General features: G+C 45.4%; 3 protein-coding genes across 3 annotated transcripts; 2 read left to right on the top strand and 1 right to left on the bottom strand.

Moving 5' to 3' along the window:
• Positions 1-13,916: 13,916 nt before the first annotated feature.
• Positions 13,917-16,338, top strand: LOC134204456 (uncharacterized). The gene is made up of 2 exons (XM_062679281.1): positions 13,917-15,022; positions 15,069-16,338. The coding sequence occupies exons 1-2, from the start codon at positions 13,917-13,919 to the stop codon at positions 16,336-16,338; spliced, it is 2,376 nt and encodes a 791-aa protein (XP_062535265.1).
• Positions 16,339-16,491: 153 nt separating this feature from the next.
• LOC134204457 (uncharacterized) lies at positions 16,492-19,251 on the top strand. The gene has a single exon (XM_062679282.1). It carries the CDS (start codon positions 16,492-16,494, stop codon positions 19,249-19,251), a length of 2,760 nt encoding a protein of 919 aa, XP_062535266.1.
• A 46,387-nt stretch (positions 19,252-65,638) lies between these two features.
• On the bottom strand, positions 65,639-66,505 carry LOC134204458 (uncharacterized). The gene has a single exon (XM_062679283.1). The coding sequence runs from the start codon at positions 66,503-66,505 to the stop codon at positions 65,639-65,641; it is 867 nt and encodes a 288-aa protein (XP_062535267.1).
• Positions 66,506-67,639: the final 1,134 nt, after the last annotated feature.

Consider the following 67,639-nt stretch of genomic DNA (forward strand, 5'->3'; position numbering starts at 1 on the left):
AAATAAGACAAATAAGACAAATAAAGACAAATAAGACAAAATAAAGACAAATAAAGACAAATAAGACAAATAAAGACAAATAAGACAAATAAGACAAATAAGACAAATAAGACAAATAAAGATAAATAAGACAAATAAGACAAATAAAGACAAATAAGACAAATAAGACAAATAAGACAAATAAGACAAATAAAGACAAATAAAGACAAATAAGACAATTGAAGACAAATAAGACAAATAAAGACAAATGAGACAAATAAGACAAATAAGACAAATGAGACAAATAAGACTAATAAGACAAATAAGACAAATAAGACAAATAAGACAAATAAGACAAATAAGACAAATAAGACAAATAAGACAAATGAGACAAATAAGACTAATAAGACAAATAAGACAAATAAGACAAATAAGACAATAAGAAAAATAAGAAAAATAAGAAAAACAAGATAAATAAGATAAATAAGACAAATAAGACAAATAAGACAAATAAGACAAATAAGACAAATAAGACAAATAAGACAAATAAGACAAATAAGACAACAAGACAAATAAAGACAAATAAGACAATAAGAAAATAATAAAAATAAGAAACATAAGAAAAACAAGATAAATAAGATACACAGGACAAATGGGACAAATAAGACAAATAAGACAAATAAGACAAATAAAGACAAATAAGACAAATAAAGACAAATAAGACAAATAAGACAACAAGACAAATAAGACAAATAAGGACAAATAAGACAAATAAGACAGATAAGACAAATGGGACCAAATAAGACAAATAAAGGACAGATGAGGACAGATAAGACAGATGGACAGATAAAGACAAATAAGACAGATGGGACCAGATGGGACAGATGAGGACAGATGAGGATTAGATTAAATAGACAAGATAAGACAAATAAAGATGGGACAAATGACAAAATGGGACAAGATGGGACAGATGGGACAGATGGGACCAGATGGGGACAGATGGGACAAATAAGACAAATGGGACAGATAAAGACAAGATAGACAGATAAGACCAGATAGCAGATAAGGACAGATGGGACAAATGAAGACAAATGGGAGAGAATAAGGTCAGACAAATGACAGATGGACCAGGGACAGAATAGGACCAGATGGGATAGAAATAGGACAGAATGGACAGATGGGACAAATGGGGACAGAGTGCAGACAGATGGGGATGGATGGGGACAAATAAGACAGATGGGATAATAAGACTGGGACCAGATAAGATGGAAAGAAACTGGATCAGGGACCAAGAAATAAAGACAAGATGGGACAGATGGGACAGATAGGAGATAAGACAAATAAGAAAATGAAGACAAATCGGGGACAGATAGACAAATTGGGACCAGATGGGACAAATGGGATGACCAAGGAAATAGACAAATGAAAAGAGATGACAAATGGGACCAAATAGGACAAATGGGACAAGGTTAAAGACAAGATGGGAATAATGGGACCAGATGGACAAGATGGGGACAAATAAAGACAAATAGGGACAAATGAGACAGATAAAGACAGATGGAAAGACAAAATAGGGAGATGGAGATGGGGACAAATGGGACAAAATGAACAATTAAAGAAGAAAATAGACAAGATAAACAAATAAGACAAATAAGACAAATAAGACAAATAAGACAACAAGACAAATAAGACAAATAAAGACAAATAAGACAAATAAGACAAATAAGACAAATAAGACAATTAGACAAATAAGACAAATAAGACAAATAAAGACAAATAAGACAAATAAGACAAGACAAATAAGACAACAAGACAAATAAGACAAATAAGACAAATAAGACAAATAATAGACAAGATAAGACAACAGACAAATAAGACAAATAAGACAACAATAAGACAAATAAAATACAAATAAGACAAATAAAGACAAACAAAACAAACAAAACAAATAAGACAAATAGTTAAAATAAGACAAATAAGACAAATTGGACAAATAATGCAAGCAAGACAAATAGGACAAATAAGACAAACAAAACAAACAAAAAAAATAAGACTAATATGATAAATAAGACAAATAGACAAGATAACAAGACAAATAAGACAAATAAGACAAATAAGACAAATAAAGACAAATAAAGACAACACAATAAGATAAATAAGACAAATAAGACAATAAGACAAATAAGACAAATAAAGACAAATAAGACAAATAAGACAAATAAGACAAATAAGACAAATAAAGACAAATAAGACAAATAAGACAAATAAGACAAATAAGACAAATAAGACAAATAAGACAAATAAGACAAATAAGACAAATAAAGACAAATAAATAAGACAAATAAGACAAATAAGACAAATAAGACAACAAGACAAATAAGACAACAAGACAAATAAGACAACAAGACAAATTAAGACAAATAAGACAAATAAAGACAAATAAGACAACAAGACAAATAAGACAAATAAGACAAATAAGACAAATAAAGACAACAAGACAACAAGACAAATAAGACAAATAAAGACAAATAAGACAAATAAGACAAATAAGACAAATAAGACAAATAAGACAAAATAAGACAACAAGACAAATAAGACAAATAAGACAAATAAGACAACAAGACAAATAAGACAAATAAGACAAATAAGACAAATAAGACAACAAGACAAATAAGACAAATAAGACAAATAAGACAAATAAGACAAATAAGACAAATAAGACAAATAAGACAAATAAGACAAATAAGACAAATAAGACAAATCAAGACAAATAAGACAAATAAGACAAGACAAATAAGACAAATAAGACAAATAAGACAACAGACAAATAAGACAAGACAAATAAGACAAATAAGACAACAAGACAAGAAGACAATAAGACAAATAAGACAAATAAAGACAAATAAGAGGTCAGCTTAAATAAGACAACAAATCAAGACAAATAAAGACAAATAAAGACAATAAGACAAATAAGACAAAATAAGAAATAAGACAAATAAAGACAAATAAGACAAATAAGACAAATAAGACAACAAGACAAATAAGACAAATAGACAGACAAAATAGACAACAAGACAAAATAAGACAAATAAGACAAATAAAGACAAATATGGACAAATATGACAAATAAGACAAATAAGACAAATAAGACAAATAAAACAAATAAGACAAATAAGACAAATAAGACAACAAGACAAATAAGATAATAAAGACAAATAAAGACAAATAAGACAAATAAGACAACAAGACAAATAAGACAAATAAGACAAGACAAAAGACAAATAAAGACAAATAAGTAAAATAAGACAAATGAGACAAATGAGACAAATGAGACAAATAAGACAAATACGACAACAAGACAAATAAGACAAATAAGAAAATTAAGACTAATACGACAAATAAGACAAATAAGACAAATAAGACAAATAAGACAAATAAGACAAATAAGACAAATAAGACAAATAAGACAAATAAGACAAATAAGACAAATAAGGCAAATAAGACAAATAAGACAAATAAGACAAATGAGATAGATAAGACTAAGAAGAAAAATAAAGCAAGTTCCTCCAGGACTTCCCTCGGAAGTTCCTCCAGGGATTCGTTCGGAAGTTCCTCCAGGGATTCGTTCGGAAGTTCCACAAGGAATTGTCTTCGAAAGTTCCTCCAGAAATTCCTTCAGAAGTTCCTCCAGGAATTCTTGCAGAAGATCCTCCAGGAATTCCTTCAAAAGTTCCTCCGAGAATTCCTTCAGAAGTTCCTCCGAGAATTCCTTCAGAAGTTCCTCCGAGAATTCCTTCGGAAGTTCCTCCGGGAATTCCTTCGGAAGTTCCTCCGGGAATTCCTTCGGAAGTTCCTCCCGGAATTCCTTCGGAAGTTCCTCCGGGAATTCCTTCGGAAGTTCCTCCGGGAATTCCTTCGGAAGTTCTCCAGGGAATTCTTTCGGAAGTTCCTCCGGGAATTCCTTCAGAAGTTCCTCCGGGAATTCCTTCGGAAGTTTCTCCGGGAATTCCTTCAGAAGTTCCTCCGAGAATTCCTTCAGAAGTTCCTCCGAGAATTCCTTCGGAAGTTCCTTCGGAAGTTCCTTCGCAAGTTCCTCCGGGAATTCCTTCGGAAGTTCCTCCGGGAATTTTCTTCGGAAGTTCCTCCGGGAATTCCTTCGGAAGTTCCTCCGGGAATTTCTTCGGAAGTTCTACCGGAAATTCCTCCGGAAGTTCCCCTGGGAATTCTTCCGGAAGTTCCTCCGGGAATTGCTCCGGAAGTTCCTCTGGGAATTCCTCCGGAAGTTCCTCCGGGAATTCCTCCGGAAGTTCCTCTGGGAATTCCTCCGGAAGTTCCTCTGGGAATTCCTCCGGAAGTTCCTCCGGGAATTCCTCCGGAAGTTCCTCTGGGAATTCCTCCGGAAGTTCCTCCGGGAATTCCTCCGGAAGTTCCTCCGGGAATTCCTCCGGAAGTTCCTCCAGGAATTCCTCCGGAAGTTCCTCCGGGAATTCCTCCGGAAGTTCCTCGAAATTCCTCCGGAAGTTCCTCCGAATTCCTCCGGAAGTTCCTCCGAATTCCTCCGAAGTTCCTCCGGAATTCCTCCGGAAGTTCCTCCGGGAATTCCTCGGAAGTTCCTCCGGGAATTCCTCCGAAGTTCCTCTGGGAATTCCTCCGAAGTTCCTACTGGAATTCCTCCGGAAGTTCCTCCGGGAATTCCTCCGGAAGTTCCTCCGGGAATTCCTCCGGAAGTTCCTCCGGGAATTCCTCCGGAAGTTCCTCCGGGAATTCCTCCGGAAGTTCCTCCGGGAATTCCTCCGGAAGTTCCTCCGGGAATTCCTTCGGAAGTTCTCCAGGGAATTCTTTCGGAAGTTCCTCCGGGAATTCCTTCAGAAGATCCTCCGGGAATTCCTTCGGAAGTTTCTCCGGGAATTCCTTCAGAAGTTCCTCCGAGAATTCCTTCAGAAGTTCCTCCGAGAATTCCTTCGGAAGTTCCTTCGCAAGTTCCTCCGGGAATTCCTTCGGAAGTTACTCCGGGAATTTTCTTCGGAAGTTCCTCCGGGAATTCCTTCGGAAGTTCCTCCGGGAATTTCTTCGGAAGTTCTACCGGAAATTCCTCCGGAAGTTCCCCTGGGAATTCCTCCGGAAGATTCCCAGGGTATTCCTCCGGAAGTTCCCCTGGGAATTCCTCCGGAAGTTCCTCCGGGAATTGCTCCGGAAGTTCCTCTGGGAATTCCTCCGGAAGTTCCTCCGGGAATTCCTCCGGAAGTTCCTCCGGGAATTCCTCCGGAAGTTCCTCCGGGAATTCCTCCGGAAGTTCCTCCGGGAATTCCTCCGGAAGTTCTTCCGGGAATTCCTCCGGAAGTTCCCCCGGGAATTCCTCCGGAAGTTCCTCCGGGAATTCCTCCGGAAGAATTCCTCCGAATTCCTCCGAAGTTCCTCCGGGAATTCCTCCGAAGTTCCTCCGAATTCCTCCGAAGTTCCTCCGGGAATTCCTCCGGAAGTTCCTCCGGAATTCCTCCGAAGTTCCTCCTGGAATTCCTCCGGAAGTTCCTCCGGGAATCCAAGTTCCTCTGGAATTCCTCCGAAGTTCCTCTGGGAATTCCTCTCCGAAGTTCTCCGGGAATTCCTCCTGAAGTTCCTCCGAATTCCTCCGGAAGTTCCTCCGGAATTCCTCCGGAAGTTCCTCCGAATTCCTCCGAAGTTCCTCGGGAATTCCTCCGAAGTTCCTCCTGGAATTCCTCCGGAAGTTCCTCCGAATTCCTCCGAAGTTCCTCCGGAATTCCTCCGGAAGTTCCTCCTGGAATTCCTCCGGAAGTTCTCCGGGAATTCCTCCGGAAGTTCCTCCGGGAATTCCTCCGGAAGTTCCTCCGGAATTCCTCGGAAGTTCCTCCGGGAATTCCTCCGGAAGTTCCTCCGGAATTCCTCCGGAAGTTCCTCCGGAATTCCTCCGGAAGTTCCTCCGGAATTCCTCCGGAAGTTCCTCCGGGAATTCCTCCGGAAGTTCCTCCGGAATTCCTCGAAGTTCCTCCAAATTCCTCCGAAGTTCCTCCAGGAATTCCTCCGGAAGTTCCTCCGGAATTCCTCCGAAGTTCCTCCGGGAATTCTCGGAAGTTCCTCCGGGAATTCTTCGGAAGTTCCTCCGAATTCCTTCGAAGTTCCTCCGGAATTCCTTCGGAAGTTCCTCCGGAATTCCTTCGGAAGTTCCTCCGGAATTCCTTCGGAAGTTCCTCCGGGAATTCTTCGGAAGTTCCTTCCGAATTCCTTCGGAAGTTCCTCCGAATTCCTCCGGAAGTTCCTTGGAATTCCTCCGGAAGTTCCTCCGGGAATTCCTCCGGAAGTTCCTCCGAATTCTCCGAAGTTCCTCCAGGAATTCCTCCGGAAGTTCCTCCGGTAATTCCTCCGGAAGTTCCTCCGGGAATTCCTCCGAAGTTCCTCCGGGAATTCCTCCGAAGTTCCTCCAGAATTCCTCCGGAAGTTCCTCGGAATTCCTCCGAAGTTCCTCCGGAATTCCTCCGGAAGTTCCTCCGGGAATTCCTCCGGAAGTTCCTCCGGGAATTCCTCCGGAAGTTCCTCTGGAATTCCTCCGAAGTTCCTCCGGGAATTCCTCCGGAAGTTCCTGGGAATTCCTCCGGAAGTTCCTCCAGAATTCCTCCGGAAGTTCCTCAGGGAATTCCTCCGGAAGTTCCTCCGAAATTCCTCCGGAAGTTCCTCGGAATTCCTCCGGGAATTCCTCCGAAGTTCCTCCGAATTCCTCCGGAAGTTCCTCCGAATTCCTCCGAAGTTCCTCCGGGAATTCCTCCGGAAGTTCCTCCAGGGAATTCCTCCGGAAGTTCCTCCGGGAATTCCTCCGAAGTTCCTCCGGGAATTCCTCCGGAAGTTCCTCCGAATTCCTCCGGAAGTTCCTCCAGGAATTCCTCCGGAAGTTCCTCCTGGAATTCCTCCGGAAGTTCCTCCGAATTCCTCCGGAAGTTCCTCCGGAATTCCTCCGAAGTTCCTCCGAATTCCTCCGGAAGTTCCTCTGGAATTCCTCCGAAGTTCCTCCGGAAATTCCTCCGGAAGTTCCTTCGGGAGTTCCTCGGAAGTTCCTCCGAGAATTTCTCCGGGAATTCTTCCGGAAGTTCCTCCTGAAGTTCATCCGGGAATTCCTCCGGAAAATCCTCCGGGAATTCCTTCGGAAGTTCCTCCAGGAGTTCCTCCGGGAATTCCTCCGGAAGTTCCTCCGGGAATTCCTCGGAAGTTCCTCCGGAAGTTCCTCCGAATTCCTCCGGAAGTTCCTCCGGGAATTCCTCCTGAAGTTCCTCCGGGAATTCCTCCGAAGTTCCTCCGGGAATTCCTCCGGAAGTTCCTCCGAATTCCTCCGGAAGTTCCTCCGGAATTCCTCCGGAAGTTCCTCCGGGAATTCCTCGGAAGTTCCTCCGAAATTCCTCGGAAGTTCCTCAGGAATTCCTCCGGAAGTTCCTCCGGGAATTCCTCCGGAAGTTCCTCCGGGAATTCCTCCGGAAGTTCCTCCAGAATTCCTCCGGAAGTTCCTCCGAATTCCTCCGAAGTTCCTCCGGGAATTCCTCCGGAAGTTCCTCCGGAATTCCTCCGGAAGTTCCTCCGGGAATTCCTCCGGAAGTTCCTCCGGAATTCCTCCGAAGTTCCTCCGAATTCCTCCGAAGTTCCTCCGGGAATTCCTCCGAAGTTCCTCCGGGAATTCCTCCGAAGTTCCTCCGGAATTCCTCCGGAAGTTCCTCCGGGAATTCCTCCGAAGTTCCTCCGGGAATTCCTCCGGAAGTTCCTCTGGAATTCCTCCGAAGTTCCTCCGGGAATTCCTCCGGAAGTTCCTCCGGGAATTCCTCCGAAGTTCCTCCGAATTCCTCCGAAGTTCCTCCGGAATTCCTCCGAAGTTCCTCCAGGGAATTCCTCCGGAAGTTCCTCCGGGAATTCCTCCGAAGTTCCTCCGGAATTCCTCCGAAGTTCCTCCGGAATTCCTCCGGAAGTTCCTCCGAATTCCTCCGGAAGTTCCTCCAGGAATTCCTCCGAAGTTCCTCCGGAATTCCTCCGGAAGTTCCTCCGGAATTCCTCCGGAAGTTCCTCCGAATTCCTCCGGAAGTTCCTCCGGGAATTCCTCCGAAGTTCCTCCGAATTCCTCCGGAAGTTCCTCCGGGAATTCCTCCGGAAGTTCCTCCGGAATTCCTCCGGAAGTTCCTCGGGAATTCCTCCGAAGTTCCTCCGGGAATTCCTCCGGAAGTTCCTCCAGAATTCCTCCGAAGTTCCTCCGAATTCCTCCGGAAGTTCCTCCGGGAATTCCTCCGGAAGTTCCTCCGGAATTCCTCCGAAGTTCCTCCGGGAATTCCTCCGGAAGTTCCTCCGAATTCCTCCGGAAGTTCCTCCGGAATTCCTCCGAAGTTCCTCCGGGAATTCCTCCGAAGTTCCTCCGAATTCCTCCGGAAGTTCCTCCGGGAATTCCTCCGGAAGTTCCTCCTGAATTCCTCCGGAAGTTCCTCCGGGAATTCCTCCGAAGTTCCTCCGGAATTCCTCCGGAAGTTCCTCCGGGAATTCCTCCGGAAGTTCCTCCGAATTCCTCCGAAGTTCCTCCGGGAATTCCTCCGGAAGTTCCTCCTGGAATTCCTCCGGAAGTTCCTCCGGAATTCCTCCGAAGTTCCTCCGGAATTCCTCCGGAAGTTCACTCCGGAATTCCTCCGGAAGTTCCTCCGGGAATTCCTCCGGAAGTTCCTCCGGAATTCCTCCGAAGTTCCTCCGAATTCCTCCGAAGTTCCTCCGGAATTCCTCCGAAGTTCCTCCGAATTCCTCCGGAAGTTCCTCCGGGAATTCCTCCGAAGTTCCTCGGAATTCCTCCGGAAGTTCCTCCGAATTCCTCCGAAGTTCCTCCGAATTCCTCCGGAAGTTCCTCCGAATTCCTCCGAAGTTCCTCTGGAATTCCTCCGAAGTTCCTCCGGGAATTCCTCGGAAGTTCCTCCGGGAATTCCTCCGGAAGTTCCTCCGGGAATTCCTCCGGAAGTTCCTCCGGAATTCCTCCGGAAGTTCCTCCTGGAATTCCTCCGGAAGTTCCTCCGGGAATTCCTCCGAAGTTCCTCCGGAATTCCTCGGAAGTTCCTCCGGGAATTCCTCCGAAGTTCCTCCGGAATTCCTCCGGAAGTTCCTCCGAATTCCTCCGGAAGTTCCTCCGGGAATTCCTCCGGAAGTTCCTCCTGGAATTCCTCCGAAGTTCCTCCGGAATTCCTCCGAAGTTCCTCCGGGAATTCCTCCGAAGTTCCTCCGGGAATTCCTCCGAAGTTCCTCCGGGAATTCCTCCGGAAGTTCCTCCGAATTCCTCGGAAGTTCCTCAGGAATTCCTCCGAAGTTCCTCTGGGAATTCCTCCGAAAGTTCCTCCGGGAATTCCTCCGGAAGTTCCTCCGGGAATTCCTCCGGAAAATCCTCCGGGAATTCCTCCCGAAGTTCCTCTGGGAATTCCTCCCGAAGTTCCTCTGGGAATTCCTCCGGAAGTTCCTCCGGGAATTCCTCCGGAAGTCCCTCCGGAAGTTCCTCCGGAAGTTCCTCCGGAAGTTCCTCCGGAATTCCTCGGAAGTTCCTCCGGGAATTCCTCCGGAAGTTCCTCCGGGAATTCCTCCGGAAGTTCCTCCGAATTCCTCCGGAAGTTCCTCCGGAATTCCTCCGAAGTTCCTCTGGAATTCCTCCGAAGTTCCTCCGGGAATTCCTCCGAAGTTCCTCCGGGAATTCCTCCGGAAGTTCCTCCGGGAATTCCTCCGGAAGTTCCTCCGGGAATTCCTCCGGAAGTTCCTCCGGGAATTCCTCCGGAAGTTCCTCCGAATTCCTCCGAAGTTCCTCCGGGAATTCCTCCGGAAGTTCCTCCGAATTCCTCCGGAAGTTCCTCCGGGAATTCCTCCGAAGTTCCTCCGAATTCCTCGGAAGTTCCTCCGAATTCCTCCGAAGTTCCTTCGGGAATTCCTCCGGAAGTTCCTTCAGGGAATTCCTCCGAAGTTCCTTCAGAATTCCTCCGGAAGTTCCTTCCGGAATTCCTCCGAAGTTCTTTCGCGAATTCCTCCGGAAATTCCTTCGAGAATTCCTCTGGAAATTCCTTCGAGAATTCCTCCGGAAATTCCTTCGGGAATTCCTCCGGAAATTCCTTCGGGAATTCCTCCGGAAATTCTTTCGGGAATTCCTCCGGAAATTCCTTCGGGAATTCCTCCGAAAATTTCTCCGGAAATTTCTTCGGGAATTCCTCCGGAAGTTCCTTCGGGAATTCCTCCGGAAGTTCCTTCGGGAATTCCTCCGGAAGTTCCTTCGGGAATTCCTCCAAAAGTTCCTTCGTGAATTCCTCCGGAAGTTCCTTCAGGATTTCCTCCGGAAGTTCCTTCGGCAATTCCTCCGGAAGTTCCTTCAGGAATTCCTCCGGAAGTTCCTACTGGAATTCCTCCTGAAGTTCCTTCTGGAATTCCTCCGGAAATTCCTTCGGGAATTCCTCCGGAAGTTTCTCTGAAAACTTCCAGATGAAAACCCGAAGAAACTTTCAGTGGAATTCCCGGAGAAACTGCCAGAGGAATTCCCGGAGGAATTTTCAGAGGAATTGCTAGAGGATCTTCCAGAGGAATTCCTGGAGGAACTTCCAGAGAAAAACTTCCGAAGGAATTCCTGGAGGAACTTCCGAAGGATTTCCCTGAGGAGTTTCCGAAGGAATTCCTGGATTAACTTCCGAAGGAATTCCTGGAGGAACTTCCGAAGTAATTCCTGGAATTACTTCTGAACGAATTCCTGGAGGAAATTCTGAAGGAATTCCTGGAGGAACTTCCGAGGGAAGTCCTGGAGGAACTTCCGAAGAAATTCCTGGAGGAATTCCTGGAGGAACTTCCGGAGGAATTCCTGGAGGAACTTCCGAAGGAATTCATGAAGGAACTTCCGAAAGAATTTCTGGAGGAACTTCCGAAGAAATTCCTGGAGGAATTTCCGGAGGAATTCCTAGAGGAACTTTCGAAGGAATTTCTGGAGAAACTTCCGAAGGAATTCCTGGAGGAACTTTTGCAGGAACTCCTGGAGGATCTTCTGCAGGAATTCCTGAAGGAACTTCGGATAGAATTGCTGGAGGAACTTTTGAAGGAATTCCTGGAGGAACTTCCGGAGGATTTCCTGTAGGAACTTCCAGAGGAATTCTTGTAGGAACTTTCGGGGGAATTCCTGGAGGAACTTCCGGAGGAATTTCTGGAGGAACTTACGGAGGAATTCCTGGAGGAACTTACGGAGGAACTCCTGGAGGAACTTCCGGAGGAATTCCTGGAGGAGCTTCCGAAGTTCTCCATTCACGGCAAATTCTCAAGCAATTTTAAACTGCATAATGATGCAATAATTTTGGCGACACTGACTGCGTCATTCTGGCGGGCTGAATTGGGCACATTTCTCTCTCAGAGAGTGCTACCACGTGCTTTTTTAACGGAAAACCCTTCCCTCAGACCTTAAGGTCTGAGGGAAGCTCTCTCGCGGTAGAGCGCTATTTTCGTACTAAAATGTCTATAACTCGGAATTGGGAACGAATTTCGCTTATCCCAACTGACAATCTCTTTGAAATTTACCAAGGAATGTTCCTACAAAATTTCATGGACCTACTATTTCCCAAATTTGAATTAAGCTCTAAATACTGAACTATTGTAGAACTGAAATTTTCGCTTCTCAGTACCTCTCTCCGATGATTTGAAGCACAAAGGAACCGAATTTCGCAAAACCCAACTGACAAAAGTTTTGAATTTTTCCAACGATCATTTTGATGTAATGAAAAGTATATGTCACCGCAATAAATTTTGCAGGAAGCTCTTTTTACTTCAACCAAGTTTTTTAAATTCCATACAAAAGTTAACATTTCGGGAGAGCAGCCAACAGCATATTTTCTTGTGGCGCACGGCAGGAAAGGAACGATGAGAGTGGTAGAAAGTCCGTCAACTTTGTATCTAGCGTGACACAAGAAAAAAGCGTATTCCTATTTGTGAACACCATAAATACCAAATATATTTTTTTTGTGTGTCTTTATTAAGGAGACTTTCAGCCCGAGGCTGGCTCGTCTCCGACCAAATATATTAATTGAAATCAAATATAGGAATTTGATGGGATAAACAATCGAAAATAAATAAAACAAATAAGACAAATAGAACAAATAAGCAAAATAAAAGAAATAAAACAAATAAGACAAATAAAGCAAATAAGACAAATAGGACAAATAAGATAAACAAGACAAATTCCTACGGAAGTCCCTCCAGGTATTCGTCCAGAAAATCCTCCAGAAATTCCTCCAGGAATTCCTCCAGGAAATCCTCCAGAAGTTCCTCCAGGTATTCCTCCTGAAGTTCCTTCAGGAATTACTCCGGAAGTTCCTCCAGTAATTCCTCCGGAAGATCCTCCAGTAATTCCTCCTGGAATTCCTCCGGAAGTTTCTACAAAAATTCCTCCGGAAGTTCCTCCAGGAGTTCCTTCGGAAGTTCCTCCAGGAATTCCCACTAAAGTTACTCCAGGAATTCCTCCGGAAGTTCCTCCTGGAATTCCTTCGGAAGTTCGTCCAGTAATTCCTCCTGGAATTCCTTCGGAAGTTCCTCCAGAAATTCGGAAGTTCTTCCAGGAATTTCTTCGGAAGTTTCTCCAGGAAATTCTTCACAAGTTTATCCAGAAATTCTTTCGGAAGAACCTCCAGAAATTCTTTCGGAAGTTACTGCAGAAATTCCTTCGGAAGTTCTTCCAGGAATTTCTTCAGAAGTTCCTCCAGAAATTCCTTCAGAAGATCCTCCAGAAATTCTTTCGGAAGATCCTTGTTCTGGCACCACTGCAGCACTCCGGGCAGATGACAGATGCTGAATACAATTCTGGTCCGGGGAGAGGGTTTGATGAATATAGTAAAACAAACAAACTGTATCGATAAGAGGTAGAGAGCATAATCAACGTGGTCGCTAGAATAATCTTATTGAATCCTTTATTGAATATATGAAGTGAATTTGTTTAAATCTAAAAAGGTAGGAAGCCATTAATTATCTAAAATACTATAACCGTACTACGGAAAAAACTATGCGGAATAGCTGCGATATAGGATTAACGTGATATATTTATCAGATTTATAACCTAAAAATACGTTACCTATAGATACAAAAACCGATCATCTGGCTCTGAATCGTAGTTCGAGTTCGAGTGTGGGAGAATTAAGGAGGAAATTAATGTATGAAAATTACTCATTTATAAACAATTTCAGCTTTCAGCAATTCTACTATAAATGGTATCTGCTACAAGGAGTCTCTCGAAAGCATCCGAACACTCTCAAAGATTACCCGGAATGGATCCAGAGTTAGATGGAAGCGACTGCGGAATGTGTGCTCGGAAGAATTCGGTGGACAATATGGTACAGTGCGATACCTGTCAGGTATGGTATCACCTGAATTGCGCTGATGTTTCCCCAGGTGTAGTAAATCGACCCTGGCACTGCGCGAAATGTAACCGTTCACCGACTGAGCTGACACAAACTGCGGAACCGAAAAAAAAGGGCGGCAAGAAAACGACCGCGAAAGTACAGACAGAAAAGGCTTCCACGAGCCGTTTGAAGCCGACAATTTCTGAAACTGTGTCCACTAAAATCGCGCTTCTGGAGAAAAAATCGAAAGCCGAAAATCGTAAAGGAGACAAACTAGTGCCTGACGATGCTGAAAAATGTCTTTCGCAAAGAGGTGCTTCACTAGCAGACTACGGTATACCGAAGAAAGTTTCCGATACGCGTAAACGTGCAAGTTCTCTTGGTGGATCTGCGAATTTGAGTTCATCCGGCTCTCGAGCTCTAGCGCAGTTGGCGCTGCAGCGATTAGAGGAGAAGCAGAAGATGGAGAGGCAGAAGTTAGAGAACGAGCAAAGGGAACTGGAGGAAGAAAAGGAACGCCTGCGAAAAGAACGGGCGCTAGAATAGCAGCAAAATGCGATCAACAGAAAAAAACTTGAGATGGCGCAGAAATTTCTCGAAGAGAAACATCTATTAGAGGAGCAAATTGCAGAAGAAGACGCCTTTTCGCAACATAGCTTCTTCAGTGGAAGATCCAAAGCGCAGGAATGGTTGGCGAAGCATCGGACGTCTGGAAGATTATCTGTATCGGTGGAAGAATCCAGCGAAGAAGAAGAGGAAGTAGAAGGTGCCGAGCTAGTTGGTGCTACAGTTTCTAAAACTAGAGCAGCTATCGAGGAAAGAAAGGTGATCGACATTACTGCATTGCCTCGGTCCAGGGCGGGGCGCATCTTGGGTGAGGAAGAAACACCAATACTACAACCTACATCGAATCAAATCGCTGCAAGACAACTGTGGCCGAAGAAGTTACCTATGTTTTCCGGTGACCCTGAAGAGTGGCCCATCTTCTATAGTAGCTATTTGGATTCGACTGCAGCGTGCGGATTTTCTCCGGTGGAAAACGTAATTCGTCTGCGAGAGTGCCTACGTGGCCAAGCGCGTGACGCGGTAGCAACGAAACTTATGTTCCCAAACGCGGTGTTGTCAATTATGGAAACCCTTCGGCGGTTGTACGGGCGGCCGGAATTACTTGTGAAAAATCTACTGGCGAAAGTTCGACGTTTAGAAGCACCGAAATCGGAACGACTTGACAGTTTGATGAGTTTTGGTATAGCGGTTCAACAATTGTGCGACCACCTCGAGGCCGCAAATCTGCGAAGTCACCTATCGAATCCCACTCTATTGGAGGAACTTGTGGAGAAGCTACCGGCATCGATTAAATTAGAATGGGTTCGGTATAAACGAGAGTTCGACGAACCATCGTTAAAAGAGTTTGGCGAGTTTATGGACCGGCTCGTGGTTGATGCGAGCGAGGTGACAACATTCGTGGCACCGAAAAAAGAGAACACTCACACTGATAGAACAAAACACAACCTAAAGGCGCACATACTATCGCACAACGAGACCCCAAGTGTGACAGTAAAACATCTTCCGCGAGAGCCATGCCCAATATGTTTGAAGCTAGATCATCGTGTGCGCAACTGCGACAAGTTCAAGCAGATGAACGTTATGGATCGTCTTAGAGCAGTAGAACGGTTTCAAGCTTTGTGAGGTGTGCCTGTTTCCCCACGGTAATAAGGTGTGTCGTTCAAGGTACTACTGTAATGCCGAAGGTTGCCGTGTCCGCCACCATCCATTGCTACATCGTGAGATCATTGTTCGAGCGGACTGTCAGGCTCATCGGGTCGCGATGAAACCTGTGTTGTTCAGGGTAGTACCTGTCACTCTGCATCATGGTGCTCGAAGCATAGACACGTTTGCTTTCCTTGACGAAGGATCGTCTCGCACCTTGATCGAAGCTAGTTTAGCACAACGCTTAGGAATCAACGGAGTACCGGAGCCATTGGAGTTGACGTGGACATCAAATGTAGTCCGTAAGGAGCTTTCATCGAGGCGAGTTGACTTAACAATTTCTGCGAGAGGAGGAAAAGAACGATACAAACTTGCATCTGCCCACACTGTCAAAGGCGCACTTAACCTGCCGAAGCAGAGTTTGCAAATGAGCGTTATAGGCAAGCATTTCAAACACCTTGAGAATATTCCAACGATGTCGTTCCAAGAGGCGGAATCAAAAGTGCTCATCGGCCTACAGAACTTGGAGTTATTTGCACCACTTGAAAGTCGTGTTGGTCAATCAGGCGAACCTATAGCAGTAAGAAGCGTTCTTGGATGGACAATTTACGGACCTTGCGGAGAGAACCAAGACTCGTACCAGTTTCTGGGTCTGCACGGCTGTAAGTCTGAAGTCGATCGAGAGCTAAACGAGATGATCCGAAAATATTTCGTAATGGAAGAAGTAGGAATGAATTCGGTACAACTACCAGAACCAGCTGAGATAGTTCGAGCGAAAGAAATATTAGAGCGAACAACAGTTCGCGAGAATGGTCGATTTGTCACTGGGCTGCTGTGGAAAAGCGACAGGATACAGTTCCCCAACAGCTTGCCGATGGCAATTAAGAGGATGAAAGGCCTAGAATCTAAACTGGCGAAAGATCCCGAACTACGAACTAATGTTCATCGGCAAATTCGTGAGTACGTTGAAAACGATTACACACATAGGGCAACAAATGAAGAATTGGCGCTGGTGGATCCTAGTCGCGTCTGGTACCTGCCGCTTAATGTAGTAGCTCATCCAAAGAAGCCGGAAAAGAAGCGACTCGTATGGGATGCGGCTGCGCAAGTAGAAGGGGTTTCGTTGAACTCTCAACTTCTGAAAGGTCCAGATCTGCTGGCCCAGCTACCGGGTGTTATAAGCAGATTCCGTGAAAGACGTATTGCTTTTGGGGGGGACATTGAAAAATGTTCCATCAAATCCGGATCAAAAGAGAGGACACACATTCACAGCGATTTTGTTCCGTTTTGATGTCAGTCAGGAACCAGAAATATATATTATGGACGTCGCAACGTTTGGCGCTACTTGTTCGCCATGCATAGCGCAGTACGTTATGCATCGTAATGCGGATGAAAATGCGAAGGAGTTTCCGGTGGCGGCAGCAGCGATCAAAAGAAAACCTACATGGACGACTACTTTGATAGTGCTGACACGCCAGAAGAAGCAACGGAACGGGCAATGCAAGTGAAGCTAATCCACTCGAAGGCTGGCTTCAATATGCGAAATTGGGTCAGCAACAGCGACGTGGTCCTGCGCAATCTCGGTGAGGTATGCGAGCAGCGATTGTTATGTATTGATGGCAGCAAGGAAGAAAAACAGCAACGAGTCCTTGGAATCGCTTGGATGCCAGAGAAGGATGTTTTTGTGTTCTCTACGAATTGGTCGAGTCATCTGGCTCCGTACATTTACGACGGATTACGACCAACAAAGCGAATCGCTCTACGCATAATTATGAGCCTATTTGATCCAGTTGGAATGCTAGCTCCGTTTTTGATTCATGGCCGTATTATGATTCAAGATTTGTGGCGCATTGGCCTGGATTGGGATGTTAAAGTGGAGGACAAGGAGTTCGAAAAGTGGCAGCGCTGGTTCAGTCTACTTCCGAACATCAGCGAACGTGAGATTCCTTGCTGCTATTTTGGCGACGCTCATCCTAAATCATACCGTTCGTTAGAGCTACACATCTTTACCGACGCTGGTGAGTTGGGCTATGGTTGTTCGGCATACTTTCGGATTGAGACCGACAAAGGTGTACGGTGTTCATTGGTTATGGCGAAAAGCAAGGTAGCTCCGTTGAAGTACCAATCGATCCCACGTATGGAGCTACAGGCCGCCTTGCTGGGAGCAAGAATGATGCACACCGTTTGTGAAAACCACACGCTACCAATCAAAGAAAAATTCATTCATACTGACGCAGAAGTAGTTCTGGCCTGGATACGTTCTCACCATAGGAACTACAAACCATTTGTTGCGTATCGTGTTGGTGAGATTTTGTCGCTGACACAGCCCGAGATTTGGCGGTACGTTCCGTCGAAGGAGAACATTGCGGACTGCCAAACAAAATGGGGCAAAGAAACAGTACTACAATCTGGTGGACAATGGTTCAAAGGACCGTCGTTTCTATATCTTCCTCGAGAATTCTGGCCAAAGCAAAAGAAGATAGCGGATACTTCAGAAGAACTGAGAACATGTATCCTGTTACACCACGTCGCAGTCCCGAAAAGTTTGATGGATTTCACACGAATCTCTAAATGGAAGGTGCTTTTACGAACCGTGGCATTGGTGAGGCGTTTCATTTCTAACTGTCGTCGGCGGGTGCTGGGTCAATCTATAGAAACCATTAAAGCAAGCAAAGTCCATTCAAAGCTTCTTCGTCGTACAGTGCCAGCGGAAATTGTTCATCTGCGCCAGCATGAGTATCAGGGAGCTGAACAGTACCTGTGGCGCGTGGCGCAAAGTGATTACTATCCGGACGAAACAAGAATCCTTTTGCATAATCGCGAAGAACAGCAAGACAACAAACGATTGAATGTCGAGAAAACCAGTCCCCTATATAAATTGTCCCCGTTTATTGATGAGTTTGGCGTCGTAAGGATGGAAGGTCGGACAGCGAATGCGAGTTATGCAACCTTTGACGCTAGGTTCCCGGTGATACTACCAAAAGACCACCCATTAACAAAGTTGCTACTGGAGGATTACCATATCAGATATGGACACGCCAATCGCGAAACGGTTGTCAACGAAGTACGTCAGCGATTCCATATTTCCAACTTAAGATCGTCAGTGGATAAAGTGATGAAAAAATGCCAGCGTTGTAAAGTGATGAAGTGCCAACCTCAAAATCCAAGAATGGCGCCGCTACCGGAAGAACGACTGACCCCATTTGTGCGACCATTCAGTTACGTAGGGGTTGACTACCTAGGGCCGCTAGAAGTTGCTGTTGGACGTCGCCGCGAGAAAAGATACGTGGTCGTCTTTACTTGTTTGGTCATCCGTGCCGTCCATTTGGAAGTAGCTCACAATCTTTCTACCGACTCGTGTATCATGGCCATTAGAAGATTCGTTCGTAGGCGAGGGTCTCCAGTAGAGATATTTTCGGACAATGGTACTAATTTTGTTGGGGCAAGCAATGAGTTAGCTGAGCAGATTAAAACCATAAACAATGAGTGCTCCGAAACGTTCACCGATGCACGTACCAAGTGGACTTTTAATCCGCCATCCGCACCACACATGGGTGGTGTATGGGAACGGATGGTACGGAGTGTCAAGGAGGCTATACGAGCGTTAGACGACGGGCGTAAGTTGAACGACGAAATTTTACTAACGGTTCTAGCAGAGGCGGAAGGCTTTATAAATTCTCGTCCGCTGACCTACATGCCTCAAACATCGGCGAATGATGAGGCGCTCACGCCGAACCACTTTATCTTGGGGAGCTCATCCGGGAACCATGATCTCTTGAGAACTCCGGTGAACTTGGCAGAAACGTTGAAGACCAGCTATAAGAGATCACAATTTCTTTCGGATGCAGTATGGTCTCGATGGATAAAAGAATACTTCCCAACCCTGAACAGGCGGTCCAAGTGGTTTGAAGAGTCTAAGCAAGTGAAAGTTGGAGATTTGGTCTACGTAGCTGACGGTAATCGGAGAACGTGGATCCGTGCGAAGAAGGTTGTCGAAGTAATTGTTGGAAGCGATGGTAGAGTGCGGCAAGCTGTGGTACGTACAGCGAGTGGTAGAGATCTCAAGCGACCGGTTGTCAAACTAGCTGTTATGGAAGTGGCAGATCGTGAATCCTGCGAGCAACCCGGAGGATATACCCAGGACCCACGGGGCGGGGGATGTTCTGGCACCACTGCAGCACTCCGGGCAGATGACAGATGCTGAATACAATTCTGGTCCGGGGAGAGGGTTTGATGAATATAGTAAAACAAACAAACTGTATCGATAAGAGGTAGAGAGCATAATCAACGTGGTCGCTAGAATAATCTTATTGAATCCTTTATTGAATATATGAAGTGAATTTGTTTAAATCTAAAAAGGTAGGAAGCCATTAATTATCTAAAATACTATAACCGTACTACGGAAAAAACTATGCGGAATAGCTGCGATATAGGATTAACGTGATATATTTATCAGATTTATAACCTAAAAATACGTTACCTATAGATACGAAAACCGGTCATCTGGCTCTGAATCGTAGTTCGAGTTCGAGTGTGGAAGAATTGAGGAGGAAATTAATGTGGGTAAATTCGAAAATTTAAGAGTATGAAAATTACTTATTAATAAATAATTTCAGCTTTGAGCAATTCTACCATAAACGGTGTCTGCTACAAGGAACCTCTCGAAAGCATCCGAACAATCCTCCAGAAATTCTTTCGGAAGATCCTCCAGAAATTCTTCCGGAAGTTACTGCAGAAATTCCTTCGGAAGTTACTGCAGAAGTTCCTTCGGAAGTTTATCCAGAAATTCTTTTGCAAGTTTCTCCAGGAATTCCTTCGGAAGTCTCTCCAGGAATTCCTTCAGAAGTTTCTTCAGGAATTCCTTCGGAAGTTTTCCAGGAATTCCATTGGAAGTTCCTCTGGGAATTCCTCCGGAAGTTCCTCCTGGAATTCCTTCGGAATTTCCTCTAGGAATTCCTTCGGAAGTTCCTCCAGGAATTCCTTCAGAATTTTCTCTTCAGGAATTCCTTCGGAAGTTCCTCCAAAAATTCTTCCGGAAGTTACTGCAGAAATTCCTTCGGAAGTTTATCCAGAAATTCCTTTGGAAGTTTCTCCAGGAATTCCTTCGGAAGTTTCTCCAGGAATTCCTTCGGAAGTTCCTCCATAAATTCCTCCGGAAGTTTCTCCAGGAATTCCATTGGAAGTTTCTCCAGGAATTCCTACTGAAGTTCCTCCAGCAATTCCTCCGGAAGTTCCTCTAGGAATTCCTCCGGAAGTTCCTCCTGGAATTCCTTCGGAATTTCCTCTAGGAATTCCTTCGGAAGTTCCTCCAGCAATTCCTCCGGAAGTTCCTCTAGGAATTCCTCCGGAAGTTCCTCCTGGAATTCCTTCGGAATTTCCTCTAGGAATTCCTTCGGAAGTTCCTCCAGGAATTCCTTCAGAATTTTCTCCAGGAATTCCTTCAGAAGATCCTCCAGAAATTCTTTCGGAAGTTACTGCAGAAATTCCTTCGGAATTTCTTCCAGGAATTCCCTCAGAAGTTCCTCCAGAAATTCTTTCGGAAGATCCTCCAGAAATTCTTCCGGAAGTTACTGCAGAAATTCCTTCGGAAGTTACTGCAGAAGTTCCTTCGGAAGTTTATCCAGAAATTCTTTTGGAAGTTTCTCCAGGAATTCATTCGGAAGTCTCTCCAGGAATTTCTTCAGAAGTTTCTCCAGGAATTCCATCAGAATTTTCTCCAGGAATTCCTTCGGAGGTTCCTCCAGAAATTCATTCGGAAGTTTCTCCTGGAATTCCATTTGAAGTTTCTCCTGGAATTCCTTCGGAATTTCCTCTAGGAATTCCTTCGGAAGTTCCTCCAGGAATTCCTCCAGAATTTTCTCTTCAGGAATTCCTTCGGAAGTTCCTCCAGAAATTCTTCCGGAAGTTACTGCAGAAATTCCTTCGGAAGTTTATCCAGAAATTCCTTTGGAAGTTTCTCCAGGAATTCCTTCGGAAGTTTCTCCAGGAATTTTTTCGGAAGTTTCTCCAGAAATTCCTTCGGAATTTTCTTTGTGAATTCCTTCGGAATTTTCTCTAAGAATTCCTTCGGAAGTTTCTCCAGGAAATTCTTCGGAAGTTCCTCCAGAAATTCCTTCGGAAGTTACTCCAGAAATTCCTTCGGAAGTTTCTCCAGGAATTCCATTGGAAGTTTCTCCAGGAATTCCTACTGAAGTTCCTCCAGCAATTCTTCCGGAAGTTCCTCTAGGAATTCTTCCGGAAGTTCCTCCTGGAATTCCTTCGGAATTTCCTCTAGGAATTCCTTCGGAAGTTCCTTCAGCAATTCCTCCGGAAGTTCCTCTAGGAATTCCTCCGGAAGTTCCTCCTGGAATTCTTTCGGAATTCCCTCTAGGAATTCCTTCGGAAGTTCCTCCAGGAATTCCTTCAGAATTTTCTCCAGGAATTCCTTCGGAAGATCCTCCAGAAATTCTTTCGGAAGTTACTGCAGAAATTCCTTCGGAAGTTCTTCCAGGAATTCCTTCAGAAGTTCCTCCAGAAATTCTTTCGGAAGATCCTCCAGAAATTCTTCCGGAAGTTACTGCAGAAATTCCTTCGGAAGTTACTGCAGAAGTTCCTTCGGAAGTTTATCCAGAAATTCTTTTGGAAGTTTCTCCAGGAATTCATTCGGAAGTCTCTCCAGGAATTTCTTCAGAAGTTTCTCCAGGAATTCCATTGGAAGTTTCTCCAGGAATTCCTACTGAAGTTCCTCCAGCAACTCCTCCGGAAGTTCCTCTAGGAATTCCTCCGGAAGTTCCTCCTGGAATTCCTTCGGAATTTCCTCTAGGAATTCCTTCGGAAGTTCCTCCAGCAATTCCTCCGGAAGTTCCTCTAGGAATTCCTCCGGAAGTTCCTCCTGGAATTCCTTCGGAATTTCCTCTAGGAATTCCTTCGGAAGTTCCTCCAGGAATTCCTTCAGAATTTTCTCCAGGAATTCCTTCGGAAGATCCTCCAGAAATTCTTTCGGAAGTTACTGCAGAAATTCCTTCGGAAGTTCTTCCAGGAATTCCTTCAGAAGTTCCTCCAGAAATTCTTTCGGAAGATCCTCCAGAAATTCTTCCGGAAGTTACTGCAGAAATTCCTTCGGAAGTTACTGCAGAAGTTCCTTCGGAAGTTTATCCAGAAATTCTTTTGGAAGTTTCTCCAGGAATTCATTCGGAAGTCTCTCCAGGAATTTCTTCAGAAGTTTCTCCAGAAATTCCTTCAGAATTTTCTCCAGGAATTCCTTCGGAAGTTCCTCCAGAAATTCATTCGGAAGTTTCTCCTGGAATTCCATTTGAAGTTTCTCCTGGAATTCCTTCGGAATTTCCTCTAGGAATTCCTTTGGAAGTTCCTCCAGGAATTCCTTCAGAATTTTCTCTTCTGGAATTCCTTCGGAAGTTCCTCCAGAAATTCTTCCGGAAGTTACTGCAGAAATCCCTTCGGAAGTTTATCCAGAAATTCCTTTGGAAGTTTCTCCAGGAATTCCTTCGGAAGTTTCTCCAGGAATTCTTTCGGAAGTTTCTCCAGAAATTCCTTCGGAATTTTCTTTGTGAATTCCTTCGGAATTTTCTCTAAGAATTCCTTCGGAATTTTCTCTAAGAATTCCTTCGGAAGTTTCTCCAGGAAATTCTTCGAAAATTCCTCCAGAAATTCCTTCGGAAGTTCCTCCAGAAATTCTTCCGGAAGTTACTGCAGAAATTCCTTCGGAAGTTTATCCAGAAATTCCTTTGGAAGTTTCTCCAGGAATTCCTTCGGAAGTTCCTCCAGAAATTCTTTCGAAAGATCCTCCAGAAATTCTTCCGGAAGTTACTGCAGAAATTCCTTCGGAAGTTACTGCAGAAGTTCCTTCGGAAGTTTATCCAGAAATTCTTTTGGAAGTTTCTCCAGGAATTCATTCGGAAGTCTCTCCAGGAATTTCTTCAAAAATTTCTCCAGGAATTCCATTGGAAGTTTCTCCAGGAATTCCTACTGAAGTTCCTTCAGCAATTCCTCCGGAAGTTCCTCTAGGAATTCCTCCGGAAGTTCCTCCTGGAATTCCTTCGGAATTTCCTCTAGGAATTCCTTCGGAAGTTCCTCCAGCAATTCCTCCGGAAGTTCCTCTAGGAATTCCTCCGGAAGTTCTTCCTGGAATTCCTTCGGAATTTCCTCTAGGAATTCCATTTGAAGTTCCTCCAGGAATTCCTTCAGAATTTTCTCCAGGAATTCCTTCGGAAGATCCTCCAGAAATTCTTTCGGAAGTTACTGCAGAAATTCCTTCGGAAGTTCTTCCAGGAATTCCTTCAGAAGTTCCTCCAGAAATTCTTTCGGAAGATCCTCCAGAAATTCTTCCGGAAGTTACTGCAGAAATTCCTTCGGAAGTTACTGCAGAAGTTCCTTCGGAAGTTTATCCAGAAATTCTTTTGGAAGTTTCTCCAGGAATTCATTCGGAAGTCTCTCCAGGAATTTCTTCAGAAGTTTCTCCAGGAATTCCTTCAGAATTTTCTCCAGGAATTCCTTCGGAAGTTCCTCCAGAAATTCCTTCGGAAGTTTCTCCAGGAATTCCTTCAGAATTTTCTCTTCAGGAATTCCTTCGGAAGTTCCTCCAGAAATTCTTCCGGAAGTTACTGCAGAAATTCCTTCGGAAGTTTATCCCGAAATTCCTTTGGAAGTTTCTCCAGGAATTCCTACGGAAGTTTCTCCAGGAATTCTTTCGGAAGTTTCTCCAGGAATTCCTTCGGAAGTTTCTCCTGAAATTCCTTCGGAATTTTCTTTGTGAATTCCTTCACAATTTTCTCTAAGAGTTCATTCGGAAGTTTCTCCAGGAAGTTCTTCGGAAGTTCCTCCAGAAATTCCTTCGGAAGTTTCTCCAGGAATTCCATTGGAAGTTTCTCCAGGAATTCCTACTGAAGTTCCTCCAGCAATTCCTCCGGAAGTTCCTCTAGGAATTCCTCCGGAAGTTCCTCTTGGAATTCCTTCGGAATTTTCTCTAGGAATTCCTTCGGAAGTTCCTCCTGCAATTCCTCCGGAAGTTCCTCTAGGAATTCCTCCGGAAGTTCCTCCTGGAATTCCTTCGGAATTTCCTCTAGGAATTCCTTCGGAAGTTCCTCCAGGAATTCCTTCAGAATTTTCTCCAGGAATTCCTTCGGAAGATCCTCCAGAAATTCTTTCGGAAGTTACTGCAGAAATTCCTGCGGAAGTTCTTCCAGGAATTCCTTCAGAAGTTCCTCCAGAAATTCTTTCGGAAGATCCTCCAGAAATTCTTCCGGAAGTTACTGCAGAAATTCCTTCGGAAGTTACTGCAGAAGTTCCTTCGGAAGTTTATCCAGAAATTTTTTTGGAAGTTTCTTCAGGAATTCAATCGAAAGTCTCTCCAGGAATTTCTTCAGAAGTTTCTCCAGGAATTCCTTCAGAATTTTCTCCAGGAATTCCTTCAGAATTTTCTTCAGGAATTCCTTCGGGAGTTTTTCCAGAAATTCCTTCGGAAGTTTCTCCAGGAATTCCATTTGAAGTTTCTCCTGGAATTACTTCGGAATTTCCTCTAGGAATTCCTTCGGAAGTTCTTCCAGGAATTCCTTCAGAATTTTCTCCAGGAGTTCCTTCGAAAGTTCCTCCAGAAAGTCTTCCCGAAGTTACTGCAGAAATTCCTTCGGAAGTTTCTCCAAAAATTCCTTTGGAAGTTCCTTCGGGAATTCCTCCGGAAGTTCCTTCGGGAATTCCTCCGGAGGTTCCTTCGAGAATTCCTCCGGAAGTTCCTTCGGGAATTCCTCCGGAAGTTCCTTCGAGAATTCCTCCGGAAGTTCCTTCGGGAATTCCTCTGGAAGTTCCTTCGGGAATTCCTCTGGAAGTTCCTTCGGGAATTCCTCCGAAAGTTCCTTCGAATTCCTCCGGAAGTTCCTTCAGAATTCCTCCGGAAGTTCCTCCGGGAATTCCTCCGGAAGTTCCTCCGGGAATTCCTCCGGAAGTTCCTCCGGGAATTCCTCCGGAAGTTCCTTTGGGAATTCCTCCGCAAGTTCCTTCGGGAATTCCTCCGGAAGTTCCTTCTGGAATTCCTATGGAAGTTCCTTCGGAAGTTCCCTCGAGAATTCCTTCGGAAATTCCTTCGGAAGTTCCTTCGAGAATTCCTTCAGAAGTTCCTTCGGGAATTCCTACGGAAGTTCCTACGGAAGTTCCTTCGGGAATTCCTACGGAAGTTCCTTCGGGAATTCCTCCGGAAGTTCCTTCGGGAATTCCTACGGAAGTTCCTTCGGGAATTCCTACGGAAGTTCCTTCGGGAATTCCTCCGGAAGTTCCTTCGGGAATTCCTATGGAAGTTCCTTCGGGAATTCCTCCGGAAGTTCCTTCGGGAATTCCTCCGGAAGTTCCTTCGGAAATTTCTATGGAAGTTCCTTCGGAAATTCCTATGAAAGTACCTTCGGATTTTCCTATGGAAGTTCCTTCGGAAATTCCTATGGAATTTCCTTCGAGAATTCTTCCGGAAGTTCCTTCGGGAATTCCTCCGGAAGTTCCTTCGGGAATTCCTCCAAAAGTTTCTCTGAAAACTTCTAAAGGAATTCCCGAAGAAACTTCCAGAGGAATTCCCGGAGGAAATTCCAGAGGAATTCTCGGAGGAATTTCCAGAGGTATTCCTGGACGAACTTCCAGAGGAATTCCTGGAGGAACTTCCAGAGAAATTCCCGGAGGTGCTTCCGGAGGAATTCCCGAAGGAACTTCCGGAGGAATTCCCGAAGGAACTTCCATAGGAGTTTACGAAGAAACTTCCATAGGAATTTCCGATGGAACTTCCATAGGAATTCCCGAAGAAACTTCCGTAGGAATTCCCGAAGGAACTTCCGGAGGAATTCCCGAAGGAACTTTCGGAGGAATTCCCGAAGGAACTTTCGGAGGAATTTCCGAAGGAACTTCCGGAGGAATTCCCGAAGGAACTCCCGGGGGAATTCCCGAAGGTTCTTCCGGGGGAATTCTCGAAGGAACTTCCGTGGGAATTCTCGAAAAAACTGCCGGAGGAATTCCCGAAGGATCTCCTAGAGGAATTCCCGATGGAACTCCTAGAAGAATTCACGAAGGAATTCCTGGAGGAACTTCCGAAGGAAGTCCTGGAGGAACTTTCGAAGGAACTCCTGGAGGAACTTCCGAAGGAACTCCTGGAGGAACTTCCGGAGGAACTCCAGGAGGAACTTCCGAAGGAACTCGTGGAGGAACTTCCAAAGGAACTCCTGGAGGAACTTCCGAAGAAATTCTGGGAGGAACTTCCGAAGGAATTCCTGGAGGAACATCCGAAAGAATTCCTGGAGGAACTCCTGGAATTCCTTCGGAATTTCCTCTAGGAATTCCTTCGGAAGTTCCTCCAGGAATTCCTTCAGAATTTTCTCTTCTGGAATTCCTTCGGAAGTTCCTCCAGAAATTCTTCCGGAAGTTACTGCAGAAATCCCTTCGGAAGTTTATCCAGAAATTCCTTTGGAAGTTTCTCCAGGAATTCCTTCGGAAGTTTCTCCAGGAATTCTTTCGGAAGTTTCTCCAGAAATTCCTTCGGAATTTTCTTTGTGAATTCCTTCGGAATTTTCTCTAAGAATTCCTTCGGAATTTTCCCTAAGAATTCCTTCGGAAGTTTCTCCAGGAAATTCTTCGAAAGTTCCTCCAGAAATTCCTTCGGAAGTTCCTCCAGAAATTCTTCCGGAAGATACTGCAGAAATTCCTTCGGAAGTTTATCCAGAAATTCCTTTGGAAGTTTCTCCAGGAATTCCTTCGGAAGTTCCTCCAGAAATTCTTTCGAAAGATCCTCCAGAAATTCTTCCGGAAGTTACTGCAGAAATTCCTTCGGAAGTTACTGCAGAAGTTCCTTCGGAAGTTTATCCAGAAATTCTTTTGGAAGTTTCTCCAGGAATTCATTCGGAAGTCTCTCCAGGAATTTCTTCAAAAGTTTCTCCAGGAATTCCATTGGAAGTTTCTCCAGGAATTCCTACTGAAGTTCCTTCAGCAATTCCTCCGGAAGTTCCTCTAGAAATTCCTCCGGAAGTTCTTCCTGGAATTCCTTCGGAATTTCCTCTAGGAATTCCTTCGGAAGTTCCTCCAGCAATTCCTCCGGAAGTTCCTCTAGAAATTCCTCCGGAAGTTCTTCCTGGAATTCCTTCGGAATTTCCTCTAGGAATTCCTTCGGAAGTTCCTCCAGGAATTCCTTCAGAATTTTCTCCAGGAATTCCTTCAGAAGATCCTCCAGAAATTCTTTCGGAAGTTACTGCAGAAATTCCTTCGGAAGTTCTTCCAGGAATTCCTTCAGAAGTTCCTCCAGAAATTCTTTCGGAAGATCCTCCAGAAATTCTTCCGGAAGTTACTGCAGAAATTCCTTCGGAAGTTACTGCAGAAGTTCCTTCGGAAGTTTAACCAGAAATTCTTTTGGAAGTTTCTCCAGGAATTCCTTCAGAATTTTCTCCAGGAATTCCTTCGGAAGTTCCTCCAGAAATTCATTCGGAAGTCTCTCCTGGAATTCCATTTGAAGTTTCTCCTGGAATTCCTTCAGAATTTTCTCTTCAGGAATTCCTTCGGAAGTTCCTCCAGAAATTCTTCAGGAAGTTACTGCAGAAATTCCTTCGGAAGTTTATCCAGAAATTCCTTTGGAAGTTTCTCCAGGAATTCCTTCGGAAGTTTCTCCAGGAATTCTTTCGGAAGTTTCTCCAGAAATTCCTTCGGAATTTTCTTTGTGAATTCCTTCGGAATTTTCTCTAAGAATTCCTACGGAAGTTTCTCCAGGAAATTCTTCGGAAATTCCTCCAGAAATTCCTTCGGAAGTTCCTCCAGAAATTCCTTCGGGAGTTTGTCCAGGAATTCCATTGGAAGTTTCTCCAGGAAATCCTACTGAAGTTCCTCCAGCAATTCCTCCGGAAGTTCCTCTAGGAATTCTTCCGGAAGTTCCTCCTGGAATTCCTTCGGAATTTCCTCTAGGAATTCCTTCGGAAGTTCCTTCAGCAATTCCTCTGGAAGTTCCTTTAGGAATTCCTCCGGAAGTTCCTCCTGGAATTCTTTCGGAATTTCCTCTAGGAATTCCTTCGGAAGTTCCTCCAGGAATTCCTTCAGAATTTTCTCCAGGAATTCCTTCGGAAGATCCTCCAGAAATTCTTTCGGAAGTTACTGCAGAAATTCCTTCGGAAGTTCTTCCAGGAATTCCTTCAGAAGTTCCTCCAGAAATTCTTTCGGAAGATCCTCCAGAAATTCTTCCGGAAGTTACTGCAGAAATTCCTTCGGAAGTTACTGCAGAAGTTCCTTCGGAAGTTTATCCAGAAATTCTTTTGGAAGTTTCTCCAGGAATTCATTCGGAAGTCTCTCCAGGAATTTCTTCAGAAGTTTCTCCAGGAATTCCTTCAGAATTTTCTCCAGGAATTCCTTCGGAAGTTCCTCCAGAAATTCCTTCGGAAGTTTCTCCAGGAATTCCTTCAGAATTTTCTCTTCAGGAATTCCTTCGGAAGTTCCTCCAGAAATTCTTCCGGAAGTTACTGCAGAAATTCCTTCGGAAGTTTATCCAGAAATTCCTTTGGAAGTTTCTCCAGGAATTCCTTCGGAAGTTTCTCCAGGAATTCTTTCGGAAGTTTCTCCAGGAATTCCTTCGGAAGTTTCTCCTGAAATTCCTTCGGAATTTTCTTTGTGAATTCCTTCGGAATTTTCTCTAAGAATTCATTCGGAAGTTTCTCCAGGAAGTTCTTCGGAAGTTCCTCCAGAAATTCCTTCGGAAGTTTCTCCAGGAATTCCATTGGAAGTTTCTCCAGGAATTCCTACTGAAGTTCCTCCAGCAATTCCTCCGGAAGTTCCTCTAGGAATTCCTCCGGAAGTTCCTCTTGGAATTCCTTCGGAATTTTCTCTAGGAATTCCTTCGGAAGTTCCTCCAGCAATTCCTCCGGAAGTTCCTCTAGGAATTCCTCCGGAAGTTCCTCCTGGAATTCCTTCGGAATTTCCTCTAGGAATTCCTTCGGAAGTTCCTCCAGGAATTCCTTCAGAATTTTCTCCAGGAATTCCTTCGGAAGATCCTCCAGAAATTCTTTCGGAAGTTACTGCAGAAATTCCTGCGGAAGTTCTTCCAGGAATTCCTTCAGAAGTTCCTCCAGAAATTCTTTCGGAAGATCCTCCAGAAATTCTTCCGGAAGTTACTGCAGAAATTCCTTCGGAAGTTACTGCAGAAGTTCCTTCGGAAGTTTATCCAGAAATTTTTTTGGAAGTTTCTTCAGGAATTCAATCGAAAGTCTCTCCAGGAATTTCTTCAGAAGTTTCTCCAGGAATTCCTTCAGAATTTTCTCCAGGAATTCCTTCAGAATTTTCTCCAGGAATTCCTTCGGGAGTTTTTCCAGAAATTCCTTCGGAAGTTTCTCCAGGAATTCCATTTGAAGTTTCTCCTGGAATTACTTCGGAATTTCCTCTAGGAATTCCTTCGGAAGTTCTTCCAGGAATTCCTTCAGAATTTTCTCCAGGAGTTCCTTCGAAAGTTCCTCCAGAAAGTCTTCCCGAAGTTACTGCAGAAATTCCTTCGGAAGTTTCCCCAAAAATTCCTTTGGAAGTTCCTTCGGGAATTCCTCCGGAAGTTCCTTCGGGAATTCCTCCGGAGGTTCCTTCGAGAATTCCTCCGGAAGTTCCTTCGGGAATTCCTCCGGAAGTTCCTTCGAGAATTCCTCCGGAAGTTCCTTCGGGAATTCCTCTGGAAGTTCCTTCGGGAATTCCTCTGGAAGTTCCTTCGGGAATTCCTCTGGAAGTTCCTTCGGGAATTCCTCCGAAAGTTCCTTCGGGAATTCCTCGAAAGTTCCTTCGGAATTCCTCCGGAAGTTCCTTCGGGAATTCCTCCGGAAGTTCCTTCGTGAATTCCTCGGGAAGTTCTTTCTTGAATTCCTCCGGAAGTTCCTTCGGGAATTCCTCCGGAAGTTCCTTCGGGAATTCCTCCGGAAGTTCCTTCGGGAATTCCTCCGGAAGTTCCTTCGGGAATTCCTACGGAAGTTCCTTCGGGAATTCCTACGGAAGTTCCTTCGGGAATTCCTTCGGAAGTTCATTCGGGAATTCCTACGGAAGTTCCTTCGGGAATTCCTACGGAAGTTCCTTCGGGAATTCCTCCGGAAGTTCCTTCGGGAATTCCTACGGAAGTTCCTTCGGGAATTCCTATGGAAGTTCCTTCGGGAATTCCTCCGGAAGTTCCTTCGGGAATTCCTCCGGAAGTTCCTTCGGAAATTTCTATGGAAGTTCCTTCGGAAATTCCTATGAAAGTACCTTCGGATTTTCCTATGGAAGTTCCTTCGGAAATTCCTATGGAATTTCCTTCGAGAATTCTTCCGGAAGTTCCTTCGGGAATTCCTCCGGAAGTTCCTTCGGGAATTCCTCCAAAAGTTTCTCTGAAAACTTCTAAAGGAATTCCCGAAGAAACTTCCAGAGGAATTCCCGGAGGAAATTCCAGAGGAATTCTCGGAGGAATTTCCAGAGGAATTCCTGGACGAACTTCCAGAGGAATTCCTGGAGGAACTTCCAGAGAAATTCCCGGAGGTGCTTCCGGAGGAATTCCCGAAGAAACTTCCGGAGGAATTCCCGAGGAACTTCCATAGGAGTTTACGAAGAAACTTCCATAGGAATTTCCGATGGAACTTCCATAGGAATTCCCGAAGAAACTTCCGTAGGAATTCCCGAAGGAACTTCCGGAGGAATTCCCGAAGGAACTTTCGGAGGAATTCCCGAAGGAACTTTCGGAGGAATTTCCGAAGGAACTTCCGGAGGAATTCCCGAAGGAACTCCCGGGGGAATTCCCGAAGGTTCTTCCGGGGGAATTCTCGAAGGAACTTCCGTGGGAATTCTCGAAAAAACTTCCGGAGGAATTCCCGAAGGATCTCCTAGAGGAATTCCCGATGGAACTCCTAGAAGAATTCACGAAGGAATTCCTGGAGGAACTTCCGAAGGAAGTCCTGGAGGAACTTTCGAAGGAACTCCTGGAGGAACTTCCGAAGGAACTCCTGGAGGAACTTCCGAAGGAACTCCTGGAGGAACTTCCGAAGGAACTCCTGGAGGAACTTCCGAAGGAACTCCAGGAGGAACTTCCGAAGGAACTCCTGGAGGAACTTCCAAAGGAACTCCTGGAGGAACTTCCGAAGAAATTCTGGGAGGAACTTCCGAAGGAATTCCTGGAGGAACATCCGAAAGAATTCCTGGAGGAACTTCCAAAGGAATTCCCCGAGGAACTTCCGAAGGAATTCCTGGAGGAACTTCCGAAGGAACTCCTGGAGGAACTTCCGATAGAATTGCTGAAGGAACTTCCGGAGGAGTTCTTGGAGGATCTTCCGGAGGAATTCCTGGAGGAACTTCCGAAGGAACTCCTGGAGGAACTTCCGAAGGAACTCCTGGAGGAACTTTCGAAGGAACTCCTGGAGGAACTTCCGACGGAACTCCTGGAGGAACTTCCGAAGGAACTCCTGGAGGAGCTTCCGAAGAAATTCTGGGAGGAACTTCCGAAGGAATTCCTGGAGGAACTTCCGAAAGAATTCCTGGAGGAACTTCCGAAGGAATTCCCTGAGGAGTTTCCGAAGGAATTCCTGGAGGAACTTCCGATAGAATTGCTGGAGGAACTTCCGATAGAATTGCTGGAGGAACTTCCGGAGGAATTCCTGGAGGAACTTCCGGAGGAATTCCTGGAGGAACTTCCGGAGGAATTCCTGGAGGAACTTCCGGAGGAATTCCTGGAGGAACTTCCGGAGGAATTTCCTGGAGGAACTTCCGGAGGAATTCCTGGAGGAACTTCCGGAGGAATTCCTGGAGGAACTTCCGGAGGAATTCCTGGAGGAACTTCCGGAGGAATTCCTGGAGGAACTTCCGGAGGAATTCCTGGAGGAACTTCCGGAGGAATTCCTGGAGGAACTTCCGGAGGAATTCCTGGAGGAACTTCCGGAGGAATTCCTGGAGGAACTTCCGAGGAATTCCTGGAGGAACTGGAGGAATTCCTGGAGGAACTTCCGGAGGAATTCCTGGAGGAACTTCCGGAGGAATTCCTGGAGGAACTTCCGGAGGAATTCCTGGAGGAACTTCCGGAGGAATTCCTGGAGGAACTTCCGGAGGAATTCCTGGAGGAACTTCCGGAGGAATTCCTGGAGGAACTTCCGGAGGAATTCCTGGAGGAACTTCCGAGGAATTCCTGGAGGAACTTCCGGAGGAATTCCTGGAGGAACTTCGGAGGAATTCCTGGAGGAACTTCCGGAGGAATTCCTGGAGGAACTTCCGGAGGAATTCCTGGAGGAACTTCCGGAGGAATTCCTGGAGGAACTTCCGGAGGAATTCCTGGAGGAACTTCCGGAGGAATTCCTGGAGGAACTTCCGAGGAATTCCTGGAGGAACTTCCGGAGGAATTCCTGGAGGAACTTCCGGAGGAATTCCTGGAGGAACTTCCGGAGAATTCCTGGAGGAACTTCCGGAGGAGTTCCTGGAGGAACTTCCGGAGGAATTCCTGGAGGAACTTCGGAGGAATTCCTGGAGGAACTTCCGAGGAATTCCTGGAGGAACTTCCAGATGAATTCCTGGAGAAACTTTTGAGCGAATTCCTGGATGAACTTCCGGAGGAATCCCTGGAGGAACTCCCAGAGGAATTCTGGAGGAACTGCCGGAGGAATTTCTGGAGGAACTTCCGGAGGAAATCCTGGAGGAACTTCCGGAGGAATTCCTGGATGAACTTCCGAAGAATTCCTGGAGGAACTTCCGGAGGAATTCCTGGAGGAACTTCCGGAGGAATTCCTGGAGGAACTTCCGGAGGAATTTCTGGAGGAACTTCCAGAGGAATTCCTGGAGGAACTTCCGGAGGAATTCCTGGAGGAACTTCCGGAGGAATTCCTGGAGGAACTTCCGGAGGAATTCCTGGAGGAACTTCCGGAGGAATTCCTGGAGGAACTTCCGGAGGAATTCCTGGAGGAACTTCCGGAGGAATTCCTGGAGGAACTTCCGGAGGAATTCCTGGAGGAACTTCCGGAGGAATTCCTGGAGGAACTTCCGGAGGAATTCCTGGAGGAACTTCCGGAGGAATTCCTGGAGGAACTTCCGGAGGAATTCCTGGAGGAACTTCCGGAGGAATTCCTGGAGGAACCTCCGGAGGAATTCCTGGAGGAACCTCCGGAGGAATTCCTGGAGGAACTTCCGGAGGAGTTCCTGGAGGAACTTCCAGAGGAATTCCTGGAGGAACTTCCGGAGGAATTCCTGGAGGAACTTCCGGAGGAATTCCTGGAGGAACTTCCGGAGGAATTCCTGGAGGAACTTCCGGAGGAATTCCTGGAGGAACTTCCGGAGGAATTCCTGGAGGAACTCCCGAGGAATTCCTGGAGGAACTTCCGGAGGAATTCCTGGAGGAACTTCCGGAGGAATTCCTGGAGGAACTTCCGGAGGAATTCCTGGAGGAACTTCCGGAGGATTTCTGGAGGAACTTCCGAGGTATTCCTGGAGGAACTTCCGGAGGAATTCCTGGAGGAACTTCCGGAGGAATTCCTGGAGGAACTTCCGGAGGAATTCCTGGAGGAACTTCCGGAGGAATTCTGGAGTAAGTTCCGGAGGAATTCCTGGAGGAACTTCCGGAGGAATTTCTGAGGAACTTCCGGAGGAATTCCTGGAGGAACTTCCGGAGGAATTCCTGGAGGAACTTCCGGAGGAATTCCTGGAGGAACTTCCGGAGGAATTCCTGGAGGAACTTCCGGAGGAATTCCTGGAGGAACTTCCGGAGGAATTCCTGGAGGAACTTCCAGAGAAATTCCTGGAGGAACTTCCGGAGGAATTCCTGGAGGAACTTCCGGAGGAATTCCTGGAGGAACTTCCGGAGGAATTCCTGGAGGAACTTCCGGAGGAATTCCTGGAGGAACTTCCGGAGGAATTCCTGGAGGAACTTCCGAAGGAACTCCTGGAGGAACTTCCGGAGGAATTCCTGGAGGAACTTCCGGAGGAATTCCTGGAGGAACTTCCGGAGGAATTCCTGGAGGAACTTCCGAAGGAACTCCTGGAGGAACTTCCGACGGAACTCCTGGAGGAACTTCCGAAGGAACTCCTGGAGGAACTTCCGAAGAAATTCTGGGAGGAACTTCCGAAGGAATTCCTGGAGGAACTTCCGAAAGAATTCCTGGAGGAACTTCCGAAGGAATTCCCTGAGGAGTTTCCGAAGGAATTCCTGGAGGAACTTCCGATAGAATTGCTGGAGGAACTTCCGATAGAATTGCTGGAGGAACTTCCGGAGGAGTTCTTGGAGGAACTTCCGGAGGAATTCCTGGAGGAACTTCCGGAGGAGTTCCTGGAGGAACTTCCGAAGGAATTCCTGGAGGAACTTCCGAAGGAATTCCTGGAGGAACTTCCGGAGGAATTCCTGGAGGAACTTCCGGAGGAATTCCTGGAGGAACTTCCGGAGGAATTCCTGGAGGAACTTCCGGAGGAATTCCTGGAGGAACTTCCGGAGGAATTCCTGGAGGAACTTCCGGAGGAATTCCTGGAGGAACTTCCGGAGGAATTCCTGGAGGAACTTCCGGAGGAATTCCTGGAGGAACTTCCGGAGGAATTCCTGGAGGAACTTCCGGAGGAATTCCTGGAGGAACTTCCGAGGAATTCCTGGAGGAACTTCCGGAGGAATTCCTGGAGGAACTTCCGGAGGAATTCCTGGAGGAACTTCCGGAGGAATTCCTGGAGGAACTTCCGGAGGAATTCCTGGAGGAACTTCCGGAGGAATTCCTGGAGGAACTTCCGGAGGAATTCCTGGAGGAACTTCCGGAGGAATTCCTGGAGGAACTCCGGAGGAATTCCTGGAGGAACTTCCGGAGGAATTCCTGGAGGAACTTCCGGAGGAATTCCTGGAGGAACTTCCGGAGGAATTCCTGGAGGAACTTCCGGAGGAATTCCTGGAGGAACTTCCGGAGGAATTCCTGGAGGAACTTCCGGAGGAATTCCTGGAGGAACTTCCGGAGGAATTCCTGGAGGAACTTCCGGAGGAATTCCTGGAGGAACTTCCGGAGGAATTCCTGGAGGAACTTCCGGAGGAATTGCTGGAGGAACTTCCGGAGGAATTCCTGGAGGAACTTCCGGAGGAATTCCTGGAGGAACCTCCGGAGGAATTCCTGGAGGAACCTCCGGAGGAATTCCTGGAGGAACCTCCGGAGGAATTCCTGGAGGAACCTCCGGAGGAATTCCTGGAGGAACCTCCGGAGGAATTCCTGGAGGAACCTCCGGAGGAATTCCTGGAGGAACTTCCGGAGGAATTCCTGGAGGAACTTCCGGAGGAATTCCTGGAGGAACTTCCGGAGGAATTCCTGGAGGAACTTCCGGAGGAATTCCTGGAGGAACTTCCGGAGGAATTCCTGGAGGAACTTCCGGAGGAATTCCTGGAGGAACTTCCGGAGGAATTCCTGGAGGAACTTCCGGAGGAATTCCTGGAGGAACTTCCTGGAGGAATTCCTGGAGGAACCTCTGGAGGAATTCCTGGAGGAACTTCCGGAGGAGTTCCTGGAGGAACTTCCAGAGGAATTCCTGGAGGAACTTCCGGAGGAATTCCTGGAGGAACTTCCGGAGGAATTCCTGGAGGAACTTCCGGAGGAATTCCTGGAGGAACTTCCGGAGGAATTCCTGGAGGAACTTCCGGAGGAATTCCTGGAGGAACTTCCGGAGGAACTTCCGGAGGAATTCCTGGAGAAACTTCTGAAGGAATTCCTGTATAAGCTTCCGAAGGAATTCCTGTAGAAGCTTCCGGAGGAATTTATGGAGGAACTTCCAGAGGAATTCTAAGAGGAACTTCTGGAGGAATTCCTGGAGGAACTTCCGGAGGAATTCCTGGAGGAACTTCCGGAGGAATTCCTGGAGGAACTTCCGGAGGAATTCCTGGAGGAACTTCCGGAGGAATTCCTGGAGGAACTTCCGGAGGAATTCCTGGAGGAACTTCCGGAGGAATTCCTGGAGGAGGAATTCCTGGAGGAACTGCCGGAGGAATTCCTGAAGGAACTTCTGGAGGAATTCCTGGAGGAACTTCCGGAGGAATTCCTGGAGGTACTTCCGGAGGAATTCCTGGAGGAACTTCCGGAGGAATTCCTGGAGGAACTTCCGGAGGAATTCCTGGAGGAACTTCCGGAGGAATTCCTGGAGGAACTTCCGGAGGAATTCCTGGAGGAACTTCCGGAGGAATTCCTGGAGGAACTTCCGGAGGAATTCCTGGAGGAACTTCCGGAGGAATTCCTGGAGGAACCTCCGGAGGAATTCCTGGAGGAACCTCCGGAGGAATTCCTGGAGGAACTTCCGGAGGAGTTCCTGGAGGAACTTCCAGAGGAATTCCTGGAGGAAATTCCGGAGGAATTCCTGGAGGAACTTCCGGAGGAATTCTTGGAGGAACTTCCGGAGGAATTCCTGGAGGAACTTCCGGAGGAATTCCTGGAGGAACTTCCGGAGGAATTCCTGGAGGAACTTCCGGAGGAATTCCTGGAGGAACTTCCGGAGGAATTCCTGGAGGAACTTCCGGAGGAATTCCTGGAGGAACTTCCGGAGGAATTCCTGGAGGAACTTCCGGAGGAATTCCTGGAGGAACTTCCGAAGGAACTCCTGGAGGAACTTCCGACGGAACTCCTGGAGGAACTTCCGAAGGAACTCCTGGAGGAACTTCCGAAGAAATTCTGGGAGGAACTTCCGAAGGAATTCCTGGAGGAACTTCCGAAGGAATTCCTGGAGGAACTTCCGAAAGAATTCCTGGAGGAACTTCCGAAGGAATTCCCTGAGGAGTTTCCGAAGGAATTCCTGGAGGAACTTCCGATAGAATTGCTGGAGGAACTTCCGATAGAATTGCTGGAGGAACTTCCGGAGGAGTTCTTGGAGGAACTTCCGGAGGAATTCCTGGAGGAACTTCCGGAGGAGTTCCTGGAGGAACTTCCGGAGGAATTCCTGGAGGAACTTCCGGAGGAATTCCTGGAGGAACTTCCGGAGGAATTCCTGGAGGAACTTCCGGAGGAATTCCTGGAGGAACTTCCGGAGGAATTCCTGGAGGAACTTCCGGAGGAATTCCTGGAGGAACTTCCGGAGGAATTCCTGGAGGAACTTCCGGAGGAATTCCTGGAGGAACTTCCGGAGGAATTCCTGGAGGAACTTCGAGAGGAATTCCTGGAGGAACTTCCGGAGGAATTCCTGGAGGAACTTCCGGAGGAATTCCTGGAGGAACTTCCGGAGGAATTCCTGGAGGAACTTCCGGAGGAATTCCTGGAGGAACTTCCGGAGGAATTCCTGGAGGAACTTCCGGAGGAATTCCTGGAGGAACTTCCGGAGGAATTCCTAGAGGAACTTCCGGAGGAATTCCTGGAGGAACTTCCGGAGGAATTCCTGGAGGAACTTCCGGAGGAATTCCTGGAGGAACTTCCGGAGGAATTCCTGGAGGAACTTCCGGAGGAATTCCCGGAGGAGGAACTTCCGTTCCTGGAGGAACTTCCGGAGGAATTCCCGGAGGAACTTCCGGAGGAATTCCTGGAGGAACCTCCGGAGGAATTCCTGGAGGAACCTCCGGAGGAATTCCTGGAGGAACCTCCGGAGGAATTCCTGGAGGAACCTCCGGAGGAATTCCTGGAGGAACCTCCGGAGGAATTCCTGGAGGAACCTCCGGAGGAATTCCTGGAGGAACCTCCGGAGGAATTCCTGGAGGAACCTCCGGAGGAATTCCTGGAGGAACCTCCGGAGGAATTCCTGGAGGAACCTCCGGAGGAATTCCTGGAGGAACCTCCGGAGGAATTCCTGGAGGAACTTCCGGAGGAATTCCTGGAGGAACTTCCGGAGGAATTCCTGGAGGAACTTGCGGAGGAATTCCTGGAGGAACTTCCGGAGGAATTCCTGGAGGAACTTCCGGAGGAATTCCTGGAGGAACTTCCGGAGGAATTCCTGGAGGAACTTCCGGAGGAATTCCTGGAGGAACTTCCGGAGGAATTCCTGGAGGAACTTCCGAAGGAATTCCTGGAGGAACTTCCGGAGGAATTCCTGGAGGAACTTCCGGAGGAATTCCTGGAGGAACTTCCGGAGGAATTCCTGGAGGAACTTCCGGAGGAATTCCTGGAGGAACTTCCGGAGGAATTCCTGGAGGAACTTCCGGAGGAATTCCTGGAGGAACTTCCGGAGGAATTCCTGGAGGAACTTCCGGAGGAATTCCTGGAGGAACTTCCGGAGGAATTCCTGGAGGAACTTCCGGAGGAATTCCTGGAGGAACTTCCGGAGGAATTCCTGGAGGAACTTCCGGAGGAATTCCTGAGGAACTTCCGGAGGAATTCCTGGAGGAACTTCCGGAGGAATTCCTGGAGGAACTTCCGGAGGAATTCCTGGAGGAACTTCCGGAGGAATTCCTGGAGGAACTTCGGAGGAATTCCTGGAGGAACTTCCGGAGGAATTCCTGGAGGAACTTCCGGAGGAATTCCTGGAGGAACTTCCGAGGAATTCCTGGAGGAACTTCCGAGGAATTCCTGGAGGAACTTCCGGAGGAATTCCTGGAGGAACTTCCGGAGGAATTCCTGGAGGAACTTCCGGAGGAATTCCTGGAGGAACTTCCGGAGGAATTCCTGGAGGAACTTCCGGAGGAATTCCTGGAGGAACTTCCGGAGGAATTCCTGGAGGAACTTCCGGAGGAATTCCTGGAGGAACTTCCGGAGGAATTCCTGGAGGAACTTCCGGAGGAATTCCTGGAGGAACTTCCGGAGGAATTCCTGGAGGAACTTCCGGAGGAATTCCTGGAGGAACTTCCGGAGGAATTCCTGGAGGAACTTCCGGAGGAATTCCTGGAGGAACTTCCGGAGGAATTCCTGGAGGAACTTCCGGAGGAATTCCTGGAGGAACTTCCGGAGGAATTCCTGGAGGAACTTCCGGAGAAATTCCTGGAGGAACTTCCGGAGGAATTCCTGGAGGAACTTCCGGAGGAATTCCTGGAGGAACTTCCGGAGGAATTCCTGGAGGAACTTCCGGAGGAATTCCTGGAGGAACTTCCGGAGGAATTCCTGGAGGAACTTCCTGAGGAATTCCTGGAGGAACTTCTGGAGGAACTTCCGGAGGAACTTTCATTGATGGTAGCCGATCTTTAGTACTTCATATCAAATATCATATCATAGCATATCAAAGAATATTGTGGCCAAATTTCATAAAATTTGGTCAACAAAAACCCCCCTGACAATAATAGAACAAAACCTGCCAAAGCCGTCATTCCTCCTACATCATACAAGAAAATTTAAACTGAGCGCTGATAATGTTTTTGACGACGACCGCGCGACCCACACCATCGCCGGGAATAAAATTTCCGGTAGCAGCTTCGCCGATGCCGAAGGTGGTACCACGGTCTGCTCTCCGCGACATCTCGAACGAAATGGCTCGCGCGTGCGGAAGAGCTGCTTTCTTGTAATCAATTAAGTACAACCTGTAGCCACGCCCCTTTGGGGGGTGTGTGACGGTTACACAATATTTGCAGTCATACCGGACAACAAAGAGGCGGGACTAATGAGCCATCTTTATTAATTATAAGAAAACTGCTCTCCCGCGCGCGCGTGGCATTTCAGCACCTAAAAACTCATGGATGAGTTGAATCATCGTATGTTTTCTGTATGTATGTAGAATCACGAGCGCGCGTCAAACGGAGAAGCTGCAAAAATGTTTTCGCATGGATGACTATCTACCAAAATTATAAGTCTTTCTCTGAATCGTGCTCTCGTGATTCTACTACCGACGGAAAACAATCTGCCATCACCAAGCAATTAAGTTCTACTTTGATCAAAATTCATCTCGCCTCAAGTTGTGACATAAGAGCTACTTTCATTGATAGTAGCCAATCGTTAGTAGGGGAAATTACGGCTTTGGCAAGTTTTGTTCTATTATTGTCAGGGGGTTTTCTGTAACTAATTATGCTAAAATTTGGCCTAAACATTCTTTGCATATCAAAGAATATTGTGGCCAAATTTCATAAAATTTGGTCAACAAACCAAGCCAACCCCACCCCGCCACCCCTTGCTCCGAAAATAATAGAACAAAACCTGCCAAAGCCGTCATTCCTCCTACATCATACAAGAAAATTTAAACTGAGCGCTGCTAATGATAATGACGACGACCGCGCGACCCACACCATCGCCGGGAATAAAATTTCCGGTAGCAGCTTCGCCGATGCCGAAGGTGGTTCCACGGTCTGCTCTCCGCGACATCTCGAACGAAATGGCTCGCGCGCGCGGGAGAGCTGCTTTCTTGTAATCAATAAAGTTGAATCTGTAGCCACGCCCCTTTGGTGAGTGTTTGACGGTTACACAATATTTGCAGCCATACCGGACAACAAAGAGACTAATGAGCCATCTGTATTGATGATAAGAAAAATGCTCTCCCCCGCGCGCGTGGCATTTCATTAGAAATGTTGCGGGCGGCGGTCCCAGCATCGGCGGAGTTGCTGAACGAATCAATCGGTTCTTCTCAGGGCCACCATCCTATGCAAAGGAAGAGGTGAGGCGAATATTGTTCAAAGAGCAAATTAACCACTTGGCGACGCCATAATGTTGCCGTCCGTAGCAAAATCACGAGTGCGCCCCGGGAGGAGATGCTACAAATATGAATTCATATGGATGGCATCAGTGGCAGCCAGGTGAAATTTTCTCAAGATCTTATTTGATTTTGTTGCAGCTTGTGATTGGGAAGGCGGATTATTAAAAATCAATCGAAAGATGGAGATGGAGACAGTTCAATCGAAATGACGCCGTCAGTAGCGAAATCACGAGTGCGCTTTGACGCGTGGTCTTTGCAAAAACATGTGTGCGTCTTCAGTGATTTGACGCTTTCATGTTGTTCTGTTGATTGCGCTATTCAAATTAAATCATGAAAAAAATGTTACTTAGGTCCTTTTGAAAAGTTGAGCGAGAATTATGCTTTGTTCTATGAAGAAAGTTCGTCTAATATCAACATTCTCAATCACTAAAACCAAACAACTCCGAATTACGCTAGAAAATTTCACCAAATTTCCTAACGGTTGCACTTGAGGAAAATTATTTCAACTTAACCTTCCTCCCAAATATAATGATGGTCCTGAAAAGAACCGATTAATTGCCACTTATGTGCCTTATTAACAGCAGCCACTGGGCTGCGCGACCGCCATCCGATGATTCGGCTCAACGAACGCCGTCGATTGCCAGATCCGCCGAAGATGGGACACGGATGAAAATGATGTGCTGCTGCTTCCACGACCGCCACCACAACCGACCGAAACAATTTCATCCGCACCACCACACCGCTGAGACAGCCGTTGTCACTGGGACCGCTTCTGGACGCCTTGGTCCGCTCGCCGTGACATCCAGAATGAAAATGGCGCGCGCACGCAAAACTTTTTATACACAGGGAAAACGAAGCAGTGGATCAAAAGGCCCGTACCTTACTGCAATCTGATGTCCGTGTTGGGGATTTATGAACGGAATTGAATTTTTCACCCGGTTTGGAAAGAAACAACATTTTCAATAGTTTAACGTTGAAAATCAATAGTATCAATAGAATTGGCAAATTGCTGGAGAGTTTCTGAATCGATTGATAAGCAAATGTCGAAAATCCATCGACAGATAAAGACGCTATTAGCGTTTGAAATCTATCCTAATTTCGTGACGGTCTCGAATTTGGAAATTTCGGTTTTTCACCCTGTATCTGAGTCTTTCCCTTAGACGTAGTTTACGTCAAAAATGCGCGAGCAAAAAACACGTCTGTACGTGCTGCTGTCTTGAACTGGACTGAGGCTGATTGCGCCACGCGCGCGGGGGAGAGCATTTTTCTTATAACCAATAAAGATGGCTCATTAGTCCCTCCTCTTTGTTGTCCGGTATGAGCGGCGACCATCGGTCTCCGGTCTCCAGCGAAATTAATTCATATCATGCTACTAAAATTTAGAACTATATTGCATTATATTGAAGATTTGATTAAACGGAAGAAAAACTTTGGAAAGGATTTGAAACGGAAAAAAAACTTTTGAAAAACGAACAGTGGGTAATGTCTGTGACATAACCGGAAGTGGACGTAGGACTTGGCTTGACCATGCATGTAAAAATACATATTTTGCTCAGCATTATTACACGTTTCGTTATCAATCTAGAGAAAAAATATCAAAATGGAAAGCTATCAATCGATTTTTCATCTAATGTTGATTTTTTTTTGTCATTGATGAAAGTATGTAAAAAGATAATTCTTTGATTTCTAGAGACGGCAATATCATCATCCCTGTCCGGGCTGACAATAGTCATTCTCGTCGTATGAAGAAAGCGAAAAAAATATAGTCTTCGTCATAACATTGCCCGACGCGACACCTATTCGGTTTCTTCATACCGCATGCCTACCACGAAGATAGTCGTGCAGCCAAAAGTAAAAAGACGATTTCTGTCGTCACTACTTCACATAATCGATTGCACGTCATTATAGACGGAGTAGTTAAAAACATAATGACGTCTAGAATAAAGAAATAGTACGAACTATGGTAACATAAATGTTTCGATAGCATTTATAACATCTTCATACGTTACTTCAAATTCATGTTCACAAAGAAATAATAAAAATCTTCGCAGGGCAGCTGCCGCTTGAAGAATAATGGTATGAAGTCTTCGTTCTTCGCTGTCGTCATGACGATTTGGTTCCACCTCTTTGATGAATACATCGCAAAACATTTGTTGGTTATACCTTTTCGTTGACCAACCAAGCAAGAATCCCCATATATTGGGCAACAGACAGCACATTCACACCATCTTGAGTTACCAAAGATGACTAACGCCTAAAAATGATTGCCAGGGGTGCGATAATTGCAAATATTACACTAATTTTACAAGTTTTGGAAATTTTAATTACATTTTTCAACATTTCATTTTTAAACTAAGATTCCAAAAGCGGGATCATGTGATGATTTCTAGCACATTATTTCGACATGTTATGCTGCACATTGAATTATACGTTTAAGCACCCCTCGCGATGTCTCTTCACTACATTGCTTGTCTTTTGTGATACCGCGACGCTACTGCGTTAAGGTTCCCCCAAACACACGCGATGCGACAGTCGCGACGCGATTCTATCGCTTGGCAACAGCGATTCTGTCGTCGGCAATATGGAAGCGTAAATACCAAATTGCTCGCAGCGACCCAACGATAGAATCGCGGCGACTAGTTGTCGCCGTCGCGGCGATGGAATCGCTTAGGTTTGGGGGAGCCTTTAACTCTTCAAATTAGCTAGAGTGGTAATAGTGGTAATAGAGTATACTTGCTGAAACACAAAATCACGTGAACCAAGAATATTCAAAAGCTTTATACCAACGTTTGAAAGTTACACAAAATCCAGTAGCTATTTACCTATTCACATCAACAAATAAATCAAATTTTAAATTGAAATATTTAGACTCATAACAGTGACAATTTTTGGAATTCTAATGGAGAAATCTCAAAATTTTTCGTTGAAATCTTAGAATAAGAAACGCATTTTCTTTTGTCGTGAGCGAGGAAGACAGAATTTTGTAACAATTCATCGCCATGAACGCGAATTAATAAAATTGTCACGCAAACGCTCTCTAATTAGTTGATTGTACTACATTTTCAAAATGATTCTATTGCGAAAAACTCTTTAGTAAGTATATTAGTGGTTCTGAAAAGATCCATTCGCAATGTTAGATGTGAATTTCCTCTTGAGCGGTTCAACTGGGAGTTTATGATTGTTTAAAATATTATGAATCGATGTCTGCAGGAATACCAAACGCTTAACCGCTGCTGCCATCGGCCGAGAAAACTTGATCCGTAGTGTTGTCGTCGACACTCTATCGTCACACACCGCCGTGCCGCGCTTACTGTTGGGTTCTCGACAATGCCGGGCTGAAAAAGCCGATGATGCTGACCTGAGAATGCTGACGATTCTGCCTTGCTCTTAAAAAGGCTTTAGGTTTGCGAATGCGTGGCTGAGGCGATGATGCAACCGTTCAAAAATTCCGACGATGCGATGCTGTTATTGCTTTACCTGTTTCGGTCAGATTGAGAGGAAAAATTCGCGCTGCGCTATTTTATGCCTTCTTAGCAGACCTAGCGTGAGCTCATTCGTTGACGTCTGCACCAATCAGAACGTGGTAATGGAATGATGCAAGAATGATGCGGTACCCATATTTATAGGTTTTCGTGAATTCAATGTATTGCTTTGAAAACAGTTTTAGGCCTATTGAAACAAGATTTCGGATATTATCAAGCATTAATATGAAAGGCATACTTGAAAGCTGTCGATTGAGGGGTTAACTGCAGAAATCTGTTCACTAGGGTAAAAGCTATAAACGTTTGAAATCTTTCAACACAGCGTAACGCGGCCGATTTAGACATTTTGAAACGACACCCGGTATAGTAAAGAGAGACGTAAGTCCTCCTTTCAAGAGGCTCGGAAGCCTCCTTTCAAAAGGCTCGGAAGATCCACCGATCGTCGCGCAACAAACAACACATAGAAGGTGGACTGACTGCCCCCCTGACTGCCCATGTATTTAGGTTTACTTTTCAGTTTCATTCATGTTTGGTTTTGTGTTCGTCCTCTCTTCTCTGTCCCTACTATGTGTGCTTGTTCTCTCCCTGTCTAACTCTCTTGTGCTCACGTGCTATTTGTGTTCTTGATGTGACGTCACTTTTCTAGAAGCGCATCGGTCGGCAATTCTGCGCTCCTGGTGACAAGAATTTTCAGCGGCGGCAATTCGTCACGCGCGCTTCACGGTGTCACCAATTTTGTGAATGGCTTTTATGGGCACATTCCTTCAGTCTTTTGACTGGACAAAAAAAACAACAACTCCGAGGCGCCCTCAGCGAACGCCCCACTCCACAAAAAAAAAACTTCCACTGGATGGACTCACCGGATTCTGGATGGCTTACCGACCCAGTCGTTGACCTACGGGCAGGTCAATGTGCCCGTCTCGAGCGGCGACGATGACACCAAGCGCCTGCTTGGACGATGGCGGTTGGCTTGCCCGCTCTAAACGGCGGTGATGCGGTGATGGCGACACGCGGTGGCAGATCGCGATGGCGGTTGGCGGTACGATGAAACGGACCGATTTCTGGACCCTGTCCACGATCAGGTCCCCCAGGCCTCACCCGGACGATTTGTTGACGGATCGTCCGGCTTCCAGCGGGTTGACGGTTCCTGGGAAGGCTTTCGTCCGTGGAGGGAAAGGAATTCGCACGCTTGGGTGCGAGTGAGGTTGCTGCGAATTAGATAGCCAAACGGCTAAACAGAACACTTAGCACAAGCACAGCACAGCACATATAGAGCACGTTACCTTATCTCGTTGGTTTTAACTCAATTATCGCACACAATTCCTAACTACGCACACTTTACTTCTAATCTAAGGACGAACAAATATTTAATTAATCACATGCACTTAACGTCACTATATTTAACATACTTTATAGAAAAAACGAATAAATTACAAACGCGCACACTTCCTATATACTGGCTGTTCACAGACATCCTCAGATCAAGGAAAGTGAATGCCGGACAATCCTGAGATTCGCCATTTCCCGAAATTTCTTCGTGCACATTCGTGATTGCACAATTCCGAAGGATAACTCGGTGCGCTGGACCTGCTGCCGTCCCTTTCCAACCTTTCGAGGCGACAACTAAACTCGCCCAAGGAAAGATTGGGCAAAAATTTATGGCTCGTTGCCTATGCTAAGGGACAGTTAAACATTTAAACATTTTGAATGGAATTTTCGCCCATTCACATATATACAGAAACACATTTAATATTTACAAAATTCTGACCGTTACATATCACCCAGCTCTGTTTACGAAAATTTGGTTTAAGGCGTTAAACCAAATTTTCGTACTGGTAAATTGTAGTTCCTTCCTTTAAAGAACTATTATTATTGATTTTACTGTCCCTTGCTTATATTAATTTGTCGCAAATAATCAATTATAACATATCCGGGTTCCTATCCTATACAACATGCCGTAGCCAAAACATATTTACAAACAAATCTATCAATATTTACAGTTTATTTACAAAATTTAGGTTCATCTCCATAACATTAATTGAGTCTTTTGACGTTCTCAGAATAGATGTGAGCACAGATATACTCTAACCACAAGAACATTTCATCTCCCAAACGGCATTGCTGCGGAAACCTCACAGTTCCTACAGAAGCCCTATACATGACTCTAATACATTACTCTAAGACCAGACCAAATAGAATGAAACCACACCAATCCTCACCGCTGGTTAACTGTTTCATTCATAAATGTCTTAAACACTCAAACCTACACCGATACCGACATCAGAAAAGCAATAACACCAATCCTCATCGTTGGTTACTTTTCTGAGTCAAAACTAGAACCAGTCACCCTATGAACCCACAGGCCTCTTACCTGCTCCTGGTTCAATTAGCGTAGCCAAACATAAATACGAATCATCTGAAACATATCTACCCACGCGTATCAACTCGCCAAATTAACAATTGGCTTTGTCAGTACGCACGTAACATAAACTCCTAACACATTTTAATAATGTTTCGAAACGCCGATGTTTCACATCAGCTCTCACGAAACATTACCAAATGCAACACTCCGTGCGACACGGAGCAAAGTTCCCTCGGCACTCATATACTGATACGCTCACCTACTCTGAGAAACGTCAAAAGTAAACGTAAACATTGGATTGTGTAGTGCGGTACCATATTTTCAGGAAAGTTTTTAGGTAATTCCGTGGAATATACACCCCCAAAATGGCTTTCAATAGTGGAAAACTCCCAATGACGTAACTTGTGACTGTAAGTATTAATATTTACTGGTTTTCTTTTGTGTAGAAATGATACGGACGAAAAATTTGTCGACGGACATGATGATAGCGCTGGACGAGAGCTGTATTTCTGACCCGACCCTCGCTCTATTTGGACCTCGAAAGCGGCCTTTATTTTGAAGAACGGAGACGAATCAACGATGGTGGTGATTGTGGATCCGCAGGGAAGATGATTTCTAATTACAGGTGAGTTTCTTTGACTGTTTACTATAATTTTTTCCTTCCCTTTTTAGATACAATCGAACAAGGAATGTTGTACGACATCGCTATTATGTATGGACGATGTCGCACAGTGGGCCGACAAGGAACCAAAATTTCCAATAGTAAAAATAGCAAAAATAAATAAATAGTGTAAATAAATCTCCAACAAATAAATAAATAAATATGAATAACTATGAAAAAATACAAAAATATAGAATGATATTGGTCATAATAAAAACTATCATTAAATACACTAAACTAGCCTAAGACTCGATGTGCACTACAAACTAACATTACTATACAGAAAGAAACACCCACTACAAAATTGCAAAAAGTTCCGTTTGTCGAGATGATTAATTGCGAGTCGAATTTAATTTCAAAACCGGTTGAATGTTTCAAATAGCATTTCCTTTTCCAAAAGTTGCTGATCTACTTGCTCGATTCACTTAGTTTGCTCATCATCGTCTACTACTTACGGTAGAGACATCCGAGTCTTATTGACGATCATCATCTTGGCACCCTCAATCGCAAGACTCCCGTATTATTACTTCTCGCGTTAGATACTCCTCATCATCACTTTTCAGCTCCGAGTTTCTTAGTCACTAGCTCATCGTTCTGGAGTGTACTCCACGAACTCGCTCTGCATTCCAGTCGAGAGGGTAGGCGTCAGTAGACCAGCAATATTCATAATAGGAACTTACTACTAGCTTCATTCTTACCTGAGCCAACACGTTTGCGAGATTTCTTCCAGGGGTTTCCCGCCTAGGTAGCACCCAGTAAATAAAGTTGTTGTGAGGCTGCTCGGACTGAGGGTCCGAGCTAAACCTCGCAAACGGTGGTAACAGTGTTTTTTGCGACCAGAGCAGAGCATCATGGTGCATGGTTGCTACTTCATTCGAAATGAAGAGCTACATAGCTTGAGAACGGTGTCATCATGTACATGTGTCATCGTTATTGCAACCTAGACTTGCTAGGGCATTAGTTACTGTCTTGATGATTAGACAGTTACATAGCTATTTAAATTTATGATGTTTACGGAGGGTTTGCTTTGGTAAGCTTCTTGAGGAATTTACAATGGAAAATTCCAAGTCTTTTTCCATCCAAACCCTCCAAATCGTAGCAGTGACTCCCAACCAATCGTTTTACAATAGCTGGTATATACTTTGGTCCCAGCTTGGCGGATACACCCTTTCCCTTGTCCGATTGCTCCGTGTTCTTTTTGAGGACTGATTCCCCGACTGCATAGTTAGGGCAATTGGAGTTCGATCTGAGATTGTAGTAGGAAGCGTGTTTTGAATAGGCTGTTTTTAGGTTCTCTCTCACTTCGTCGAATAGTTTGTCTCTTTCTGCTGGGCTCAGGTTTGGATCATTCGTAGAACTGGTATCTCGCAAGTGTCGATACTCTAAGCCGTCATTCACCATGTTCCTTCCGAAGACGAGGAAGTAAGGTGTGTACTTGGTTGCACTATGGACAGATTTTCGGACTGCATTGGCGATTTTTTGTAAATTATTTGCCCATTCCTTATGGTTACCTTTGATTGTGGCTCGGATAGCTGTGGTAATGACACGGTTGACCCTCTCCGTGTCATTTACTTGAGGATGGTAGTTGGGTGTCCTCCAATGGGTTACGTTGTATCTCGATAGTAGGTCCTGGAACGTTTTTGAAATAAATTGGGACCCGTTGTCCGAAAGGACTACTTCCGGCACTCCGAATAACAAGAAAACGGAATTTTCGATGAACTGAGCTAATGTTTCTGCTGTGGCTTCCCGAAATGGCTGCAATAATACGAACTTGCTGAACAAATCGGTTACCACCAACAGACACGTGCTACGGCCTTTTCCAGATGCCGGTAACGGACCCACATAGTCCATGGCCAGAAATTGCCACGGATGTTCCACAACCTTTTTTTGGCTTGTCATCGGAGGAGTTGTATTTTGGTTGTTTGCCTTGCTGGTCTGACATTTTAAACAAGATCTGCATTGCTGTTTCACGACCCCGCTCATTTTTGGCCACCAAAACTTTTGGCGAACCATCGCTAGCGTCTTATCTGGCCCGACATGAGCTTCTTCGTGTTTCTTCGTGCAATTTCATCCCTTTCGTCCTTCGGGGGGTACCGTTTCCAACGAAAACGTGGATCCTCGAATTTGGTTTCTGTTTTACAGTATCGCAAAATCTCTCCGTCCACCACTCGAAAGTCTGTGTACAGCGTCGGGTACTTCTCGATTTTTTTAGCCAATTCCTGGTACTTGGTATCTTCCGGAACTGTAGAGATCGCTTCCACAGATCTTGACAAGCAGTATGCTAGGATATTGTTTTTGCCTTTCCGATATTCCAAATCAATATCGTAGGACTGAATTTTTAAAGCCCATCTAAGCAGTTTCGCGTTCCCCGACTCAACCCCAATGGTGAACAGCCATAATAAGCTCCGAGCGTCGGTTACTACCCGGAAACGTGTGCCTTCTACAAAATGCCGGAAATGCTGTATCGCCAACAACACTCCGATACATTCTTTCTCCACACTTGAATACTTGCGCTGTGTACTGCTAAGCTTTTTGCTAAAATATGCGATCACACGTGGTAGGCCTTCTTGTTGTTAAATCAGTGCCGCTCCAACAGCGTTATCTGACGCATCCGATTCTATACTAAACGGTTGACTGAAGTCAGGATTCCCCAATATGGGTGCGGATACCAACGCTGCCTTCAGGTCTCCGAATGCCGCTTCTGCCGCTTCCGTCCAGCTAAATTTCTGCTTAGTCTTCTTGAGCAAATCCGATATCGGGGCCACTATTCTGCTATAATCGCGTATGAAACGCTGGTAGAATCCGGCCAATCCCAGTAATCGTCTTATATCCTTGATGTTTTTCGGCCGAGCGTAATTTAGAATTGGTGCTATTCGTGAATTGTCGATCGATACTCCTTCGTCTGTTAAATGATATCCCAGATAGTATACTGTTTTTCGACAGAACCTGCTCTTGTCTAACGAGATAGTTAGGCTGGCTTTCGTTAATCTTTCTCCCACGATTTTCAACAAACGAATGTGTTCCTCGAAGCTTTCCGTTGCAATGACGATGTCGTCCAAATAGACGAATACGTTGGGCTCGAGATCGAATCCAACTACTCGATCCATGAGACGACACATAGTGAACGGCGCGTTAGTCAGCCCAAAGGGGCAAACCTTGAACCGGTAGAGTCCTTTTGGCGTCCGAAAAGCGGTGTAGTCTCGCGACTCTTCCTTGAGAGGGATTTGAAAGTATGCATCTTTTAGATCCACCACCGAGTAGTACTTCGCTTTCCCCAATCGATGAAATATTTCACCCATATTCCTCATTGGGTAGGAGTCCTTCTTGGTGAGTGCATTTATCCTCCTGGAGTCTAAGCATACGCGTAATTTCCCGTTAGCCTTTCCAACGGGGACCAGCGCACTAGCCCACTCACTGGCACACTCCTCTATTGCATCCATTCGCTTATACCGTTCCAACTCCGCGTCCATTTCCGCCTGTATCGCTGGCGAACAACGGTATAACGGCTGGCGCCTGGGTTTTGCCTCTTCATTTAAAACAATTTCGTGCTGAATTACCGAAGTTCGGCCCAACCGATTCTCCGTTGTGCAAGGAAAGCTCTTGATGGCCTCCGTCAAGTCCTTCCTCTGATTCGTCGTTAACTCATGTTCAGTTTCGATGGTTTCGGGCGTCGTTGTCGAAGGCTCTGGTAACTCCAAAGCGGGGATGTCTAGTGATTCGTCGGAGTCCGCTACTTTCAGAACTGGCAGAGTTTCTATCGGCAAAACCGGTATTTGCACGGAATTTACGCAATGTCCGTTTCGCTCTTCTTTCGTGTTTATCGTGGCCACTTGTTCGAATCCACCTGCACTTTGGATCATGGGCTGAATCCCGAAGATTTTCCAAAAATTATATCCTAGTATTAAGTCCCTGGCGATTTGTGGTACTATTAACGTTGGAATTATCTTCACAACCCCTCTAAATTCCATCGGCAAGTTCACGTATCCTAAGCTATCGTGCTGTTTTGTCGGCTGTCACAATCTTTATTGGACTATGGTGTACTTCCAACCCGTTCTGTTCTGCAATTTCTGTATCACTCATTACGCTCACCCTTGCTCCCGAATCCAACAAAGCATCGTAGTTTTTATTAAATATTCTAACCATCACATGTGGGCACATGTCCATGTGTATCTTCACTTCGCAAAGTTCCTGGAACGTATCCACAAAAGGAATATTTTCTGGTTTTCTGGGAACGGTCATAACTGGAATGCTATCGTTCCCCGGCTGGCATTCCAAATCTAGTTTCCCGAATTTTCTCTCGTCGGTCTCCTACTGTCTGCTGGATGGTTCTCACACGTTTTCACTGTTTTTCCTTGTGCTCCACACCAGTAACAAAATAGGTTTTTCTCGTGTGGACAATTCCTCCACAGGTGGCCAGTCCTCCTGCAGTTCCAACACAACATGGGCTGCGGGACGTTGACGCCATCCCTGGTTGATGATCCTGGATTCCTCCCTGTCGATGATGATGATGCCTGCTGCATTTTCAGTCTCCTATCCCGGTCCATTCTACCTCCAATCACATTGACATCTTCTGGTTCCGATTCAGAGCTATACGATTCTTCCTTTTCCCGTAGGTCGATGTTGTGCACTGCACTCGTCCTGCTCGGTCCATCCCGTCTGAAAATTGGGTCGTTCGCATCAATTCTATATGCATAGTATTCGAGTTTTCTCAACTCACGTACTGTTCGACATGCCAACTTCGACCTGTAATCGGGCCCCACGTTGGGCGTCATTTGTAGCTAGCAGGGCCGATCCGCCCTTAAACACGTGGCTTAAGCGCCACTCCACGGGGGAGACCACGTGTGCTGATTTATTGCCCGGACGAGACTCTCCTTAGGGCGAGTCCATTTAATCTCCTCGAAAGGAATTTTACAGATCGTTTCAGCTAGCTAGCGAACCAACGACCGAACGGGTTTACCCTAGTTATCGCAACTTCCTCATACAACCAGAAGGCACTCAGAGATTTCGGTAAGGGATCCACCCATACTCAAATGCGATGCAACAGGTTATGCTGCTCGCAACATCTCATCATCGGAGATCCACCGATCGTCGCGCAACAAACAACACATAGAAGGTGGACTGACTGCCCCCTACGTCACACTCCCATATGGTGGAGGACGGGACTCGAAAACAACAAACGCGATGTGACGTAAAACACATATAAATCAATTAAACAGCAGGGAATTGGACAGAACTAACATTTATTATAATAAGAGTCGAAGTAACTTTTAGGTTTACATGTATTTAGGTTTACTTTTCAGTTTCATTCATGTTTGGTTTTGTGTTCGTCCTCTCTTCTCTGTCCCTACTATGTGTGCTTGTTCTCTCCCTGTCTAACTCTCTTGTGCTCACGTGCTATTTGTGTTCTTGATGTGACGTCACTTTTCTAGAAGCGCATCGGTCGGCAATTCTGCGCTCCTGGTGACAAGAATTTTCAGCGGCGGCAATTCGTCACGCGCGCTTCACGGTAAGCATATGCGGTATTTCGAAAAATTTCGTTTTAGGGCATTCAAAACGAAATTCCGCGGAATTCCGCGGAATTTTAGTATGGCGAAATCTGATTTACTGATTTCGTTTCGTATCGTTAAATTTCAAAAATTTCGTCAGAAAAATCATTCTTTTAACGAAATTCAACGGAATTTCGCGGAATTTCGAAATTTATTTTTAATAATTCCAATTTCTACATCATAAAAAAAAATTCGGCTGCGCCGCACAATGAAGCCAATTAAATTCCACTCAATATTTTATACATATAAATTCTTTCATTAAATCTCACTACGTAGGGGAAACCGCCAAATGTTGAACAGCTAATTTTGTCGCCTATTGTTGAACTCTCATAAGAAATGCACGTGCGTTCTACAATAGACGAAGAAATTAACCATTCAACATTTGGCGGATTACCCTAATACAATTCTGTATCTTCAATAGAAACGCATTTAGCTATCCGCTTGAAAATTTCTTCGATGTTTTGTTAAAAATATTCAAGTATAAAACGTAATGCATATTTGTTAATTTAAATAATATAATAATAATATTGTTCAGTGAAGTAAAAATAATTTGTAATAATTTTGATTTCGTATGTCATGGAAATCTATAATTTCTTCACATTTTCTAGATCCTTCAGATCCAGATTATTCAAATGCTTCAAAATCGTACCGATTTTCTGTCATTATCGTGCCGGTGCGGTGCGTTTTCCGTAGGGCAGTTTTCTGTTAGTTTGGACGTGCTGCTGCTTTTAACAGTTATTATTTAGCAATAATCGTAAATGTCTGCGTTCGAGTTGTTGGCATAAAATAAGTAATGGCCCAAGAACATGTAAGTAATGTACAAAAAGCGTATAAATAGTCCAGTCATTTATTTTCTTGCACGTATTCTCAACCAACAAGTTGCATTCAAATGGAAATCCTGTCTTATCATTTCATATTGAAAATTAGCTGGATCGGACTATGGTCTCAAAAGATATGACAAAAATACTATTTTTCCATAATACACCAGAAAGCCGCAGGTGGATTATTCAGAGTTTTGACGTAAACTACGTCTAAGGGGAAGACTCAGATACAGGGTGTAAAACCGAAATTTCCAAATTCGAGACCGTCACGAAATTAGGATAGATTTCAAACGCTAATAGCGTCTTTATCTTTCGATGGATTTTCGACATTTGCTTATCAATCGATTCAGAAACTCTCCAGCAATTTGCCAATTCTATTGATACTATTGATTATCAACGTTAAACTATTGAAAATGTTTTTTCTTTCCAAACCGGGTGAAAAATTCAATTCCGTTCATAAATCCCCAACACGGACATCAGATTGCAGTAAGGTACGGGCCTTTTGATTCACTGCTTCGTTTTCCCTGTGTATAAAAAGCCTCGTGTTTCGCGTGCGCGCGTTATTTTCATTCTGTCACGGCGAGCGGACCATGAGGTCCAGAAGCGGTCCCAGTGACAACGGCTGTCTCAGCGGTGGTGGTGCGGATGAAATTTTTTCGGTCGGTGGTGGTGGCGGTCGTGGAAGCAGCAGCACATCATTTTCATCCGTGTCCCATCTTCGGCGGATCTGGCAATCGACGGCGTTCGTTGAGCCGAATCATCGGATGGCGGTCGCGCAGCCCAGTGGCTGCTGTCAATAAGGCACATAAGTGGCAATTAATCGGTTCTTTTCAGGACCATCATTATATTTGGGAGGAAGGTTAAGTTGAAATAATTTTCCTAAAGTGCAACCGTTAGGAACTGGAAAATTCTTCGGTGAAATTTTCTAGCGTAATTCGGAGTTGTATAATTTTAGTGATTGAGAATGTTGATATTAGACGAACTTTCTTCATAGAACAAAGCATAATTGTTTGGCATCGGTAGTGGAATCATAGCATTAGTGCCGGTCCGAGCATAGGCTGTCATCGGAAGATTGCTACAGCATTTTATTCACTAATGTGGCGTTTGCAACGATTTGGATGTTGTCGGCACAACATGAAATTTTCCCGCGAGACTCTAATTTTGTATTTTTCCTGTTGATGATTGAAAAAGAAATCGGTTCCGAGATGAACTTTATTCAAAGCGCAACGCTAACGTCGGTAGTTGAATCCCAAGCAAGTATCGGAAGGAGACCATGCAAACAATTGATTCGCATTATGACTGAAAAAAATTGTATGGCGTCAGTATTGATGTTTGCTACAGATTTTTTGACGTAAACTTCGTCTAAGGGGAAGACTCAGATACATGGTTTAAAACGGAAATTTCAAAATTCGAGACTGTCACAAAAATTAGGATAGATTGCGAACGCTAATAGCGTCTTTATCTTATTTTCGACATTTGCTTATCAATCGATTCGGAAAACCTTCAGCAATTTGCCAATTCTATTGATACTATTGAATATCATTAATGCTTAATTTTTTTCTACAACAAATATGATTTTGAAAAAGTATCACCGGCGCGTGCTTACTCGCAATGTACATGCTGATACATTTACAGTTACATCAAACAACTGAAAACCGAAATACGCCACTCCAAAATTACGAGGTGACAATGTTAGAAAGAGACAAAAGATAGGAAAAATAACACGGTGTGTAGTGCCTCCCCGAGTCACCTTAAGGGAAGATCCTTTAATTACGTAACGCAAAAATTGGGCATTTTCAAACCCACCTCCCCCCTATGTCACACTTTTTGTATGAAGCATCTAAAATTATGTATGGGTCGTCACACTTCGCCCAACCCCCCCTCTCCCCTCTAAGCGTTACGTAATTTGTGGACGCTCCCAAGAGCCACTTTCATTGATGGTAGCCGATCGTTAGTACTTCATATCAAATATCATATCATATCATAGCATATCAATGAATATTGTGGCCAAATTTCATAAAATTTGGTCAACAAAAACCCCCCTGACAATAATAGAACAAAACCTGCCAAAGCCGTCATTCCTCCTACATCATACAAGAAAATTTAAACTGAGCGCTGCTAATGTTAATGACGACGACCGCGCGACCCACACCATCGTCGGGAATAAAATTTCCGGTAGGAGCTCCGCCGATGCCGAAGGTGGTACCACGGTCTGCTCTCCGCGACATCTCGAACGAAATGGCTCGCGCGCGCGGAAGAGCTGCTTTCTTGTAATCAATAAACTTGAACCTGTAGCCACGCCCCTTTGGGGGATGTGTGACGGTTACACAATATTTGCAGTCATACCGGACAACAAAGAGGCGGGGCTAATGAGCCATCTTTATTGATTATAAGAAAACTGCTCTCCCGCGCGTGCGTGGCTCATAGGGTTTTCCATGTGTATAAAAAGCCCCGTGTTTCGCGTGCGCGCGTCATCTCATTCCAGTTCGAGACAGCAACACGTACGGACGTGTTTTTTGCTCGCGCATTTTTTCGAAGTGTTTTTTCTCGTTCTTTCGCTGTTTACGTTTTCGCCTGTCGCGTTGGCGTTATTTTCTCCCGGACCCGTCATGGGAGACTCGGTGGCCGATTCGGTCGCTGGAAAAGTGCCTAAGCGCACTGCTCTTGGAGGCGCGGGTAACCCCTCCAAGCAGCTTTTGCAGAGCAACGTGTTTTCGCCGTTGCCGCTTGATGACGCCGGCAATCCGCCGAAAAGAGGAAGAAGCAGCAATCGCAGCTGCCGCAGGTGCAACCGGAGCGGAAGGAGAAGTGCCCGCCCGTGTTTGTGAAGGGCGATCCGCCGGATTTACGCCCAAAAATTCGCCAGCTGATCGCTAAGGGGCTGAAATGTACTTTTCGGCTCTGCAGCGAGGGCGTGAAAGTGATGCCGGCCAACAGGGACCATCATCAATCCGTCGTGGAGTTCCTCGAGGTCCACAAGTATGAGTACTACACTCATGACCACCCCGGCACGAAGCCGCTCAAGGCTTTGCTGCGAGGACTTCACGACATGAAGGAGGAAGAGCTCCAAGCAGAGCTTGAAAGTTGCGGACTGAAGCCAGTAGCCGTCCACAAGATCGCTCGTCACGACAAGGCGAGGAAATATCGCGACCAGCTTTACCTGATCCATCTGGAGCACGGCTCCACTACCTGGAAGGACCTGAAGCTGGTTGGCGTTATAAATTACACCGTCGTTGACTGGGAGCGATATCGGCCAGTGCACCGCGATGTCACGCAATGCACCAACTGCTTCAATTTCGGGCACGGCACCAGGAACTGCCGCATGAAGCCGCGCTGCAACAAGTGTGGCGAACCCCATCCGACGGACGAGTGCGACAAAATGGAGGTGGCCGATCCCAAGTGCGCCAACTGTGGCGACAAACATCGGGCCACCACAAAGGGCTGCCCAAAGCGAGCCGAGTTCCTGGAAATCCGGAAGAAGGCTTCCACCAGGACCATTCCGAAGAAGAACCGTGTTCCTGTAATCAACGAGGTGAACTTTCCAGCCATCCCGGCTCCCCGTCGTGTGATTCCAATACTCCCACCGCTACAGCCGCACAAGCGACTGGCAGCGGCAGCTGCATCGGTCCAAGCTCCAGCATCGTCGGCACCATCCACCAGCGAATGGCCCCTGCTTCCTCCTCCTGGGTTCCGTCGGCAGTCGGAGAACGAAGCCGTCCCACCGGAAGAATCTGCCCTGTTGTACACTCCGGAGCAACTGATGCCGATCTTCGCGCAGCTCGCCACTCGACTGCGCGGCTGCAAACCCGATTCGACCAGGTCTTCACACTTGGCATGTTCATCATTGAAAATGGCTGCTAGGGTGGGCCTGGTCAACTGGAACGCTTGCTCGCTAAAGAGCAAATCAATCGAGCTGAAGGATTTCCTTGAGGAGAAGGAAATAGACGTGGCATTCATCACCGAAACGCACCTAAAACCGGAGGTGAACGTCAACATCCCGGACTTCCGCATCGTGCGACTCGACCGGCCGACCAGGGGAGGTGGTGTGGCCATCGCTCTTCGCTACAACATCAACTGTCGTCTGCTTCCAAGCTTCCAGCTCAATGTCATCGAAGCCATCGGTGTCGAAATCACCACTTCGGTCGGCACAATCGCGCTCATCGCGGCGTACTGTCCAACGCAGGCCAAAGCCGGCGATGGATCATCGGCTGCCCTTCGGAGGGACATCGTCAAGCTGACGCGGAGGCAAGGCCAGTATATCATTGCCGGCGACTTGAATGCCAAACATCAAGCCTGGGGCAACAGTCGCGGCAATCGAAACGGCACCATCTGGAGCAACGACATGGAGGAAGGCCACTACACGATCCTGAGCCCGGATTCCCCACTCGGCTGAGTCGGTCCGGTGCCCACGCAACGCTCGACCTCTACGTAACAAACCTGAGTGACCACGTCTCGCAGCCGGTTGTATACCAGGAGCTCAGTTCGGATCACTATCCGGTGGTGGCGGAACTGGGCTCCTCGGTCAATCAGCACCAGCAGTTACGGCGGAACTACCACCGAGTGAACTGGCAGCGTTTCCAGCAGTGCGTCGATAACACCGTTGACTACGAGGTGCGTCCGGAGACGCCGGAAAGTATCGACCGCCAGCTGTGCGCTATCGAGGAGGCGATCACGGCGGCCCGAGAGCAACACGTACCGACGGCTCGGCAGGTAAGCAACTCCTTAAACATCGATACACTCACCAAAGATTTGATTCGATTGCGGAATGTCACTCGCAGGCAGTTTCAGCGTACTGGACTGCCTGAGCTTAAGGCACGCTGCAATCGAATCACAAAATTATCAAGGCCAGAATGGTGGACCTCAGAAATAACGACTTCTCGAATAAGATCCGCACTCTCCCAGATTATGCTAAGCCGTTCTGGAAAATGACCAAAATTCTAAAATCCAAGCCTCGGCCCATTCCACCTTTGATCCCACTAGACAATAATGGCTCTAAGGATCGCTTGATAACTCCTGCAGAGAAGGTCGCTGAAATAGGTCGTCACTTCGTCAGCTCACACAATCTTGGGCAGAACATCGTCAGTCCACACGAAGCAGCCGTCAACGAGCATGCTAACAACATCCATTTGATTCCCAACGACTTCTCGGAGGAGTTGGAGATCTCTGCTGACGAATTGACGGCCTATATCAAATCGTCGAAGAACATGAAGGCCCCAGGCTTCGACAGCATCCTGAATCTCGAGCTCAAACACATGAGTGCTCCGTTCTTTGAGCACCTCTCGCTGATCTTTAATCAGTGTCTCCGGCTCAGCTACTTCTCATCGTCCTGGAAGTCAGCGAAAGTCGTCCCATCCGGAAGCCTGGGAAGGATCCTTCCTCTCCCAAAAGTTATCGTCCCATCAGCCTTCTCTAAGGATTATCCAAGCTAGCTATTCAAAAAAGCTATTCATCATCGGTTACTTGAGTCTGCCGAAAATCTCAACATCTTGCTCGAGGAACAGTTTGGTTTCCGACGCGGTCGGTCAACTGTACACCAACTGACCCGAGTTACCAACGTCCTCAGACGGAACAAGTTTGTCTCGAAAACATCCGCCATGGCCTTACTCGATGTCGAGAAGGCATTTGACAATGTATGGCATGATGGCCTGGTGTACAAACTACAACGCTACAATCTTCCCAGCTACCTGGTGAAAATCATCAACAATTACCTGTCGGCAAGGACATTCCGGGTCTCAATCAGCGGAGCGAGTTCCAATGCGCACAACATCGTCGCAGGCGTCCCCCAGGGCAGTATCCTCGGGCCCCTGCTTTTCAATCTGTTCACCTCCGACATGCCAGAACCTCCAGAAGGCGGCATTCTGTTCGCAGATGACACATCCATCGTCTACAACGGTAGAGTGATCAGAGCGCTAGTGGCAAAACTCCAACGAGGCCTGGATGCCCTGACAGAGTACCTCACCAGCTGGAAGATCTGTATCAACGCGGCGAAGACCCAGGTCATCATTTTCCCCACTCCAAATCCCTAAACTTGTTCCGCCTGGGGACTGTAAAATCATCCTCAATGGCACGACTGTGGAATGGGCCAATGAGGCCGACTACCTTGGCTTGACCCTCGACAGCAAGCTTATTTTCAGGCAGCAGGTTGACAAACGTTGATAAAGTGTAACGTCTTGTTGAAACTACTGTACCCTTTGATCAACCGCCGGTCGTCATTGTCCCTGAAAAATAAGCTTGCTGTCTACAAGCAAATCATCCTCCCTGTGATCGAATACGGCATGCCGGTCTGGGAGAGCTGCGCTAAAACCCACCACCTCAAACTTCAACGGGTCCAAAACAAATTCCTGAGGATGATCCTCAACACCCCTCCCAGGACAAGAACATCCGAGGTTCACCGTCTGGCCGGAATAAAAACCTTACATGAACGCTTTGGTGAGTGTAAAGAAAAGTTTAGGGTCCGTTGCTTGCACTCGGATCAGGCTCCAATTAGGGCGCTAGTTCCAATCTAGGTTATCAAATTTTTATTGTAAATATTAGTGTACATAGTAGTTAGGTTAACAAATTTAAAAAAAAAAACACACCAGCGCCTCCTAAAGGCCGTCATATTAACAGTATATCATATAAACACTTAAATAACAATGTAAACATAAAAATTTAAAATTGAAGTTGGAGGGCCAAGCCGGCCGAACACTGTATATGTAGAAAAATAATAATTGTAAAACAGAAAATTATTAAATAAAGAAGAATTTTACTACTACTACTACGCGTGCGTGGCATTTCAGCACCTTAAAACTCATGGATGAGTTGAATCATCGTATGTTTTCTGTATGTATGTAGAATCACGAGCGCGCGTAAAACGGAGAAGCTGCAAAAATGTTTTCGCATGGATGACTATCTACCAAAATTATAAGTCTTTCTCTGAATCGTGCTCTCGTGATTCTACTACCGACGGAAAACAATCTGCTATCACCAAGCAATTAAGTTTTACTTTGATCAAAATTCATCTCGCCTCAAGTTGTGACTTAGGAGCTACTTTCATTGATGGTAGCCAATCGTTAGTAAGGGAAATTACGGCTTTGGCAGATTTTGTTCTATTATTGTCAGGGGGTTTTCTGTAACTAATTATGCCCAAATTTGGCCTAAACATTCTTTGCATATCAAAGAATATTGTGGCCAAATTTCATAAAATTTGGTCAACTAACCCCCCCCCCCCTCGAAAATAATAGAACAAAACCAGCCAAAGCCGTCATTTCTCCTACATCATACAACAAAATTTAAACTGAGCACTGCTAATGTTAATTACGACGACCGCGCGACAAACACCATCGCCGGGAATAACATTTCCGGTAGGAGCTCCGCGAACGGTAGGAGCTCTCGAACGAAATGGCTCGCGCGCGCGAATGAGCTGCTTTCTTGTAATCAATAAAGTTGAACCTGTAGCCACGCCCCTTTGGTGAGTGTGTGACGGTTACACAATATTTGCAGTCATACCGGACAACAAAGAGGCGGGACTAATGGCCATCTTTATTGATTATAAGAAAACTGCTTTCCCCCGCGCGCGTGGCATTTCATTTGAAATATCGCGGAGAGCGGTCCCAGCATCGGTAGAGATGTCGCAAATTAATCGATTACTTCGATTAATCAATTATTTGTTGTGATGATCGATTACTGCCCAACGATTAATCGATTCAATAATCGACAAGAATCGAGAGTAATCGATTAATCGGGATTTCACGACAACTATTAGATTTCGATTACTTCAATTAATCGATTCATCGTTATGATAATCGATTAATTTTAATTCGATTACTACTGAACGATGAATCGATTCAATAATCGTCAAGAATCTAGAGTAATCGATTTGTTACTAATCGATAGATCGAGATTTTTCGACCATCGGCGGAGTTGCTGAGCAAATTTTATTCCAAATACATATGGGATATTGGAAAAATCGGTTCTTCTCAGGGCCTCCACTCTATACAAAGGAAGATTGAGGCGAGGCGAACTTTTTTCAAAGTGCAAATTAACCGCTTGGAGACGCCATAAAGTTGCCTGGCGTCCGTAGCAGAATAACGGGCGCGCGTCGGAGGGAGATGCTACAAATATGTATTCGCATGGATGGCTTCAGTGGCAGTCAAGTTTAATTCTTTCAAGATTCTTATTTGGTTTTGTTATTTCAGCCTATGGCGTGGGTCGTGTGGTCGTTAGTGATTCGAAATATGCATTATTGGGAATTAATCGATTCTTCTCATGGACACCATTTTAAACATAGGAAGATTGAGGCGAGACGAATTTGTTCAAAGTACGACGTCGTAGCAGAATTACGTTGCCGTTCGTAGCAGAATAACGAGCGCGTATTGTAGAGAGCTACTGCAAATATGTATTCTTGCACTGGCACTAGATTCTTCATTTCACCAAACTGTTTTACGTAGTTTACGTTGGGCGGTCGTGTCTTGTACACAACCCTTATGATTTTTTTTTCTAAATAATATCTGACTACACCACTGCAAGTAAAATAAAACATAGGTTTTTTAATTGCAGATTTAATTGTTTATGGTGATTCGATTATCCGGAGTGAAAATAAAATCGATACTCCGGATAATCGGGTCCAACCTGTATTTGGAAGATTCTTTATTTATTTAGTAGGCTCTCTGTGTTCGACGACCGCTACTGTGCCGAGATCTACTGTGGTATTCTCGTCTCTTAGAATCAGAGGGGGGTCAACGGATTTTTTTTTATATGGAGTTTGGCAAGTATGACAGTACCCTCTTTTTTGGCGCATAAATTTATACTCCAATGTCAAAATGCTCATATACTATTATAATTTGTGGTGGTATTTGTAAAAATTTGTATTGTTTACCGTTTTTACAAGAGAGAGTGGTGTCGAAAGCACATATTAAATTAAAGATCGCAACGAACAAAAATACACCAAATCCGTAAATATGTAGTGTTTTCATCTTATTCCTTACGCGAAATATGCAGATAAATAATTATGTTGGTAGAAGAAACTGTGTGCTGAGCAGAAACAGTTGTTTCTTGCATTATCCAAACTATGTGCGTTTCAGAACATTCTCACTCACTGCAGTGTTTATTTTTCATAGACTACGGCTTGGTGTTAGTGCCGTCGGCATCGCTCGATTGGTGGCAACAAAAATTTGACAGCTTAGCACCCGCCTGCTTAGAATCCACACAGAATCTATTTTTAGATGACCACCTATTGTCCATATCATCGTTCGTTCATTCTTCCATATTGTGAGTCCATGTAGATGCTTTGTTCCGTTTGCCATGTATCGAGTCCGTTGGGGTGTGCCTCCGAAAAGAGGGTCAGATTGTCAGTCGCCGTCAGGTAACTGTGTTGGTCAGACGCGTTCCCCATTACACCGTACTATTGCTGCACTTCTGGCGATTGACGAGAGGTTGATGGGGGGGCTGGGAATCGAACCCATGACCATCCGCTTATAAAGCAGACGTGTAACCGACTAAGCCACGGGACCCCTATTTGGAAGATTCCGAGCCAAATTAATTAGTTTACACTGACGATCACCTTTTCAGAGCTACCGACTGAATAGTAACAAGGCAGTCTCGATTGAATTGTTATATCATGTCCTAGCTTTCATTTTATTGCTAAAATCAGCAAATAACCATATCTTTAACGGAAATTTGTTCTTTATTTTGCTGAGCAGCAGAAATAACGGCTTTACAGATTCATCATGGAATACGGAACGTTTTCCGGGGCACCAGGAAATGCGAGGCAAGTAGACTGTGCCACTGTTCCACATAATCCGAGACGTTTGGCCACTGCAGGGTGACCACTCTTATCGACAAAATGAATTCCCGGGTTTTTCCCGGTTTTCCCGGTAGGTTGTCCAAAATTTTCCCGGAAAAACTAAAAATGTTTTGATCACTGTATTTTATTTGAACGAAGAGAATAGTTTCTTGGTATATGCAATGTTGAACATCATTTGTAAATATCAATAAAGTTATTGACTGTTTCCTTGGCAACAAAATACGCAGACCACTTTTTAGGAACCGTCGTCGGGATTGACAATGGGTCAAATGGGGGTGATAATGGGTCACTGTTTCAACTACTTAGAGTGCTTGTAGAATAAAATAAATGTATCTGAGGGCTGAGATCTGATGTATCAAGAAGACTAAAATATAAGAGACCTTTTTGAACGATTTTGCTCTACGACCTCCAGACTGCCGGTATGAGCGATGACCCATTCTCACCCACCAGACCCATTGTCACCCCCGATGGCGGTACCTTCAAAAACGTCGCCAATCAGATTAATCTGCATGAAAAACAGAGCTTAATTTTAGGAAATAATGTGATTTTTGAGTTTATAAAATTTTGTTTCTTATGGCCATTTTTGCTGGCGACGATTTTGGCGTCAATTTGCTTCGATAAGGCCAATAAGGTGGGAAATAATATGAATTTTATTATAAGCATTGCGTTCTAACATTCTAACAGACTGCTGCAAAAGACTTTAAGTTCTAAATGCTGCTTCGTCCCAAAAGCTGTTGAGATTTTGATTGTAGTCTATAACCTATGTGGCCACGATCCATGAAAATAATGAAAAGCTCACATATAGGGAAAAAATATAAAAATATTTCAACATGGTTTATTGATCATTATCCATTTTTATCTAAATAATGTTCATATGCTTAATGGTTTCTCTACCTTCTCGCATTAATAGTCAAACAGTACCAACAGCCTGTTCGCTCTAACAGTCTTTTGCTGTAAAAAGGCAAGCTAGGACTTCATTTTCAATAAACCTTGAGCTTGAGCTTCTTGAGCTTGATTGACTGCCCGTAGTTGCTACTCCATTATGACCAGATCATCTGTTCTTGCACAGTGAACAACAGATGTTTTGCTTGGGACTAGCACTCATGTTCAATGCAGAAGTACTGGTGATATCATTTGTTAGGTCACACTGGCGCCTACCACGTCAGAATGCAAGAAAATTTAGGGAAGGGGAAGAATTGATGATCCAATCACTCGACCACTGCAAGCCGAATATTCCTCTGCACTTGCCAATAGTTCATGCGGAATTTTATAGAATTTTTTGGGTGAGGTTGACGGGCAGAGGTTCGTCTTGGTTCACAAGTTGCCAGTGTGGTAGGAGAAAGCAATTGATGGGATTCTAATTAGATATAAGAAACTAGCTTTCCGTTCATTTTCAATTCTAGCAGTTACTGCTAAAATAGTCAACTTCAAGGTGTAGAAAAGAAATGGAAATGGTATGAAAGTCTATTTCCTGTTCTAGCGATTACTAGAACATGAAAAATATATAAAGAATGAATACAAAGTAGGAGGAATGAGACGAGCCTGTAATTGAACCCACGACCTCCTGCATATGAGGCAGAAGCGATAACCATATGACTACTAAGCTCGTCTAAACTTTATTTTCAGTAAACCTATCTTCCTTGGAGTACATAATTTGAAAGAAAAATAAAAATAAAAAAATGCAACAGAAAGGCACAAATTTCAATTTAGGAGGATAAATTCCACCATTTCCATAAATTCACATATGTTTGAATGCATTGCAGCAATTTATGGAAAAAAAATCGATGTTTCTGAATTTATTTCCTAAAAGGAACCCTTGGTAAAAAAAAACAATGTTTCTCAATTTCATCGGAAGCGAAAAACAAAGCCGCCCAAGTAACCACCAAGCATTAATTATTGCATGTTATCAATCACAGATCAGCATATTAAATGCTAATTGCATTAGATCAGTTTTAACGATGCAAAGATGCATTTATACATTAACTGTCAAGAAACGATACACTAGTTATGTTACTTATGTTTTATTTCAACATGTCAAAGTAATGCAGCATTATTTCGGTCGTAAAAGGGCCTTGTAAGTTGACGTGGTCTGATTCGCGACGACAAGGTGGACAATCCTCCGAACACTCAACCGTCGAAGAAAGGGGCAGTAACTGGCAATTTCGGATTGCGATTCGATGCGGAGTACGCGCTAGGTTCGACTTTCGTGGACCAGTGATCTATTCCAACTAACTTTTATTCATTCGTATAGGTATCTGATTTCATTGTGATGGTGTGAATTGGGTCTTTAGAGAGAAAAGAGCTACTTAGTTTCTCGTTAGGGTTTACAAAACATGATAAATTCGCAAATACTTTAGGTACAAAATTCAAATTATTTGATATACGTAATAGTTCAAATTTAGAATAACTTAAGTAATTTTATCAATAATAATAAATTCATCTCCAAACATTCCGGGCCCCGTTGAAACGGTCCGTTTCAACGATTATTTTTCTTGCGATTCAGGTTCATCATCGACAGCTATCGGCAAAATTCTGACTTCGGTTACTGCTCGTTTGTATACGCCACGGTTCGTACGCACCAGAACCACACGCACCAATCCGTCAGGTCCCACGTACACATGCTCCACCCGTCCGATGTTCCACATGAACGGTGAAAGATCCTCCTGTTTTAGAAGGACCAGAGCTCCCTTGCTGATGTTTGGTGCAGGATTCTTCCATTTGGACCGCTGGTGCAACTGACTTATGTAGTCCCTGGACCAACGTTTCCAAAAATTTTGCACAGAACGGCGCAGTTCTTGAAATCGAGAGAGACGAGTTACGTGGTCATCTGTAACGTCCGGCTCAGGAATGGAGAACATCGGTTCCCCGACCAAAAAGTGGCCGGGCGTAAGCACTGCGAGGTCATCTGGGTTGTCGGTGAGGGGGGTAAGAGGCCGGGAATTTAGTATGCTCTCAGTGTGGGCCGTTGCCGTGGAAAACTCGTCCAATGTATAAGAATTTGCAGCAAAAATCCGTCGAAAATGAAATTTGAACGACTTAACCCCGGCCTCCCACAAACCACCGAAATGTGGAGAACGAGCAGGGATGAAATGGAAGGAAATTCCAGATTCGTGGCAATAGCTCCTCCATTCGTCTGATTTGAACTGATCGAGGTACTGGCGACGCAACGACTTCAACTCGCGGTCAGCCCCGACGAAGGCTGTAGCATTGTCGCAATGCAGCTCGATTAACCGACCGCGTCGAGCTACAAACCGTTTGATCGCGTTGATACACGCCGCGGACGTAAGGTTCGGAACGATTTCGAAGTGTACCGCTTTTACCACCAGGCAAACGAAAACCGCGACGTACATTTTTACGTTAGCCCCCCTCCCATACAACGGACGAACGTTAAATGGCCCGCAGTAGTCTAGCCCAGCTTTTGAAAATACTCTAGAGGGAGCTACTCTTACTGCAGGTAGTGGAGCCATTTGTTGGTGGTACTCAGCGGGACGGCAACGGAAGCAAGTAATACACTTCCGAACAATCTTTCGGACCAACTCACGTCCGCGTACTGGCCAAAATCTCTGACGCATGGTTGCTAGCAGCAATGTAGGTCCCGCATGGGCTGTTCTCACGTGTATTGATCGCGCTATTAGGAATCCTAGCTGATGATTGGCTGGAAGAACCAGTGGGAACCTCGTATCGTATGGACCAACAAAATTTCTCAATCGACCATCCAGGCGCAAAAGTTCCGACTGATCAAGGAAAATGTTTAGGTTTTTTAAAGGAGATTTGCTATCAAACTCTACTGGTTTGGTGGGATCGAGTTTATGTCGTTTGATAAGCTGAATTTCCCTAGGAAAACAATTCACCTGTGCTATTCGTACGATCGATTTCAATGCTCCGTCTATTTCTGCAGGGGTGAAGTTTCCGAACACTCGTTGTTCCTTCGGACGTCGGCAGTTGAGGCCAAATCGTATACACATTGCCACTATCTTTAGCAACTTTCCTAGCTCTGAAAATTTCTCGAAAAGGCTTTCGTCGATTTTTGTAGCAGCTACTACGGCGATTATTCGTTTCTCTTGCTTGGTGTCTAGTTCAATCGAAGAATACAGTGGGAATTTCGGCCAAGTGTCAATATATTGCGTTAAGAAAGGTGGTCCGTGCCACCACAGTGTAGCACCAATAATTTGATGTGGGTTTGAACCACGGGATATACGATCTGCAGGATTAAGCTCAGATGGGACGTAATTCCAGGGTTGACTTCGACCAAGATGTTGGACCTCAGCCACACGATTAGAAACAGAAACTTTCCACTTATTTGGCGGTGACTGAATCCAATGTAAAACAACGGTGCTATCCGACCAAAATACCGCCGAACCTCGAAAATCGGTAGTGTTCCTCAGGTTATGAACTAACTGGCTACCAAGGACGGCAGCACACAGTTCCATTCTTGGTATTGATAAGCCACGCAAGGGAGCGACTCGTGACTTGGCAATAAGCAA

The sequence above is a fragment of the Armigeres subalbatus genome, unplaced genomic scaffold, assembly GCF_024139115.2.
Source record: "Armigeres subalbatus isolate Guangzhou_Male unplaced genomic scaffold, GZ_Asu_2 Contig597, whole genome shotgun sequence".
Taxonomy (NCBI): Eukaryota; Metazoa; Arthropoda; class Insecta; order Diptera; family Culicidae; genus Armigeres; species Armigeres subalbatus.

What these genes read in the sequence shown, in the direction of transcription:
- LOC134204457 (XM_062679282.1), top strand. Translation starts at nt 16,492, where the DNA reads ATGGACGACTACTTTGATAGTGCTGACACGCCAGAAGAAGCAACGGAA.
- LOC134204458 (XM_062679283.1), bottom strand. Translation starts at nt 66,505, where the DNA reads ATGTACGTCGCGGTTTTCGTTTGCCTGGTGGTAAAAGCGGTACACTTC.
- LOC134204456 (XM_062679281.1), top strand. Translation starts at nt 13,917, where the DNA reads ATGGCGCAGAAATTTCTCGAAGAGAAACATCTATTAGAGGAGCAAATT. An exon ending in GTAGAACGGTTTCAAGCTTT is followed by an intron (nt 15,023 to 15,068) that starts GTGAGGTGTGCC and finishes GTGTCGTTCAAG; the next exon opens with GTACTACTGTAATGCCGAAG.